The sequence below is a fragment of the Mustela putorius genome, unplaced genomic scaffold (assembly GCF_011764305.1).
Source record: "Mustela putorius furo isolate JIRA1106 unplaced genomic scaffold, ASM1176430v1.1 tig00000721_pilon_pilon_pilon, whole genome shotgun sequence".
Classification (NCBI taxonomy): domain Eukaryota; kingdom Metazoa; phylum Chordata; class Mammalia; order Carnivora; family Mustelidae; genus Mustela; species Mustela putorius.
This window is the reverse complement of record NW_025421456.1, coordinates 3,924,839-3,996,927: the sequence shown is the minus strand read 5'-3', so window position 1 is coordinate 3,996,927 and position 72,089 is coordinate 3,924,839. Positions and strand designations below refer to the sequence as shown.

Below are 72,089 nucleotides of genomic sequence, written 5' to 3'. Positions count from 1 at the left end.
TCAACTATGTCTATCCAGTAGGGGAGGAAGAGTATGCTGTTTAAAAAGCATGTGGTAGGGGCGCCTGGGTGGCTCAGTGGGTTAAAGCCTCTGCCTTCAGCTCAGGTCTTGATCCCAGGATCCTGGGATTGAGCCCCACATCAGGCTCTCTGCTCAGTGGGGAGCCTGCTTCCTCCTCTCTCTCTCTGCCTGCCTCTCCACCTACTTGTGATCTCTGTCAAATAAATAAATAAAATCTTAAAAAAAAAATGTGGTAACTATATTCCCCATTAGAAAAACACAAACATCATAATAGAAACAAAACAAAAGCAAAGGAAATAAAGAGGAGTTTCACATAAGAGAAAACTCAAATTGTTAATAATCTTATGAAAAAGTATTCAATCTCCTTAATAATCAAAGAAAAACAAATTATGGAGAAGAAGAGGCTTTGGGGGTCTCTTATATTAGCCATTTAGATTGGCCAAAACTGTTTAAATGTTGGTATGTGTATAGTGGGACTGACACCTCCACGCTCTGCTGGCCGGGCCTGCAAATGAGTAAAACCTTCCTGCAAAGCAAACTGACACTGTGTGTCATGATGGCTATAATATTCGGTAATTATACTTCTAAGACTTTATCAAGAAAAAGAGTGAAGAGTTATATGATCTTTTTAACTTTAAGGTTTAATGTTATGTTATTCGTTTTAGTAAAAAAATGAAGAACCTAAAACTACAAGTATTTGACTATCAGGGAATAGTTAATGAGACATTAAATGATATAATATGCAGCTAAAAAATTCACACAATAATATGTCTAAGTGTCATAATTGGGAAAGAAATGTTTTAAAGACTAATGTGTGATGTTAACTGACTAGAATTTAAATAAAAACTTGGGGAAAAAAAGACTAATGTGTGAGGTGTACAACAAAAAGCAACAAAGCTTGGCTAAGATACACTCAAAATATGTGATCAGAATATTGAGTTAGGACTATTTCTGACAGTATAGAAGGGCTAAGAAGACAGTCAAGCTCTTGGGGATCAAAAGTGTATGGATTCTAGTGATTCTCCTTCTTGATTACTGGATTGCTGAAGGAGTGTATCTTAAGAAGTAAGGTGGTCAGGGGCACCTGGGTGGCTCAGTGGGTTAAGCCTCTGCCTTCCGCTCAGGTCATGATCTCAGGGTCCTGGGATCAAGCCCCACATCGGGCTCTCTGATCAGCAGGGAGTCTGTTTCCCCTCTCTCTTTGCCTGCCTCTCTACCTACTTGTGATCTCTCTCTGTTAAATCAAGAAATAAAAAATCTTAAAAAAAAAGAAGAAGAAGTAAGGTGGTCAAAAATAAACAGGGCATCATAGGAACAAAAGTTAACTATACAAAGTTTCAATTTCCAAAACTGAATTAAGGTGATACAAGAATGCTAGTGGTCACAGAAAAGAAACTAGAGGAAGAAACTACAAATAATTTTAGGAGAAAGACAACATTATCCTAGGCTTAGAAAGACCTAGCAAACAAAGGTGGGGAAAAGTATCTTGAAATAGCAATTAGAATGAAAACTAAATTGTCAACAGAAACAATGGAACATATTCAAAATTACAAAAGAAAAGACCACCAACCCAGAATTCTATACTCATTGATGGGGTTTCTTTTTTTTTTAAGATTTTATTTATTTATTTGAGAGAGAGAGAAGAGTGAAAGACCAAGAGGAAGAGACAGAGGGAGAGGAAGAAGAGGGATTGAATCTTAAGCACACTACCCACTCAGTGCAGAACCCAACAAAGGGCTCAATCTCATGACCCCAAGATCATGAACTGAGCTGAAGTCAAGAGTCAGATACTTAACTGACTGAGCCACCCAAGCACTCCCACATTAATTAATTTTCTAATGAAAAACAAAATTTACACTCATAGACTTTTCCCAACTTGGTCATGAAGTTTTTTTCCTAATACATTGTTGGATTTGGTTTACCTGATATTTTGCTTAAGAATCTAGTATGTCGGAGCACCCAGGTGGCTCAGTCGGTTAAGCGGCTGCCTTCGGCTTGGGTCATGATTCCAGGGTCCTGGGATCGAGCCCCACATCGGGCTCCCTGCTCGGCGGAGAGCCTGCTTCTCTCTCTCCCCCTCTCCCTGCCGCTCTGCTTACTTGTGCTCTCTCTCTAGCTCTCTGTCAAATAAACAAATTTAAAAAAAAAAAATCTAGTATGTATATTTATGAATGAGTCTGACCATTCATTTTTATTCTTTATTCTCTCTTTGTTAAGTTTTCGTTGTCAGGGTTATGCTAGACTCATAAAATAAGTAACTGATTTTTATATGCCTTGGAATAATTTGCACAATATTGGAATTACTAATGCTCTAACTGTTTGCAAGAACTCTTCAATTTAAAAAGTCTGGTCCTTGTGATTTCTTTGTAGGAAGAAATCTTCTTTGTAGGAAGGTTTTTTTTTTTTAGGTATAGGTTTGGCATATTTAATGGTTATAATATTATTCCAGTTTTCTATTTCTTCTTGAGTCAGCTTTTCAGTGCATTTGGCCACTTTATCTAAGTTTTCAACATTTTTGGCATAAAGTTCTTGAGAACAGCTTTTTATTATTTGTTGTTAGTATCAGAAACCCATTGCCCTTTCAATACTTATAATTGAATATTTGTGTGTTTTCTCCTTTTTACCTTGATTAACCTAACTGGATATTTGTCAATTTAGTCTCTGAGAAGAAGAGTACATTTACTTTATTAACATTCCCTATTGAATTTTATTTACTCTTCCATGTATATTTCTGTGGTATTATTTCCTTTCTCCTGTTTTCTTGGGGGCTATTCTGTTGTTCCTTCTCTAATTTCTTGAGATGGAATTTATTCATTATTTTTTATCCCTTCTTTTATAGTGAAAGCATTTAAGACTATAAATATCTTACTATGTAGTAGTAGAGCTGAACATTACAGTATTTTATATGTTGTATTTTTTACAAAGTTTAGTTCTTAAAAATTTCTAAAATCCATCATGATTTTTAACTCACGAAATATTTAGAAGTATTTTTTTCCTTTATTTTAAAAATACAAGAGTTTTTCTAGTTATGTTTTCGCTACCAGTTTCTAACAATTGCTTGGATGCTGGAGAATGTGATCTGTGTAACAACCAGCTTTAAAATTTTTGGAACTTGTTTTATAGCCTACTGTGTAGCTAGTTTTATTAATGTTTATGTTTTTATTTAACTGTATACTGCTTGTAAAGAGATCCTTACCAGTTTTCTTTTAAAATTGGGTATTAAGGAGGGCATGTATTACATGGAACACTGGGTATGGTGTATAAACAATGGATTTTGGATCACTGAAAAAAATTAAATAAAAATTTTTTTGAAGTTTTTATTTTATCTCCACTTTTGAATGATAGTTTTCACTGGATAAAGAATTCTAGATTGACAGTTATTTTCTCAGAAAATATTATTTCATCTAGCTAGTCTATATTCACGTTGCATATCTACATTAGGGTTGACTACGGTTAAACATTCTTAGAGATTTTTTTCCCCCTTTACCAGCATCAATGTTTAAGACATATTTTCTTGAAGTTCTCACTTAGAAGCATAGAAAAAAGAAAGGTTGTAGTCATCCTTATTCAGATGGTATAGTCCTTAGAATCTCCACTTTATGGATATCCCTCCTCATAGGCAACTTGGGTAGGCCCGGGCTTTGACCTCCATCCTCTGAGCTCAGGTTCAGTAAATATCCTCAAGGTGAAAGCCAGCTTCACTGCTGTGCTTACCTGAGTTCCTCCTTTTGCTCAGTACCTATGCTGAATACCCTCTTGTGGTGTTAACAAATGATTGCATATCAAAATTTTTCATCCAGCATTTTAAATTGTTTTCAGGGGAAGAGTGTTTTCTGGTCCCTAGAATATCATGTTAGAGAAAATAAAATTGTTTCCAATCAGTTTTTAGTATCCCACTTTTAATATGAACAAACAACCAAAGATCATCAGATATTTTTTTCTAAAGAGAGAGAGAGAGGAATATATATACCCTGGGTATAGAGGGCAGAGCCCAACACAGGACTCAATCTCACAATCCTGAGATCATGACCTGAGCCAAAAACAGAAGTTGGATGCTTAACTGACTAAGCTACTCAACACCCTAAGATGATCAGACTTTTGAGGAAAATCTCTATCATGAAAGATCCAGACAGATACAGTTGGGGTAGGGAAAGGGAGAAGCTTGGAAAAATGGTAACCATTGAGGCAAAAAAAGAAAACAGCAAAAACATTCATATCCTCAGAAGCATAAGAAAAGACATTGTATCTCTAAAACAAAAACAGTTTAAATCGATACATCAATAGAACCTAAAAGAATGCTGAAAATTTTTAAAAAATCTTTTAGTAGTAATGAAAATCAATAGATGTATAAAGTTAAGAAAAGCCCCAGAAAAATAAATTTAAAAATAAAGATAAGAGATAGGAAGACTCTGAGAGAATAAGAAAAAAAATAAAGAAAATCAAAGAAGCAGTCCAAGAGAAACATCATCCAACTAACAGTAGTTTTACAAATGAAGGACAAGAAAATTTATCAAAAATAAAGGATATGATTTTTCAGATTTAAATATTCTTCTGCATGCTCAGCAAACATACAAACAGGTATATGTTAATGCATATTATCATAAAATTTTAGCATATTAAGGATAAAGGTTCAGGGCAGTGAGGAGAAAGGAAAGTGTCAAAAACAAAGAATTAAAAATTATAATAACATCAGAATTCTCATATTATAAATATTAGAAGCAAAACAGAAAATGGAACAATGGCCTAAATTTCTGAAAGAAAATTATTTTTCACTTGAGAGTTCTATGTCAAACTCTCAGGAAACTATAAGGATAAGATAAAAATATTTTAAGACATACAGATGGACAAGAGTGCATAATAGATGCTCCATATCACTGATCATCAAGGACACGCAGATTAAAACCCCAGTGAGCTATCTCCTCACACTTACTAGAGTGGCTATTATCAGGACGACAAAAAATAACAAGTGGCAACAAGTTGGCAAGGCTGCGGAGAAAAAGGAACCTTTATGCAGCATTGGTATGAATGTATATTCATTCAGCCACGATGATAGACAATATGGAGATTCTTCAAAAAATTAGAAATAGAACTACCATATGACCCAGCAATTCCATTTGTGGATATTTATACAAAGAAAATAAAAACACTAACTTGAAAAGATAATTCATTACAGCATTATTTACCATAATAATGGACATAATGGACAACTTAAGTGTCCATTGATGGATGAATGGATAAAGAAAATATGGTATACACAATGCACTATTATTCAGCCATAAAAAAGGAATGAAATCTTGCCATTAGCAACAAAATGGATGGACCTTGAAGGCATTATACTAAGTCAAGTAAGTCAGACAGAGAAAGACAAATATCTTAAGATCTCACTTTTATGTGGAATCTAAATGGCTCACAGAGACAGAGAACAGATTGGTGGTTACCAGAAGCAGGGGTTTCAGAGTAGGTGAAACGAGTGAGGGGAGAGTCAAAAAGCACAAACTTCCAATTATAAAATAAATAAGTCACAGGGATATCATGTACATCATGGCAATTACAGTTAATAATACTATGTTGCATATTTGAAAGTTGCTAAGAAAGTAAATCTTGAAAGTTTTCATCAGAAGAAAAAAATTCCTCTAACTACATATAGTGACAGATGTTAACTAGACTTATTGACTCCTCAACATATACAAATACAGAATCATTATGGTATACATCTGAGATTAATGTAATGTGTGTCAACTATACCTCAATACAAACAAGTATCTTGTTCAAACATACAAGGTCTAAAAATATGTACATTCAATGCACTTTTTTTCAACCAAGTACTGAAAAATGTGTCAATCAAAACAAGAAAACAAACCAAGAAAGAAGAAGATATGGTTCCAGGAAACAAGAGGGATAACATCCAAAAGAATCAAAGGAACTCACATGATAATGGTGAGTGATCAAAAGAAAAGTGCAGTGTCACAGGTCCAGGGAGATTCTCCAAGAAACAAATTCCACAGAATATTTTATATGTTACAAATGTACTGAAAAGAGAATTAGAAAAATGACCTAGTTCGTAGCTGGTAAGAATACAGAACACCAGGGCCCCTGGGTGGCTCAGTTGGTTAAGCATCTGCCTTTGACTCAGGTTATGATCCCAAGGGCCTGGGATTAAGCCCTGCGCTGAGCTCAATGAGAGCCTGCTTCTCCCTCTCCCCGCTGATGGTGCTCTCTCTATCTTTCTCTCTCAAATAAATAAAATCTTAAAAAAAAAAAAAATACAGAACACCGGTCAAATATACAATCAATCTGAATGGGTAAAGAAGATGTCATATATATACATGTGTATGTGTGTATATATATATATATATATATATACATACATATATATATGAAAGAAATAGACCTAGAGATAACATATAGAGATATATATTATTCAAACATCAAAAAGAATGAAATCTTGCCATTTGCAATGCCGTGGATGGAGCTAGAGTGTATTATGCTAAGTGAAATAAGTCAATAAGAGAAAGACAATACTGTATGATCTCACTTATCTGTGGAATTTAAGAAAGAAAACATGAACATATAGGAAGGAGGAAAAGAAGAAAAGAAAGACGGAAACAAGTCATAAGTAGCTCTTAATGACAGACAACAAACTGAGGGATGTTGGAGCAGAGGTGGGTAGGGGATGGGCTAGATGGGTGATGGGCATTAGGGAGGGCAGCTGTGATGAGTACTGGGTATTGTAAGTAGGTGATAAATCACTGATTTCTACTCCAGAAGCCAATATTGAACTACATGTTAACTAACAAAATTAAAATTTAAAATTTTTAAATTAAAAAAAATACACAATCAGAAAACCAAGACAATTATTAACTCCAAGGAAAATGATAAGTTGTGTAAGAAAGAAAAAATAATCATTAAAAAAAAAAAAAAAACCTGCATGGCTCAGTTGGAAATAGTATTTACCTAATCATAAAAACATAAATTCTCAATACTTATCTCAGCAAAAATTTTATATCCTAAAAATGTAGGATCACAAGGTATGTGTGCATGTGATAGGGGTTTGTGATAGCTAAAGTCTCCTTCCTCCCAGAGGGAAGTAATCATCAATGCCAAAACCTGAAGTATTGAGAAGCAGAAATAGGAACCTGCCATTTGAAGATACTGATATGAGTACAGAGGATTAGCTCACTTTGTTGAAAACAATGGCCTCTGAGAAGGGGAGTGGGGAATCAGAGGAGAATATAGGGAGCTGATGGTCTTGTGTAACAACATTCATTTAAAAAAAATGGATTCACTAAACATAAATATTTTGATTAAAAAATGTTGATTTTGACTTAAAAAAAAAAAAGCCCTAAGAAAATTTGGCCACTACTTTATGGGTCTACAATATGGGGCACCTGAACACCATATGATTTTAAATATTTTTCTTTTTCTCCCATTATACAGACAAAAACTAATCTCAGGCAATGCCTATGCCAAGACACCTATATCACAAGGAGCTCAGGTTACACTGGAAAAAGGGAGGAAAGTGAGAAGAGTTGCCATGTTTCTCTTGGCTTGAGTAGACACCCCATGATAAGCTGCCATATGGCGTATGATGATGCATTATTAGGTCCTTATGCCTGATACCACAGTGACTATGAGAAATATATATGGTTTTCTTTTCATAGTGATATATTAGAATCTTGCCAATGGAAGGCACTTTGCACCCACTTTGAGCATCATTATCTCTTTCTCACAGTTTCTACTTTTATAAGAAACTTCCCTTCCACCATATGAGAGATTTTTTCCTATGCTCCTTTATTATTCTTTATTATTCTGAAAATGTTCTTCTCACCCAGACCCTCATGTGCTGGTCTGACTACCACACAGCATTAAGGAAGCTTTATGCATAAGTTGGGGTGGGGAGGGTGACAATGCTCTCTGGTTTTTACTTTACACAAATCATTTCATATGTTTCACATTTAAGGAGGTTGGACTCGATCGCTCATTCAATCTTTCTAAAGCTCTGCTATGTTCTGCTGCCAGAGCCCATAATTACCATAAAACAGGTTGATTTCAGGCCGAATTGCACTGGAAAATGACATTTTGCATTTTTATTGGCACTTTGAAGAGAACGTATTCTTCTCCAGTTATTGTACTTTTAACACTAAAATACTGAGAAATAGCCTTTCCATATGTATTATAAGAAAAAATATTTAAAATTTAAGATGTATTCCTTTCTTTTATAATTTTTATTAGCATTTTAAGCAAGTTCAGTGCCCATCAGACCTAGGTCTAGTTATTTTTATTGATGCCATATAGACAATCCATAATCAAAACCACCAGTGAAACTGCTATGTCTCTTCTGCTTCTGCTAGAAAATTGGCAGAAAATTCTCATTTAAAACTTGCAAGAAAAACCCAGAGGAAGCTTGCAGAAATCCTTTATGCTATATTTCCCAGCAACAGAATATTTTCCTGCCTTTGAAAACTCAATTAAATTTTACTTCACCAAAAGTGTGAAAACCAGGAGCATGTAAGATTCTCGTCCCCACTCTGCCTTTATTCTTATAAAAATAACGCTGTGATATTTTGCAACAAATAATATAAATCCCTTTTGACCACCCTAGCAAAATGTCCTATCAGAGACCATGAATATGAAATGTTGGTTTTCCCTCCAAGCGTGAAAGGAAAAAAGTTGACCAGAACATAGATCTCTCTGTTCTGTGTACTTCACCAAGAAAATAGATAATTCTGCCGCCAGGTGTGGTGCTACCATTGCCTTTGTGTTCCAAACTTTCTTGGGTATACTATTCCCATAAGGGATGCTTAAGTAAGCCCAAGCTATATTTTAAAAGAAAATCCCTCAAGTGACCACTTAAGCCTTTTGCTGCCCCTAAACTTCACCCGGCCTCTGAGCACATTGGAGACTAAGCTTATCCTTCTTCAAAGAAACCCTGTTACTGTTGCTTTTGTGGGCTTAAAAAGGGACCGCAGGTGGGTTTCATTCTTCCTTCACTTATGTTCAATTAATATTGCTTGACCTAGGCCAATCTCTGAAGAAGCCTGAGTTCCAGAGAAGCACATCATGAAGGCTTCCAATAGCACCACCAGCTTCCTTAAATCTTGAGAATTATCTCAGTTTTGCTTGGTTCTGCCAGGGCCAAAGTTTCGTCCATGCTTTGTTTCGTTACCATGCTGGACTGGTAGAGATAGAACCACAAAGCAAGTGAAAATACTAAGCAGAGCTCATTCAGCAAGTTAGAGAAACTATGTTTTAGGAGTCTTTAGGGTTTCTTAGCAAAGCCTAGAGAACTTAAGTGACCATTCGCATTCACTAGGGGGCTAATGGCAGTGCCAAGTGTAGAACCCAGTTCTCACACCTCCCTGCACCATGTCAGCTTTAAACTACAATCCCTAGGTGCTGAAGTTCCTAAGTCAAATAGACATACTGCTCTAATCACATACGGGAGTGGATTCGCAAGGACTGAGTTAGAGATACACAAATGAGAGTTGCAGCTGTTGACTTACCCAAGAAAAGAAATGTGAGTAGGTTATATTTAATATGAAAAAGAATAGACTTAAAATTTGTGGTTTTGACCATTTGTGAATAAACTTGAAGGCCAAAGACACATAGTGATTTGAAATTTTGCTAAAATTGGAAGAGTAATCCATCTGTGAGCCTGGCCTCAAACCTCACAGGCAGACTTCAGCAGTTTTTGTTCTAGGTTTCTCCTCTGCGCAAAGAAATGCTCATAGAGTTATATGTTTTTAATTTCTTATTTTTTTAAAAAAAAAAGTGGCCTCGAAAGAGAAAGTCAACTGGATGTGTGAATGAGGAACTAACACAAAAGTAAGGGTATGAAAATGATCCCGTAGATGATGTATTAGGTAAAATACATACTGTTGAATGCAATCATTCAATCAGTCAACGAACAAAAAATTCTCTTTGAGCTCCTAATGCAAGCCTGGGCTAAGTCTTAGAGGTATATCTATGAATACCTGTGATAAACTTCTTGTCCTCAGTGGGCAACAAAGAACCAGATTCAAACAAGAAGTCTTCTAGAGGAGTATGAGGTACCTCAGGAACATAGCACCATGGAATCTGACATCCTCTACCAGAGAATACCTCCCTGAATGGGTGATGCTGAAACTAACATCTGTACTTCAGGTAGAAATAGGAGCAACTTAACAAATCCCTCCATCAGCCCAAAAATTATATTTTGTGAAGAAAATGATGTATTTTAGAAGTTACTGCAAATTTGGGGATCTTAAAGATTCTAGAACTGTTTGTCCCTTGAGAGTGTTAATGACAGAAGAATCACTGAGGGCTGATGTCTGAGACTCCTGTCAGGAAGTAAAATGAGGAATATGATCCAGAGATATAAACAGAGAAATGTGGCTGGAGAGAAGAGAGGAGGTGAAAAATTGGTTCGAAATGTTTTAAGAGGTTTAGGAAGAATGAGGAAAGGGGAAAGACAGTTTTATTAGAAATCTTCAGGAGGGCTTGGAGTGGAATGGGGGATGGTCTGACTCTAAAGTGGACTAGAAGTGGAGGGAGCAAAGAAATACCTTGGCTCTTTCAAAACTGTCACAAGTGGCCACCCCTCCTCACTGCAAGGAAATCCTATTCCTTTCAAGAAATTGTTTTAAATAGGAAGAAGAGAAGAATACTCTTGTTTGCTTTTCCTCAAACATCACCACAAACTGTCACTAAATGTTAGCATATTCTAAATGCTTAATGTCTTATTTATTCCACAGTTATTTCACACAGCCAGATGCTTTTAGACGGACAGCAAACCAGAGAAAATATTTGTGATCCTAAATTATTGATCATTAAAGCAATGAAATCACTACTCACCAGGACTATTCTAGGAAATTCTACCTATAGAGAGCCTTGAAAGAATCCCACCTTCAAAGCTGAACCTGCTGGGCCGCTCACAGTGTTGTACAGTGGCCCCAGCGTTTCCCACACTCAGTCTGCTCTGCCATTCACAGTTCTCAGATTGGTCACTGTCTGCTCAAAATCGTTTCAGGTTTCTTTACCTACATTAAAAAGTGAGCATGCCTTAGCTTGCCCTAAAGTGTGCTCCACAATACAGTCCCAGCTTAGCCAATGTTCCAAAATCACCTTCTGAAAATCCCCCACTCCTGTCCAACTGACCTATTCCCTATTTCTTGTGCCATTTCTTCCTGAATGAAAGCCAATCTCCTCCTTCATCTGTACTTATTTCTATTGGATGCCTCTGCTTAATGTCCTTCATTTGACTATAATTGAGGAAATATAGTTAAAATATTTATTACAGCATCTAGTGATAAATACATTTTCTTTCCTTTTTTCCCTTCAGGAGACATTGATTAATGAACTCCGCATGAATAATGATCTAGTTTCTATTATATTCTGTATATACCTTGCATAATTATTTTTCATCTATGTACTCTCTGTCAGATGCCTGTTTTTGTTTTTGTTTTTGTTTTCCATTTTAGTTCTAAGTTCCTAGAAATAGAAAGTCTGCTGACTGGCATTATAAAGCCAGCACCTTAGTCACCCCATAAAGATCTCTGGTTGATGATGATAGCTCATTTTCCTTCAGTGTGTTAGTATATACAATGCATGCAATTAATTGAACTATGAACTTATTATCTATCATAGGGTTAACAGACAAGTAAGCCAAAGGATTACCTTTATGCTCTCCACATAATTATGATTCCACAAGAAAACACACTTGTTACTTATTTTTAAAAGTCAATGTCATCTCTCAGTAATTTTCCTGTTTCACCCTATTTCATCTCACTGTGGCTTCAAAAGATATTCTAAGTTTTTTAAAATTAGTGTTTTTTAAATATAATATCAAATACAATTGAGTGGTACACAATATAGTTACCTCTCCTCCACTTCAGGGAAGAACTATTTTCCACACAATAAAATATGCCTCTGTCCTTTAAGGAATACATAGAAAACCTCCACTTTTCGCTCTCCAATAAGATCATTTTCTACAAACCTACATAACATCATGGTCTTATTTCTCTGTTTCAGTGGCTATATAATAATGACATAAACATTCCTAACCCACATTTATGGTAGAGTTTCACCATCTTTCACATGAGAAATAAGTGCTAGTAAAGTTGTGCAAAATTCAGGAGTTGCTTCCAAAACCTTTTGTCAACATTTTTCAACCACTCTGTTTGAAGACCATAAAGTTTTGAACGAAAGACATTTGGAAAGAAACTGAAACCATGTGAATCAAAGAAGATGAGAACAAGAATAATGAAAGTTGACTGATGTGAAACCCACAAATCTCTCCCAGTTTTAGCCAAAAACCATATAAGATGCCTATGCTTTCCTCTCCTCCAGTCCCGCCCTCCCTGCCTCCTGCCGCTTCTGGCAGTACCTTTTGCTATTTTATGTAGTTGTTACCAGACTGAAAGTTCTTACCTTCTCCTACCTTTTGAGAAGATGAGGAAACATTAACCACCTGGTCAACTAATGACCAAATCCAAAGTATAGATATCCTTAGCAGATAGCATTCGTTTTTACTGATGGCTTCTACAAACTCCTACTGGGCAGATTACTTTTTCTTGAATCTGTATAAAACCAATAAATAAATAAATAAATAAACAACCAAATAAATAAATAAATATTCAAATGCTTAATCAACTATTTTGCCCACATTGCCATGTATTTTGCACACCACTGGCTTTTGGCTTCAGAGTTTCGTTTTCTTTTCTTTTCATTTTGATTCTTTTTTTTTTTTTATTGACCCAAAATTGGGTGACATGGAGATGGATCAAGATAATAAAAAGTATCTTGCTTAAGGCCACACAAATAACTAATGAAATTCAGATCTCAGGACAATAGCAAGTACAAATGTCAAGGAGCCTACTTTACACATAGCACCACATCGCAAAAAATAATATGAGTCAAGATCTTATTTTCACAAAGGTAACAGGAGACATAGAGGACACAAAACCATTATAAATCTCAACCCCATTATTTCTTTTTTTTTTTAAGCTTTAATTCATTTATTTGATAGAGAGAGACACAATGAAAGAGGGAACATAAGCAAGGGGAGTGGGATAGGGAGATGCAGGCTTCCCATGGAGCCAGGAGCCCATATGCAGGGCTCGATCCCAGGATCCTGGGACCATGACCTGACCAGAAGGCAGACACTTAATGACTGAGCCATCCAGGTGCCCTTCAACCATATTATTTCTTATATGTTCAACCATGGGCTTTCACATAAGCCTTACCTATTGATGTGATGTGGTGGGATTTAATCAAATTTAAGTAGAGCTCCAAAACAGGGCCAAGAATAAGATGCAAAACATAATGGGGTGCCAAAAAATGCAATAATTGATATAAGTAATAGTTTAATTTAATATTTTTAGAAATGAACAAACTATGTCCCACAGGCTAGCTGCCTGATTTTTAAATAAAGTTTTATTGGAGGGCCAGGGTTAGGGTGAGGCAAGTGAGGCAGAATAGTTCAAGGGTGGGATCAGATCTTTTTAAAAAATTTTCATACAGTGTTTATCATGTAGGGGTTTTTTGCATTAATCTTGATTTTTTTTTAAATATTGCATTAAGATAGCATTTATCTTCATTACCGAAGTTTTTGAAACCCCCTTAAATTTTGTTCCTGAGGTAAGTGCCTCACTCACCTCACCTTAAACCCAACCCTTCAAGACTCTTAGAAAAACTAAAAATAAAACACTAGGAAAATGTGTAAAGCATACATAATAAGTTACTGAAATTATTAGCCAGCGAGCAGCTTTAATATCCAATAGATATTACATTTTATTTTAAACAGACAAAGTTCAAAAGCAGCCTAATATAAAAACCCAAAGCAAGAAAACCACTAGGGCGCCTGGGTGGCTCAGTCATTAAGCGGCTGCCTTAGGTTCAGGCCATGATCCCAGGGTGCTGCATTGGGCTCCCTGCTCAGGGGGAACCTGTTTCTCCCTCTCCTACTCTCCGCTGTTCCCTCTCTCACTGTGTCTCTCTCTGTCAAATAAATAAAATCTTTAAAAACAAAAATAAAAACAAAAACCAACACCCTTTTATTAATAAAAGACTGACAAATCAGCAGCTCACTCTCAGTTTCCTTGCCCTCTTGGAATCACTGGGCTGTGTTTAGTCTGGCCATTCTTTTTCATAGCCAAATCTTTGAGTGTTAGACAGTGCAGCCTGGGACACCTCCGTTTCCACCTCCTGCTTAGTACCGTAGGAATAGCCTGCTTGGAAAGGTGAAAACAGTTTCAAGTACATGTGAAGTTGAATTTCTAAACTTTCTTAAAAGGCGAGTCTTTTCCTGACTCCGTAGAAATGGCTGATGACCTGGTTTTACTTTGGTCCAGAGGCAGGTTTCCTTGCCCGGTCCAGGCCCTGCCTCACAGGCCATGCCTGTGAAACTGGTCCCCACAGATGGCAGTTAAGCATGAGCTCTGAGGCCTCATAGAGAGAGCTTTGAACTGCAAATGGGAGAAGTTGGGGGAGGGGGTTTGAAGAAGTTTAAGATTCAGAACTTTTGAGAACACTCTCTTCAGTACTCCTGTCTATAAGCAAGGCCCCAATTGACAGCTCTACCGTAGGTATAACTTTCCTAATACGCAGCTCAAGGTTATAGAGAGCAGTTCCAATTACTGTTTATTCATTACAACTCATTATTTTCACAACTGAGAAATAAAAGAGAAGAATTAAGCGATTTTTCAACTTTTTCTGTAGAATCTGAACCTCGTGATAGCAACATAAGAGGAAATTTCTCTTAACAAAAATATTTCAACAAATAAATATTGGAAAATAATAGAATAATGGCATTATCATTTGGCAGTCTTTAATGAATTAATGAGTCTACAGCTACACTACCCAATAGGGTAGCTACTAGTCACATGTGGCTATTTACATTTAAATTTGAATGAATTTAAAATTTTAAAAATTAAAACTGTAGTTTCTCAATCACCCTAGCCACAATTAAAGAGCCACATGGGTCTAGTGACTACCATATGCAGATATAGATTCGATATAGAACATTGTACTAATACAGAATATGTCCATCACCACAGAAATTTCTATTGGAAAGTGCCGCTCTAGAAAACTCTACTCCAGACAATGAACTTTGATCACTGCCAGACACTGTGTGATAGAAGTACACAACAGCACCTCGCCAACAAAATAAACCAAACCTGAATAAAATTAAGCCTCTGGATCTAACCACCAATTTACAGGAAATACGGGGGACAGAGGAATGTGTTACACAACAGCATGGGGACCCAGTCAGCAAATTCCAGATTGTGAAACACTATTCAGAACAAATGACACAGTTTTGTTAACAAAAATATTACCAAAAAAAAAAAAAAAAAAAAAGTGATGGAGGAAGAAACTTGAATCTCATAAATTCCATGAGACTTAAGGAACATATCAAATAATTATAATCTATAGATTTAATTAAAAGCCTACTTTAAACAAACTATGAAAGGAATTATCACAGTTTTAAAACAATTGTGGAAATGTGCACACTGACTTGATATTTGCTGATTTAACTGTCACTAATAGATAAAAATGGTATTATAGGGATATTTTAAGTATCTTTACCTTTTAGGTACATACCAAAATATTTACAGATGAAGTGATTGCTTGGACTGTACCTCAGAATGATCTGGATGTAGGAACTCAGAGAAGTAAATGATGAAACAAGTTTGGCTATGATTTTGTTGGAAATAGATAATGGGTACAGGAAAGTTCATTATATATTTTCTCTCTTTTGTGCATGCTTGAATTTTCCCATAATAAAAAGCTTTTTAAATGTGATTGTGTCAGCCACTTATAATCCGCTATCATATAAATCTGGTAACTTCAGATGAACTAGCAACAATGTTTAAACATTCTTCATCTGTGTTAAGTTTCTACTCTAGTTCTTGGTAAAGCTCATTGCAACACAAATCTTCACTGTAGGATGCTTAAACTTTATATTAAGTATAAAAATTTTTTTCCAAATAACAAATGAAAATATTCATCTTAATTAAAACATTTCTCAGTTAAAAGAAAAGAAAAAAAAAGAAAAAAACTCAGACATCATTCTAAACATGACACCAGTAGGGGGAGATAGATGCTGGCTTTCCTCTGGGAAAATTTTTTGAAGAAATAATCCATGTTTAATCTGAAAGTCTGGACAATGTGGGGGTTGGGAGGTGGGGAAGACACTCTCCTACTGTGTTTTTGGTAAAAAGCATATCTCCACTGTCAATTCTTTTAATTCCATTTCCAGGAGAGGACTTGTTCACTCTGCATCATAACATTCTATTTTCCAGTCTAAAAATATGTTCAAATTATAGTAATAACACTTCAAATTGTGCCTCTGCTCCTCTCTTATAGCTCTATAATGGACTTCCTAGATATTATCCAAGTATTTCTTTAAAAGTACTTCTTTTACTTCATCATGTAAAATGCTAAGTTAACATTTGTGTGAAACTAGTAGTCTTTCAAGTAATGTCATTAATTTATACAACCAGTTCTTGAATGTCTACTATGTTCAAGCTTCTGAGGTCAGTGCTGGAGTTATCATGAAGAATAAGAATTAGTTCCTACCCTTACATACCTTATGGTTTAGTAGAAGAGCATAGTTTATCATAGGATGAGATAGAGGATATACATGATAATATGGGAGCCCGTGGAATGCAACTAATCATCTTAGAGAAAGACTTCCCAAATGGAATATACAACCATGTATTTCATTTATTCACCAATTTGTTTAGTAACTTAGCATATTTTTATTTTATCCCTTCAACAAATACATATTGAGCACATTTTATGAACAAGAAACAGGGTCCTCTTGATTCGAATCACCATAAATTCTTCTTGCTCAGCATATATAATCTCTTTTCAGAGTGTGCCTCCTTGTAACAATGAATAGTTCTAAACAATTTTTCTTCACTTTGTGAAGCTGACATTTTCAATATAAATTCTTCCTTCCACTGGAAAACGCCAGTAATTCAAATATTACTTCTGCATATTTCATACTAATTTTTTAAAAAAATTATGTTATATCCCTATATGAAATTAAATAGATTGCCTTTCTTCAATGATTATGCAATTTCTTGTGCTCTTTAACCAATTCATTTAAAATACTCCTATTGCCAAGACCATAACTCCACAGAAAAGACTTCATTATGGTTCTCTCTTTGCGCTAAACTTAAGTTAATTAACATGATCATCTCTTAGTCAGTAAGGAGAAGTTTTCTCTTCCAAGAACTACATCCTTTGGGTTATAGCCTTTTACTTTCTGGTATTCCTAAGTATTATCCCCTCATCTACCATAGTCCAACACAGGCAGATAGCTAACTGCGCACATAACCCTTCTACTTTGTGTTAAAATTTGAGTTGTAGAATAGTCCCTATTTGGCAACACTTTTGAGTATTCAGAAAGTTCCACAAGGGGCTCTCTTGCACTACTTTTATTTTATGTTCCCAAAAGGCTCCTCTTTGTACATTTCCATCAGGTCTCGCCTCCTTCCTTCCCTAGATCCAAGCTGATACTTCACTCTGAGATTCCAGAAGGAGTCGTAAGGGATTTTTACTCATTTGGTCACCCTGGGGTTTCTATATCACTTCAGATCTGAGCAGCTCAGGATCACCACCTATTATGAATTATCTCCATCAAGTTCTCTCAAGCTTCTTCCTCAAAATGTCACTAACATATTTTCTTATTTCTGTCCTCTAAGCTCTTTAATTTGTTGTTCTAGTCTGCAACATTACCTGCTCTGATCCATGGTTTTCTTGGTCAGGTTCCCAGATACTCCAGCAGCCACCAGATGATTTTTTTTAAGGGGGGTAGCTTTCTTCTCCAAAGACGTGTCTCTGAACTTTGCTCTTTCCTTCAACTCTGGCCATTCACCACACCCAGCATGTCTAGGGGATCTAGCCCACACAGTCCTTTCAAGTGTCCAATTACTTTTACTACAATAAAAGAGATTATTAGGATATAAATTATATCTTCAAGAGTGAAGTGACAAGTATATTGTCCTATGGTCTTTGGCTTGACAGAATCTTGTCTAAGCTCTCTCAGTGCTTATGCCATTTTTTGTCACAGGCAACCCTCCTAGCCCTGATGCTGGTGGTCAGTATCTTCACTGGTTTCTTCTATTTTCACTTCCCACCACAGGTCTCTCGGAATTGTTGAGTTCTTTCCTACGTTGAGCTTAAGGTCGCTTCTCAGCATTAGGTCATAATTGTCCTTCTCCAGTCATATGCCCTCAGCAGTTTCAGAGCATCCCACATTTATGGTTCATTTATAGTTCCCTCAGACCTTCTTTCCTCTACTTTTCAATAGAGGTATATTCACTTTGCATTAGTTCATACTGGAGCTCCCCCTTCTCTTCTCTCTCCCTTCTTCTCTCTCGAATTTTCATCTTCTCCAAAACCTTCACGTTTCTTCATAACTCGGATGCCAACATCTCTAGCCTCCTGTATAGAATATCATCAGGGTCAAACCAGTGACATTGCATAGTGAATTCTGATCAGGGATCTGATCAGTGAATTCTGATCAGGGATCTCACTATATTAGTATTTTTTTTATCTTAATTAGATCTGATTTTTTAAAGATTCTATTTCTACTTTATCACATCCAGTTTATAAATCATACATAGTATGTTGAAGGAAAGTATACTTTCATACTTTTTTTTGAGAATCTCTTTGCTGCACTTTCATGTTTGTGAACTGGGTACCTGATCTAAACACAGCATAGTCATGCATTTTCCCTCAGAATAAATAACAAACAAACCAACCCTGGAATTCTGGAGTGCTACCTGATGGGTCTAAGTTGCTGTCTCATCTGGGTTATACACCAGAACCATCTGTGGATCATTTAAAATGAAAAAGGTCTGCCTCTACCTCTCCTTCTCTCTAAGGGCTCAGATTCAGAAACTCCTGGGGGAACTCAGAACCACTAATCTAAAGGATTCTTGGGATAGTGATAGCAATAGCCACAGTGAAGGTAAGGAGCCTAGAATCTCATCTCTGTGAACAAATGTAAGTGATAAGATTGGCCTTCTGTGATGTTGCTTTGCCTTCATGTTGCCTCTCTTCAAAGAACTGCACTTCATGTGTTTTTTCCCACTTCTGTGGACTCCCGTCCTGAGGTTCAAAAGTAAATTCATTTTTTGATGGGCACAGGAATAAACAACATAGTATACCCTTTGCCAAAGGAAAACAAAGGGTCATCACACTCCATTTTTACGTTGTAGTTTATCATGCTAATTTATCTCCCAGAATATATGAGGATTTCTTTCTATATCCAGGATGGCCCTTGGATTTATTCAGCATCTAACAGTCTTCTTAAGATGGAGATGGCTGAACCAGGATTGAAAAAAAAAAAAAAAAATACTTGGAGGAAACAGACTCCAGAAAGAATTAAAGCAAAGAAAATTACCAAGGACCTCACTTGCTCACAAATATTTACTAAATAACCACTGTTGTTTATAGAATGTCAGACACTGTTAGTCTTTGACATTTTTTACAGTCTAACTTACTAGTTCGTCATTCATTTTGGGAGACCGAGTTTATGAGAGGAAAAAAAAGGGGAGGAAGAGCTAATTTCTTTATGTTTGTCAGCCCAATTTTTCATTATTCTATTCCTTATCCCCCTCATTTTTTTCTTCAATCCCTTTCTTTGTTGTTAACATAGTAAGTAAAAGAGAGAGAATTTCCTTCTAAGAAATAGCAAGGGAGGGCGCCTGGGTGGCTCAGTGGGTTAAGCCGCTGCCTTCGGCTCAGGTCATGGTCTCAGGGTCCTGGGATCGAGTCCCACATCGGGCTCTCTGCTCATCAGGGAGCCTGCTTCCTCCCCTCTCTTTCTCTGCCTGCCTCTCTGCCTGTTTGTGATCTCTCTCTGTCAAATAAATAAATAAAATCTTAAAAAAAAAAAAAAAGAAATAGCAAGGGATCTTAAGTAATGCTATAATATGTGTCAAGTGAGCTTGTCCTATTTCTGGCTTTGTTGATAGATTGCTAGGGGTTCTGACATTGCCGATAATTTCTAGGTGACTTAGATTTCCCCAAAGTGGGGCAAGTTATTTCCTAAAATACTTGAGGAAGTATAGAGTAGACAGCCTAAAGCAACAAACCTGGTTTAATCGTATTCTGATCTAACCATCTATGTGACCAGAGGAAGCCCTTATGCCTGAGACTCAATGTATCCCTTTGTAAAATGGAGAGAGAGATCGACATAATGGGAGATGAGGATTATAAACAATGTCCCTGAAGCATCTAACATAATTCCCCTCTCATGGTAGATGTCAATATTATTATTATTACACTCACAACCCTTAAATGTCAGTGAGAGTCTTTGAGACTCCTGTATGACCAGGACCACATGCCATTAAGTTTTAGGAATGAGAGAGTTTTGTCAGTAAATATATCAAGGGCTCATAGACAAACACTTCAAATAATCCATCACACAAGGACACCACTCCCTATCATCCTGCCAGAGTCCTTATCAAGCAAGAGGATATGTCATGTGAAAGGCACTAGATACATTGAACCATATTACATGACTACTCTGTTTTGTTTTTACCACTGAACTATGTAAGACTGAATGTTTTGTTTTGTTTTGTTATTACTTGCAGCTGTTCCAAGAAAGGGAAGGAAGGAGGCTTCTTCCTTTGAATGTTGAAGCTTTAACTTGCACCTAATTTTGAAGAGAAAGCAAGGAGAATATATCAGTTATATTCTCAAACACAAATTTTATGCACTCCAATTGGTTGAGTAGCCCCTTGCCACCATCATGCAGAGATCATGGACTGAAAGCTAAGGGAGAAGAAATCTCCCTAACCCCAGACCTACCCAGATACAAAATAAGGGAATAGTCTAGTAACATTCATCAATTCATTGCCAAGTAAATAATCCCACAGAAATTAAGAGGAAAAAAATTAACCTACATTCTTTCACTTTACAACATTGTTCTGGATACGGTCTTTGGTTTTATTTTTATAACAAGTCATGTTCTTTACATGTCATCCTGCATTTCAGGGAAAGTATTCGTTTGCCATGGTTTCAGATATTAATATGTACAATAAAACTGGTGATTCCATTCATCTTTAGCTGTTAAAGTTTCTGTCTCCTCAAGGCCTTTTCTGTTTCTAAAATTCTCAAATTCCTTAAGGATTTCGAGGTGATTCTCGGGATACAATTTATTTGTATTGCATACCATATTAGACCTTCAGAGAAAACCTTCTCCCTATTCTGAGAGAAACCCATTTGGATGGAGGCCTTTTGTCTTCCAAAGTGGATCACCTGCTGGTAGTGATCACATGATCCATGTGAAGAGCACCTATGGGCCAGGCAAAGCATTTTTTATATGGAGAGCAATATATTTAATCCTCCAAAGGCCCTGTAAACTAGGTTTTCATTTCCACATGTTGTAAGAGAGGCTTCAAGAGATTAAGGTGGTACAGGTTACAATTTGTTAAAAATCTGGAACTAGTAAAAGTAGGTCTCCCTGACTCTGAAACTTGAGTTCTCTTCTTTATGCTGCACTACCTAGAATAAAAAGTGAAATGTGTAAATAAATTATATCACCTGACAGTTTTAGAACCTACAAAGCTGAAATATGCAAAGTCTACCTGCAGTGAATCAGGAGCAAAGCCTGGGGGTTGGATACCGGCAGGCCCAAACACTTAAGAGCCATGTTTTGATTGACCTTCACAAAGTTTGGCTTGCCTTCAAATTAATTGCCAACATTTAAGATTATACAGAATTCACATAAAATCGGGATCAGGAACTCCTACTGAAAAACCAGCATATCTGGCCACCCCAGGTTTCCACACCACCACATGATAACTGTGAGGGAAGCTGAGCAGCAAATACCCCTTGAAACAAGACACTCCCTTTCCCATACACCACAGTCTACTCTCCACTAACAAAGCTGGTGTGCCTGAGCCCTTAGGCTTTTGAATTTGTGACCTCTTCCATTACTCTAAGGCATCCTATCCAGAAAAATTAGAAGGTAAAATGTTCTCAACTTCATAAACATACAGTGTGTCAAAACTATAAGAAAGGGTGTAATGTGTACCTTTTCCTCAATGGTTTCCTCTTGGGAACGACCCAAAGTTTGTGAGGGTTTGGAGAACAGCCTAGGGCCTTCAATTAAAATAGTTTTGTCTTTGGTTACTACCGGAATAAACCTGTAAGCAGACAGCTGTTTCATGCCAGCTGAAATTCTAGTCTTGGGTGGGATGGCAGAGGTTTACGACTTCAGATGAGAAACAGGCAGGAACGGATTATATTCTTATGCCAAGTTTCTTTCTTTATTGCCATGGAAGCACGAAGAGAAATGCAGAAGGGGGAAAGCTTTGCTAGACCCAATGTTTCACTCGGACTTTCTGCTAGGCATCAGGAGCTACTCAAGATTTTGCAAACAATTTTACAAGAAAATCATGGCTATAGAAAACTCCTAAAATTAAAACAGAACTGGAAAAGAATAAAGACCATGCATTTGTCTTTAAACTCAGAAGTGGAACCCCCCGGGATTTGGTATTCTATAACAAGACTGGAAACATTATTAATGTTAATAAATAAACATCTGGATTGACTTGCAGTCTAAATTTAAGTGTCCTAAATATTTTGGCTCCATTATAACTATATGCATTTTCCAAAATTCTCCATTGTTTCTTCTGTCTTTAGCCTACATTTCATTTTCTTCTGAGTCTTTTAACGCAGGTTTTGTTTTTCCATGAAAATGGACCCTGTTATATAAATGTTTAAGCACCCAATGTCCATAAAAGATACAGAATTGGTCTTGATTTCATCCTTCATATTGCACAGTCTGGGTTCTTTACAGACTCATATCCTCCTAATTGAAACCATATAATCACACCATTTGCTTCTCTTCCATTCATGTAATGCTTTGTACTATAGATCATCACAAGAGTGCCAAAATTTACCAACTAAAATTTCATTGAGCTAAAATTAAAACTTAAGGTCATGACATTAATTCCACATCTTACTGTAAAATTTAGCCAGTGTTAGTCTAGTTTTGGATCGTGTTGGGGAGAAAACATACAATATGGTGGCCTAAACCAGATTAAGCCCTAATCAGGGCCAAGTTTCACTTAGATCCTCAAGTGTACTCCAAATGCAAGAGTAAATGTGAAGTAAAGGTCAGCAAAACACACCTCCACCAAGAAAAGTGCAATAAAACCAATGCAAAATTAAATAAGCCAGCTACAGAGAATTCTACTCCTACACACAATGCTTCGACTCAATCTGTTCCTCACCACCTCCTTTTGAGCATGTTCGTCTCCAGTCCCCGGGCTGCTCTTGCTGCCTTGAGTCTTTCTCTAGTTGTAAGCCAAGGGGTTGCTATGCGAAGTCCCAATGCATGGAACCAGAGTTAATCATTCACAGGCCCTTTTGCCTGAAATAAGATGCTTTTCATTTCCCTTGGCTTATGTGAATAATGAAAAAAGAAAACAAACAAAGGAGATAACTGCACTATGTTAAAAGATAATCCCTTAGCATAACTGTTGTCTAGAAGGCTGAGCACCATAGGCAGGCAAAAATCCAGTCTGCATTCAGCCACCACGTTGACATTTATTTATAAGAGATTATGCCATGACAGAGCTTCAAGTCGTTTAGAAATGCTCCCATTTCCCAAGGCCTCCACGATATTTATATGCAGGATCCCATATTATTTTTCCTGGTGTTATGGCAACAAAGATTTCCATGTTTACAGAGCTATCAAGTTCTGACAGGCCAGGCTGGGGACTTGGCCTCACTGGCTCACATTAAAATGAAATGAGGGACTTGGGGAGCAGGGCAGACGCGCAGCTGTCTGAACAACTAATACCTGAGCAGAAGAGACCAAGGAAGCAGCCAAATGGTGCTAATCAACTCACAGAGCCACTCTCCCCCCAGGGAATTCACCTTCATGATCCTGCGGTTTAAGGACAAAGGACCCTGAACCTAGAAAGTCCCATTAAACCCGAAAGAAAGCAAACCCCAATTCCTACTACAGTTTTGGACTCCGCGTGGATTTTTAAAGCTCTGTTGAATACGGGATGTTGGAGTCCATTATTAGGCCTCTGGGGTAGTGGAAGGGGAAATGAAAATTCAGTGGGTGAAGAAAGGGAGAGAACAAGTACTCTCTCTGTGCCCCCTTTTTGTTTTTAACTACACAGTAGAGAGCAAGGTCAGCCCAGCTTACCTTCACACCTAACTCAATCTTTGCCCATAGCTTAGAGGTTTCCAGTATACTCTGACTCTGGGACTAATTACGGTATGAAGCTGGCTATGAAAATGTCCTAAAAATACCTGTATCTCACAAACTAGATTATCTTGAGAATTTGCCTCCTACTCCATGAAAATAACTTCATGCACGTGTAACCTCACCATCAAAGTTTCTCTGCACTGAGCTGTATTCTAGTGCACTGTACAATGCACTAGGGATTGCCCAGACTCCTCCATAACCCCAGAGGACTGAAACATTGGGCTAAAAACAAGACATTAAAAAACAAGTCCTCCCAAACATACCCTTTGTATATCTTGCTTATGGTTGAAGCAAGAAATAAAAGCTTAACCTCAGCTATAAGAAGCCACTACTTTCCAGTCCTAGTTGTGGGCCAGGGAAAGAATCAAGTCAGGGCAAAATGAAACAAGAAATGCTAAGTCAAGTGTCTTTCTTTCTCTTATTCTTTTTTTTGTGTATGCGTGTTCATAAGATTATTGGTACTCACTTGGTCACAAAAGTGTCAGGTGGGTTTTACAAGCATGTGTTAATTTTTTTTTTTTTTAATTTGAGGTTTTCTTCTGTTTAAAATTGCAAACAGCAAGAAATATGCATGTGTCCTAATGCTCAAGATGAACATTCCAACAAATAATAAACTGTGACTTACCATGTAACATAAGACATGTGAAAAAAGTTTTATTGACATGGTATGGATTTTCTACTTATATAAAATAAATGTTAAAGTATTGGGGGTAAGGTATTAATAATAATTGCAATAAACGTCTCTCTATGTATTTTTGGATAAACTACAGCTGTGTAAAAAATAGATAGAAATGAGTAAGTCTGACGTCATGATCTCTCCCTTTGGAAGTTAATGGTGTTGACAGGGCTGTCTCCCAAGACTAGTCGGAAAGACTAGTTGGAAACCTGTGAGAGAAGAACAGAACTTTGTACTCTATATCCACATCAGGCCCATCCTCTCAATAGCAACTGTGACAATGGTTTGCAATATCTGTTGTTATCCATGACTTTCTTTCTTCAAAAGCTGACTTTGCTCATAGTTTGCCAGTTCCCTTGGTATCCTGGCACACAGACTAGTTTATCCATGGCTGGTCTTCCCAATAGTCAGAGATTAAAGGATATTGTTTGAAACGATGCTTTAGCATGTCCTTTTATTTCTTCTGGTCAACCCACTTCAGCTTACCACCCAGCAGCTGCAAAGGCAGCTGACATTAACATCTTCATCATCATGAAGAAAAGAATTTATTACAAACACAATTAATGACCCAGAGAGTTTCCTAAGTACTCATTCGAGAAAATTACATAAGCTTGAGTCTTCCCATGAACTCTGCAAATGTGTTATTCATTCATTTAACACATATTTTTTAGCTCCTAACTTATGTATGGCACTGTACACAATACACTAGGGATGCAGTGATATGTAAAGTAAACAGTCTTTTCCTCAACTGAGTTTAAACTCTATGGTGAGACAGTCAACAAACACGGGTAAATCAACCAGTAATACCATTGCTAGTGTCAAATATGGTAAAAAGGAAATTAAGAGACTATTATGATAGTCAATATGGAATATCTTCAGATATTGGATGCTTAAGCACTTCTTCCCTGAATGACATTTAAGAAGAGACATGTTGGATAAGAAAACAGTTCTGAGAGGCACCTGAGTGGCTCAATTGGTTAAGCAACCGATTCTTGATTTTGGTTCAGGTTATGATCTCAGGGTCATGGAATCAAGCCCTTCACTAGGTTCTGTGTTGGGCTTGGAGCCTGGTTGAGATTCTCTCTCCTTCTGCCCTTCCCTGCATATGCTCTCTTTCTCCCTCTTTCCCTAAAAAAAAAAAAAAAAAAAAAAAAAAAAAAAAAACAGCTCTGAAACTAAACAGACTGGAAGCATTCCATTGATGGTAAACTTAATGCTGTTTAGGCCTCTTAGTGACTACTTATAAAGTCAAATAAAATATTTCTGGCACATTTTAAATTTCTGTCTTGTGGAAGATTAAATAGGATGATCTGGGGGGGAGACTTATGTCTTTATCCAAACCTTGATACTACAGTGTTAACTGATTCCATCTGTTGACTTCTTGTGGATATCTTGGCTTTCATAACAAAACCAGGGCCTTCCTTTGCTGAAGATACAGACAAGAGGTTTTTAACCTGGCAGATTAATAAGGGATTTCTCTGAGTATCCATCCTGAATTTATACACAAAATAAACTGTGTATGATTCACATATACAATTTACTAGTGAGAACATCTAGCACTTTTATCAGATTTTTAAAGGGTTCTGTGACCTGAAAAAGGATAAAGCTACTCAGAAAGAATAGTCAACATGGTTTATTGCTCTAGAATCTTTCAAAGAGCTGACTTGTTCTACTTGGGCCCTCCACTGACTGAATGAGGCTCACCTACATTATGCAAGGCAATCTGTTTTTACTCAAAATTTACCAATTCAAATTTCAATCTCATCTAATAACATCCTCACGGAGACATTCCAAAATAATATTTGACCAAAGATCTGGAATCCATGGCCTAGACAAATTGACACATAATATTAACCATCACATATATAGTCCATCCTGAAGGACAGTGGCCCGGACTTACCGGGTATAATTTCCAGGCTGATGCCTTACCTATCCCTGCAAAAGACTATCACAAAGCTTTATCAGGCCACAGTTTCTGGAGGATGGAACTTGTAATATGACAGGATCCTATCCTCATTTATCCACTGCTACACCTCCTTTGCAGTAAGGTAGATCCTTTGTTTCAAAGAAATGTTAAGTTAGATCTCATGTAGATAAGTCAGATACTCTGTGAGCCCTTGGATAGAAGGGAAGCCAAGAACTACAAGCAGGAAAGAAAATCCATACCCATGAATACATGTAGATCCTAGTCATGAAAAATCACTGCTCTCTCCATGACAGGAAGTGTCCAATGTAAATAATTTGCCACTAAGTGGTTTGTTGGTCTCTTGGAGGAATAGTATTACACTGGGGGTTCAGCATCATATTATATTAGGGATCTCTGCTGCTGATAAGTTGCACATTCAGCCAGAATAGCTGTAAGAACATATCCCTTTTGTTTCTGCCACCTTGTTACACCCCACTCATTTTGGTAGCCAAAGACAACACTCCAGGGTAGCCAAAAACAAAAGATGGATGGCGTCTACTGGATAAGTCACCCTGTTCACTTGATCTACCACTGGCTGGTGTCTCATGGGCATTAACATGCAATAGAAAAGTAACAACACTTTGTGCCCACTCCTATAAGTCCATCCAAGCTGCCTCTAATCAATCCATCCTCTTGTCCTTAATCTTCCAATCTTGCTGCTTTCAGATACCTGACTAAATAGCTAAACTAGTCTCCACTACCCCGGAGTTTGAATATGTCCTTACATTGATCCACTTTTCCTTCCAGACAAAGTGGATAACCAGCTATCTTGCCCAAGGCCCTGCCTACTGGAAGAATTTCTTTCTACCACTGTTCTTCTGGGCCACTCATGAATGATATTTACAGAAACATCCTACTGAGCAGACCTGTCTGTAAACAAAGCTCCGTATTTTTTCCTCCTCCAGCAGCTAGTCACAAGGCTCTAGGCATAAACTGAGGAAGAAGCATTAGTGCCATAGAAACATGAGGGTTTGAGCCACCTATTTGTCAGAATTATTTGTGCCCTCAGGACTTGCTGATACCTGCTTCTGGTTATACCATTTCCATTGTAGGACTGATTGCTGTTGGGCCCACCCAAATTTATCACCTAGTGGGTCTGACACTCACCACATGTTGGGCCATTCTGATCATGTAATCAGTTGGTATTCCATGTTCATATGACCAATAGCTATGAGGATCAGTAGCAGATCAGGAGCTGCTTTGTAAATGATGTAGTACTCAGCTGTAAATGGCTGCTCTGGAAACTTGCATTCTACACTGTGATTCTTCTATTAGATCTTGCCAGAGATTCCATGTAGTATCTTACCACCTATTCCTCTAGAACTATGGGATCTACTTGGTCAAAAGACCCAAGAAGCAGGGCTGCTGGTACTATAGCCTGGACAGACTCTAGAGCCTTTATTTTTTCCATACCCCACTCAAAATTGGAAGTCTTCCACATTATCCAACAAGTGGATCAGAGTAATATTTCCAAGTGTGGTATATGCTGCTACTGAAATACAAAGAGGCTTAATAAAGGTTATGCCTATTTTTTCTAAGTGGTAGGAACTTGAAGTTACCAAAACATGTTCTTTAACTTAGAAGGTGTATTAGTCAAGATTCCACAGAGAAATAGAGCCAGTAGGATATATATATACTTAGTAAAATACACTTATTTAAAAGTATACTTATTACAGAAAGGATACTTGTAATGAAGAATTGGCTCATACGATTATGGAGGCTCAACCCATGCTCTACTGCCTACAAGCTGGAGATTCAGGAAAGCTGATGATGTAATTCACTCCCAGTCTGAAAGCCTGAGAGAAACTAAAACCAGGAGAGCTTATGGTGTGAATCCCAGTCCAAGGGCCAGAAAGGAGGTGAGATGGCCCAGCTCAACTAAATGAAGCAGGGAAGAAAAGGAACAAATTTCTTAAATCTATTGTTCTATTTAGGCCCTCAAGGGGTTAGATGATGCCCACCAACAGTGGGGAAGGCAATCTACTTTAGTGAGTCCACTGATTCTAGTGCTAATCTCATCTGGAAACACTCTCACAAAGACAGAAATAATGTTTCATCTGGGTACCTCGTAGCCAGTCAAGTTAACACATAAAATTAACCATCACAAGTCCATCCCTCGTCAGCTTGGCACCCATCTACATCTCCTTAAACCATACTTAATCTCCAAATAAAAATAATAACAAGATCATAAACTGTCCCACATGCAAAGAAAAACACACGTTTTTCCCTAAAAGAGGAGGTAATTCTTCGAGTGATGTTTACTCTTCCCTTGATGTCTTATAACTTAATACCACGATATAAAATTAACAATACTTAAATATTATGATATAAAATCAGTAATTTTATATTACATAATAAGGAAATAGGAAAAGAAAAGAAAACAGGTAGTAGCTGGTATTTATAACTACCTTCTGCCACCAACCCATCTATACTCCCTTTGCCTTCCATAAGCACCTCAGCTGATCATGGTTCTTCAGTTGGTGGGGTAAAAACCTGAAGGGTCTGGACTATTAGTTGCCCTGCATGGATTGGGTTGTTGTAGTTTTCCATTGACCTTAATCATAAGGCATAGTATTACTAAGAGATTCCCTTAGGGATTCCCTGTATCCCAGGTATACTTTTCCTTGCTTCCATTATGGAGTAGCACTTCAATTTTCCCTTCATGGTCAGGATCATTCATCCTAGCCACCATAATAGCTCCCTTCCTTGCCTGTTGATTCAAAGGAATCAAAAGCCCAAAGTGTCTGGACAGCAGTCTTAACTTATAGTTCAGTGGCACCATTGTTGTGTCTCCTGGTGGAAGCATTCATCCCCCTGGAACTAAAAACTCTAGGCTAGCAAAGCATAAATTTGTAGAAATAGGAAGCAAAATTTTTTCTAGTGGGTCACTAGGTGTAATAGTAAGTGGTGCAACCCCCATTTCCATCCCTTGATTACTGGACCTATGAATCCTGGCTATTCAAGAAACAACATCATATATTGGGCACTGATTCAGAGTATATGCAGGCTTCTGGAGAAACTTGCCCCAGCCCTAAAAAGTACTGCCACCAGTAACCTCTTCAACATTGGCCACAGCAACTTCTTTCAAGATATGTCTCCAAAGGCAAAGGAGACAAAAGTGAAAATAAATTTTGGGGACTTCATCAAGATCAAAAGCTTTTGCACAGCAAAGGAAACAGTCAACAAAACAAAGAGGCAACCCATGGAATGGGAGAAGATATTCACAAATGACCATACAGACAAAGGGCTGATATCCAGGATCTGTAAAGAACTCCTCAAACTCAACACACACAAAACAGATAATCATATCAAAAAATGGGCAGAAGACATGAACAGACACTTCTCCAATGAAGACATACAAATGGCTAATAGACACATGAAAAAATGTTCACTACCACTATCCATCAGGGAGATGCAAATCAAAACCACAATGAGATACCACTTTACACCAGTTAGAATGGCCAAAATTAACAAAACAGTAACCAATGTGTGTTGGAGAGGATGTAGAGAAAGGGGTACCCTCTTACACCATTGGTGGGAATGCAAGTTGGTGCAGTCACTTTGGCAAATCCCTTAAGAAATTCCTTAAGATTTCTTAAGAAAATTAGATTCCTTAAGAAAAAGATTCCTTAAGAAATTAAAAATAGAGTTTCCCTATGATCCTGCAATTGCACTACTAGGTGTTTACCCCAAAGATACAGATGTAGTGAAAAGAAGAGCCATCTGTACCCCAATGTTCATAGCAGCAATGGCCACAGTTGTCAAACTGTGGAAAGAACCAAGATGCCCTTCAATGGACAAATGGATAAGGAAGACATGGTCCATATATATTATGGAGTATTATGTCTCCATCAGAAAGGATGAATACCCAACTTTCATATCAACATGGATGGGACTGGAAGAGATTATGCTGAGTGAAATAAGTCAAGCACAGAGAGTCAATTATCATATGGTTTTGCTTATTTGTGGAGCATAAGGAATAACAAGGAGGACATGGGGAGATGGAGAGAAGGGAATTGGGGGAAACTGGAGGGGGAGATGAACCATGAGAGACCATGGACTCTGAAAAACAATCTGAAGGTTTTGGAGAGGTTGGGGGTGGGAGGTTGGGTGAGCCTGGTGGTGGGTATTATGGAGGGCACGTATGGCATGGAGCACTGGATGTGGTGCATAAACAATGAATTCTGAAACACTAAAAAAAATTTAAAAAAAATTAAAAATTTTTAAAAAATAAAAATGGTACTGCCACTTAGCTGGTATTGTAACAAAGACTTCAAAAAGCGATTTCACCACTCTATCAAACCAGCTGCTACAGGATGACGGGCAACATGGTAAAACAGTGAATTCTATTAACATGGGTCCATTGCTGTACTTCTTTTGGTCTAAAGTCCTAGCATGGTCCCAGACTAGTAGAGCCCTAAGAGCTTTACTGATATGGTAAGCTCCTAACTTTTTACAGAGTTTCTCTCAATCTATGGAGTACATGCATCCTACCAGGCCATCCAAAGTACTTGCCATTTCCTCCTCATGTACGGTTAACATGCTATCACCAAAACAGAGAACCAAAGTGATATTTTGTGGAATGTCCAGAAAAAAATCCCCTTGAACTATATTGTGATGAGTGTGAAAGTTAACTTAGGCTTAGGAAAAGTCTGTGAATGCATACTGTTGTTCATCCTGGTAACCTGCTTCTGATCTTCATTCATAATAGATATTGAAAAGAACACAATTGCCAACTCAATAGCCGTATACCACAAATGAGAAGTAATGTTAATCTGTTCTCATAAAGATACTACATGTACGGTGCCTGGGTGGCTCAGTGGGTTAAGCTGCTGCCTTCAGCTCAGGTCATGATCTCAGGGTCCTGGGATCGAGTCCCGAGTCGGGCTCTCTGCTCAGCAGGGAGCCTGCTTCCTCCTCTCTCTCTCTGCCTGACTCTCTGCCTACTTGTGATCTCTCTCTGTTAAATAAATAAATAAAATCTTTTAAAAAAAGATACTATATGTAGCACAGAAGTTGCATTAGGGCTACCACCTGCTTAAGTTTCTGGTAGTCCACTGAAGTTTCTAGTAGTCACTGTCATTACCATGATTCATCTCATTTCTGTAGGAAATAGAGTAATGTATTAAATGGAGATTAAATATCAGGTCAATCATCTACTTTGGCTTTGAGTCTTTGAAGATGGTGCTAATCTCTGCCATCCACACAGGGTTGGAGGACAGCATTATTTTTTTATTTACCATCTGGGCATGGGTGACTTCCACTTCATCTTTCCAATAGCTCTTACTCCACAGGTTAGGGAATGAATAGGAGTATTCTGCCAGATGCTAAATATGTTCACCTGATTATTCAGTCAGGAAATTGGAAAATGACTACCAGATGGATCCAGAGGCCAACTGGACACAATTTGAGATGGTCCTGGGCCGGAGCTTCATTTATCATCCAATCTCCATTCTCCCTCATTCTAAAAGAGGAGACATGAGAGTGCTTTGGGTTCCCAAGTAACAGAATCATCTCCAGTCTTCAATCAGTCCTCTAAAATCGGAGCATTTCCCAGAATCTAAGACAAAAATTCATGAGCAAATGATCTGTTTTTTTAAAAAGTGCCCTCCACAGAATTGCAAAAGAACTGGAAGAAGCTGAACAAAGAAGAGGAAGAAGTGGAGGAAGCGTGTAATGTCAGGCAAAATCCCAGCCTTGGAGTAATCTAGCAAGTGAGTTTTCAAGTGGAAAACTAAAAGAGTGAGTTGTTCACATGGGAGGCAGGGAACTGGGCTTTCACACTTCTACTAAGTCAGTCATTGGTTAAATGCCACTGGGGTGTGGGGGCAGGAGTAAGAAGGTCAATGTCAACTTCAGGTGCTTCTGTCTCTCTTCAAGTGAGGGTCCAGTGGAAGTCTCTGAAGAAGAGTAACAGGTATGACTTGTTAGCAGCAAAAGCACATGGAGGTCAGGCAGAGAGATACACAAATGAAGATAAAAGGGACCCAAGGGTTTCTGGTGAAGCAACTACTATATCCACTACGGTAGTTAAAGGGCAGATAATGGCCAAAAGGTGACAAAAGTAGAAAGCATAAAAGGACAACAAAACTGGTAAAGAAGAAAATTTAAACAGGGAGAGCTAAGGTCAGTGTAATTGGATGGTCTTAAGATCAAAGAAGAAGTAAGATAGGATCCCAATAGTCTAAGCATTCACCTCTCCCCTCTTATTTCTCCAATGTCTATTGACATGACCCTCCCCACCCTTCCCCTGCGCACACACACCCCCTCAGAAGAATTATCAATAAAATAAGCACCTACATTATATCATCCCATTAAACTTGTTTTTATTGGTTTAGCTGCATTTCAAGAGGAAATACTCCCTCAATACGGTATCTGTAGAATTCAATATACAAGGAGCAGAAATCCTGATTTTCATGAGCTAAGTGACCTTGGGCAAGTTACTTAACTTCCTCTAGCTTTAGTTTCATATTTTTAAATGTGGATAAAAATACCCACAATGCAAGGATTTTTGAAGATTATGTTTTAAAATCTATGAAGAAAAAATAAAAAATAAAATAAAATCTATCCAAAAATGACTAGCATATATTAGGCAGGTAGTAAGTACTTAATAGTATTTTTGTTTTTCCTTTAAACATGTCTCTAAACTATGGGGCACCTGGGTGGCTCAGTGGGTTAAAGCCTCTGCCTTCGGCTCAGGTCATGATCTCGGGGTCCTGGGATCGAGCCCCGCATCCGGCTCTTTGCTAGACAGGGAGCCTGCTTCCTTCTCTCTCTCTGCCTGCCTCTCTGCCTACTTGTGATCTCTGTCAAATAAATAAATAACATCTTTAAAAAAAAAAAAAAAACATGTCTCTAAACTAGACTGTACTTTTTTGTTTCCTGAAATTCTTGAGACCCAACTGGATTCTTATTGTTACATAGTCCTCGGGGCAGCCTATTAAAAAATCTGATGAAGCCTGAAGAGTGCAAGCTGATATAATGCTGGCCGATCTCTCAAAGAGAAGGAATGATAGGGGGTTTTTTAGTTTTATTTTCTATAGGGAGAAAAAGCTTATTTTCACAGTGTATTTGAAGAAACAGAATTAACTTTTAAAATATATGAAGTTGATTTCATGTAGGATTGTGTATTGTAACTTCTGGCTTTGGGCTGTCACCACTGTTTACCACTTGGACATCACAACACTTAATTTCAGCAGCTAGATGTCCAGGAGAGAGGTCTCATGTAGCATGCAGACGTAAGGCCTGTTCTGACAATCTTCTATGGGAATCATTACATGTTCTCCTAGGTGGAGCTGCTAAGCAATAATTAGCGTTGGTACAATAGTCTCATCTATAAAATTAGTCCTAAGAGAAAAAAAAGAGAGAGAGAGAGAGCATGTGATGAGGAAAAGTAAAGTAAAAATGTGCAAGACATAAAGGGCGGGGTGGGTAGGAAGAGAGGAATTATACAATTGGATAAGAAATTAGCGAACAATAATTATTGGCAAAGTAGTTAATATAAGATACACAGTTCTAGCTTACTACTTACATTTTCTAATCTCACAATCACCCTGCTGGGGTAGATGAATGAATGGGTGGTAGATGAATGGAGAGATAATCATAGATATTGAAGGTATAACCATTGATTGATAGCTGTTGAAATGAATTATTAAGGGAGAACAGATTCCAAATTTCTAAACAATTATGCACTACAGTTCCCAGATGGAGGCTTTATTTTTCCATGTCTCTTTGTCATTTTCCTTCTATGTATTACCACCTGGCGCCCTTTTGTTCCCCAGCCTGGCCCCATAAGAATGCAAGTTGCTTGGCAACTGATCCATCCACTCAAGTGTCTCAAGGAAATAACCCTAGCTCCTAGGATGGTGCATGATCCATGTTATTATAGTAAGCTCCAGTGTTTACACCTAAGCCTGGAGAGATAATCCTTGTTCACAGTATTTCCATTGCAGTCTATGAAAATCCGTGTATAAGCCAAAAAAGGTAAATGGGAGCTATATGATCTGTTCTCTCTTTCAAGAACTATTAATTTGACAATATATGAACAGGTGCTGGTGCAACTTAGTTTAATGCTGAAATATTCTGTAGTCAAAGATAACCCAGAAAATGTATGAATGTAGGCAACCAAGATGATAATTATTAGACATTTCCAGTATTATAAATAACAGAAAACTTTAATCCATATAATGCAAATGAAATGCTGTATTTTTTTGCTTGAAATCTTCAGCCTTTCCAGCTTAAAAGTTACAAACGCATGCATATATACTCACATACCTTCTAGCTGAAGTTGCTACTTTTCCCACTTTTAGAGAGAGCAGTCAAGCATGCAAAGGAAAGTGGTGTATTATCATTTGCTTCAAAGGGCTTGTGGAGCTGGAGACAGAGGTCATCTCTGCAGGAGTAACAAGGCACAGATAGAGGAAAGGGTATGTTGGTCTATATGGACATATTAGTTAACCAAAAATGAATAAATCTGTCGAGCAAGACATAAGAGGGTAACTTGTAATGCTTCTGTTCCATTACAAAAGAAATGATTCTTAGTATCCTGGGAGCAAAGCTCACACACAGAGCACAAAAGTCAGGTTCAACCCATTACAACTACCGGTGACAACTACAGTATTGTTTATAAACTTTTTTCCCTAAGAGGTATACTATGTTTGGGAACGCTATACAAGACCATTATTCCCTTTCCCCAAAATGTAACCACTTAGACTCTCATATATGAAACTTCCTTACAACTTATATTCAAGTATGGGAAACAGCAATTAAAAACTATATAATGTATAAAGAGAGCAGGAGTGGTTGGTGCAAATGATTTGAAATGTAGGAGAGGATTCAAGGGTGAACCAAATAATTTTGGCCTGAGCCACTGAGTGAGTAGCACCAGTGAGTCTCTAAGTCAGAAAATATTATTTCATTGCACCCTGTGCTGTGTCCCCAAGAGATGAGGGCAATGGAAAACTCAGACAAGTGTGAGGGGGTCTAAAGAAAGAGGAAATATGTGCCTAACTCCCCAGGGAAACCAGAAGGGAAAAAGTTCAGAAGGGGGCCTTGCCAGCATCAGAGAAAGCCAGCAGGGCCTGTCTCGTGGGATCTACTCCAACAGCATGCTCACGTCCAAGGGCCACCAGAGATGAGTGCCCAAGGAAGCATGGGGGACCCAAAGAAATCTGGTGGTGCATAAAAGAGGGATACAGAGTAACTTAGGAGGGCCTGATGATTGGGCACCGTGGCAGTTAAGTCATGAACAAAATAGAAAGGAGCACAATAGAGGTCAGCAGGTGCCAACAAGTAAGGCAGTAGACCAGAAATCTGCTCCTCACCAGCGTCACAGCCTAGCCATAAGCCCTCCCGGGCCCCCAGCATTCAACACAAGAGTAAAGATAGACCAGAGGAAACCTGAACTGTGTTTATCCCTGGAATGCTTGAGTATCCTTGAACTGACAGTTTACCAGAAATAAACCAGATCCACCATTCAGAATAAAAGCCCAAAAGAGTCCAGGTTGAGTTATACAGAAAATTAGTATTACTCCTTTTCCTTCTTTCCTTCTTTCTTTCTTTCCTTCCCTCCCCCCCTTTTTCCTTTTTGTATGCCTGAGTTTGAGGCTGATAAATCCATAGCCAAGATATAGAATCCAAATATCCTCTAGGTGCTCTAGCCTGTGGATCGCAAAAGGGACCTGTTTAACAATTAGCCCCTAAGATAATGGTAGAGTAGGCAGTTAGTAAGATATGAACAGATAACACCTATTTCTTCACTGGCGCAAAGGGTGGAAACTGAGTTCTACACCACTGGGAAAGCCCCTGAGGGATATGCATGTGCTCTCCCCTATACCTGCTGCCCTACAGTAAGCTATAGCTTCATTATAACACATTTACATTGTGATTTTGAACCCTCCCCCGCCCGTTGTGGGGCAAAGTTGTCATAACAGTTCCAACAAGGACCATCTAGGGCCAAAAACTCCTCCTACTTGGACGATTGGAAGCAAGCTCAGTCAGAGTCTGCCTCAGCTGTGACCCGTAACCTACACAAACATGCAAAGACAACCCTGACCCCCGTACAGTCGCCACCTCTGCACCTGCCTGCTCTCCCACCCTGAGGGTGTGTTTTCACTTGGACCACTATGAAATGCTTGCTTGCTTAAGAGTTTGGCTCTAACTGCTTTCTTAGCCAAACTCAAGAACTGAGGCTGGAGAACAAGACTCACCACTAACTGCAAGAGGTAACAAATATTGGTGAGGATGTGGAGAAAGGAGAACCCTTGTGCACTGTTGGTGGGAATGCAAACTAATACAACCTCTATGGAAAATAGTATGAAGGCTTCTCAAGAAATTAAAAATAGAGCTACTACATGATACAGCAATACCACTTCTGAGTATTTCCAAAGGAAATGAAACCATTATCTCAAACAAGTTTTTGCACTCCTGTATTTATTGCAGTATTATTCACAATAGCCAAGGGATGGAAAGAACCTAAAAGTCCATCAAGAGATGAATTGGACCAAGAGAATGTAATGGATATTTATACACACACGCATACACACACAATGGAGTATTATTCAGTCTTTAAAAAGAAGGAAAATCAGGGTGCTTGGTAACTCAGTCAGTTAAGCATCTTACTCTGGTTTCAGCTCAGGTCAGGATCTCAAGGTCAAATCGAGCCCCATGTCCATACTCCGCACTCAGTGCAGAGTCTGCCTGTCCCTCTCTCTCTCTTCCTCCCCAGCTCACTCTATCCTTCCTGGCTCTCTTCCTTTCTCTCTCTGTACCTCTCTCTCTAAAATAAATAAATAAAACCTTAAAAAAAAAAAAGGAAGGAAATTCAACATAGTTGAAACTGGAGACTGTTATAAGTGAAATTAGGCAGACAGAGAAGGAAAATACTGCATGGTATCATTTATATGTGGAATCTTAAAAATAAACAACCACCACTACCACCACCTCATAGACACAGAGAGTAGAAAAGTGGTTGCCAGGGGCTGCAGGGTGAGGGAAATAGGAAAAGATTAGTAAAAGGGCACAAATTTCCAGTTTTGAGATAAGGCCTGAGGATCTGAAATAGAATATGGTGACTACAGTTGATAACACTGCATTGAATAACTAAAATTTGCTAAGAACTTAAATGCTTTCACAAAAAAAACAAAAAAAGTGAAGGGAGGTAAATATGTGAGGTGGCGATTGTGTTCATCAATTCAGTGGGGGGGGGGGACTCTGTTCACAATATGTACATACACCAAAGCCTCACATTGTACACTTTAAATATCTTACGATTTTATTCATCATCTACACCCCAATAAAGCTGGTGGGTAGAGGTAAAACAATAGATAAATAACCACCTAACTCTTCTGGATCGATAGGTGTACTTGCAAGTGGTAAGATTAAAGCCCATATCCTGCTGAGTCTTTGCAACTTCCCAGAAGGGGGCTTTATGGCAGTGGTGGCCCTACAGCCCAAGCCTTAGCTGCTGCCCTCACTGCACTGCCCCATGGCCCCTTGCCGTTGACCATCCAATCAACTCTCAATAGGGCAGTGTCAGTACTCAACTGGACATGTGCTACTTGCTCTTGGTGAGGCAGTATTTTAATAGGAGGAAATTCTCCCAATTCAACATTTGGAAAAAATAGATTGATTCACATTAAGAAAGTGTCAACATCCTCAACACTAACTAAAAGGTACTTCTGCTTATAGAGGATTTTTCTTGCTTCTTTATATAGAATGTCCATGGTGAAAAGGATACTCTTTAGGCTATTATGGGTTAACAGAAATTTCCCCTAAAGAGACTCAAATGCTTTGGCTCTGGCTCAATCCTACCCCAAGACCTTACCCCAAGGTCAGATATGTCTCCACTTATACATTAGAAAAGTGGGATTCTGATTTTCCAGTAAATCCCTAATAAAGTTAGTGACTATGAACAAATCCCCCAGAGCCAGAAACATCTGCAAAGAAACATCTGCAAAGATGAATACTAGAATGACCCACATCTGTCTCTGCAGTCAGGCTTGCTGGTGCTTCGCAACAGATCTTTTCTCTTTAGAAGTTTTTGGAAAGGGAAGGTAAATGGAGCCTGCTAGAACACCATCTTGAAAATAGCTTTCTAGCAGTAATAGCCCTGGAAGTCATGCCAATAACAGGCCTTAAGACTAAACATAATTATAAGTTCGAAAGCCATATTGTACCCTAACCCCTCCCCCAACAATCAAAAACTTGGCTCTCAGAATCCTCTGAAAGAAAAGAGGAAAAGTTCTCAGAATTTTAGTGTTTTGTCTGAAGAATAAGAGTTAATCGCGATCTCATCATCAAAAATAGAAAAGGACAAATGCAAGGATAGTATACAAGAGTTGTATATCTTCTGATAACCCTGATTGCATTTTCACTCACTGCATATTTATAATTAATACATCTGTGTGAGATAATTCCTTTAAGGAACTAGTTTATATACAATCACTAACCTCTTTTTCTAACCTAGCATGAGATGTTCAATGCCTTTCAGCTTATATGGGGAGTGGTGGACTGGGGATATTTTCTTAGACTGATATTTTCTTCAGAGAGTTCTGTGTATAGAGTACCAATTTGGCTGAACATTATATATATAAAACTTGCCATATGCTTCTTCCCGAGCTCCTGAAAAAGATAGAAAATAAGATTTGGAGCTATGATGCAGCACCAGCCCTCTAAGTCTTCAGTCATATAGTCCGATCCGTGTTTAAGATTCTGTAAACACTCAGTACAACCATCTGAGAGTTATGTGCTGTTGTGTGGTCTTACTTCATCACAGCTGTAATAAGTTGCCCTTTTAAGTTACATTTTTGTTTGTTTGTTGATTTGTTCTTTTCCACCTCAGCTCTAACTTTTCATTTAAAGCCAAATAAGGACATCAAATTAAAATAGTAACCAAAGAGATCAGACAGGAAATTCCAAAGTTAAGTTTCGCATTGTAATTTTAACTTTCCCATGATATGTGTTTCTGTACCAGTTAGCATCTAGCCTGTGTAGCCTTGTATGAAGAGCTTCTGACCTCAGTCACACTCATTTTATTTTTTACTGACAATATGAGAGGGAGCAATGAAGAATCAAAGCAGGCCAGAGATCAGTAGGCTGAAAAGCAAATGCTGAAGGGCAGGGTAACAGGATGCACGCAAATATGGAGACTGGAAAAGGAAACAAGGCGCAGACGGACTTCTGTTAGTGACTGGGCAACTGTATTTTGGGATTTCTTAAATGCAGGTTTTCATGTACTTCTTTTCAAATATCTGCTAAACAACAATTTGAACCACATTATTTTTTTTTATTTACATAGAACTAGAGCATTTGGTTCTTTGATTTCACCCCTTGCTTATAAATCTTCTGACCAGTCATTAACTGCTTGTAAAGCTCTGGCACCTCATATATTGTCACTTAATCATGTTATGCTACAGTGGGCTTCCGAGGAGGCAGAAATCCTACACAAAAACACTTATAAAGAAAGCCAAGGCAGACAGCCTGACTAAGCCAGTAAGAATAAAAATTGTTGCTGACAAGGGAATAGAATTGACAACTAAAGCTTTCTGAACCAAAGGGGAAAATGAATAGCCAAGACATTTGAATTGTTGAAGGAAAGGATGTTTCAGATCTAGGCAAGGGGAGGAACAGAGCATAAAACTGGAAATAGAAGATTAACCACTAAGCCTGCTCAGAATGAATCATAAAGAGAGAAAAGGGATTATTAGCCCAAAGAATCCAGGCAGGAAGGGCCCAGGGCAAAGCCTCTGGTGCATCCTGCCTTCATGTCTAAGATGTTGAAAACTGTACCCTGATGGAAGATGGGCCTCACTGGTGTCCAAGACATGAGGGAATAAGAAAGGACTAGAGAAAAATGCATTTAAATGCCAGGGTACTACTAAATTTAAAAAAAAAAAAATTGTGATCATCTTCATGATGATACTCAATGCCACTGAAGATGTGGTAAAACCAGAACCCTCATATTAGGAGGGGCAGCATTAGTTGATATAATCCCTTTGAAAAATAACTAAATAATATGTATTGAGAGCCATAAAACTGCTGTTATCTTATTTTTTTAAAAAAAGGTTTTATTTATTTATTTGCGAGAGAGACAGTGAGTGAGAGAGCACACAAGCAAGGGAAGTGGCAGAGGGAGAGGGAGAGCTTCCAGATGAGCAGGGGTCCCAATGTGGGGCTTGATCCCAGGTCAGACACTTAACTGACAGAGCCACCCAGGCTCCCTGCTGTTAGCTTTAATACAGAATTTTCTTTTTAGGTCATTTATTCTAAAGAAATACCTTAGGATACAGAAATATGGAAATTAAATATAGAAACTATAAAAAATCTCTACCCAATGAAATATTCAAGATAATACTATATATAAAGTTCAAAAAAAAGAAGAAACAATATCCAAGAATAAAAGTCAATTTAAATATAATATGGTCTACACACTCATTGAAGTAAAAATCATAGAGATCATGATTATTGAAATGATTCTTTTTTTTTTTTTAAAGATTTTATTTATTTGATAGAGAGAAATCACAAGTAGACGGAGAGGCAGACAGAGAGAGAGAGGGGAAGCAGGCTCCCCGCTGAGCAGAGAGCCCGATGCGGGACTCGACCCCAGGACCCTGAGATCATGACCTGAGCCGAAGGCAGCGGCTTAACCCACTGAGCCACCCAGGTGCCCCTATTGAAATGATTCTTAAAGTACATAGCAACCTCTATGAAGTATTCCTGTCAAATACGTACAAATATAGTTAAACTGGAATCGAATCAAGCTTTTAGATAAAACTGCCAATTTATAGGAAATACCAGGTTGAGAAGAACAACTTAAACTGTTCATAAGTAAGCAATACAGAACCACATTCAACTGACCTAGTTTCGTCACTAGTTCAGCGACTTGGGAGCAAGCGGGGAAGATGTTAACACTCTAGAGGCTGCCGTCTAATAGACGTTTCAGCTATGATGGAAGCATTCTGTGTCTGCCCTCTCCAACATGGTCATCATTAGACATGTGGAACTGTTGAGTACTTGAAACATGCCTAGTATGACTTATGATCTGAATTTCTTCATCTCGACTTAACTTTCATTGACTTAAATTAAAAATTCGCTTGTGGCTAGCAGCTACCATGTTGGATGACACAGTTTTAGATTAAAAAGATTTAAGAGACACATAATCCTATCAATGTGTGGACCTTGTTGGATCCTGAAGCAAACAAACAAATTTGAGATGACCTGGGTCTTTGGAGGAAATTTGAGTATGTCCCAAGCTGGATGTTAATGTCGTCAATTGTGATAAAGGTATAGTGGTCATGTGGAAAATTATTTATTTTAGAAACCCATGCTGAAATGTTTAGGGGTGAAATGGCAGAATGTCACAATGTGGGATTTGCTTTAAAATGCTTCCAGCAAAGAAAGAAAGAAGAGAGAGATGAAGCAAGGGTGACAACATGTGGATAATTGCTTAATCTGGGTGAGGGGTATGTAGGGTTTATTACATTTTCCTCTTTTCTGTGCATATACGTGTATGTGTGTTCTGCTTGAAAGATTTTCATAATAACAATTTCTAAATTCATAATTACATGGGAAAGGCTTATAAATAATGGAAAAGCAAACTATAAACTTGGCCCATCGGCATTAATTTTTTTGAACTTTTGAAAAGATTTTATTTTTTTAAATCAGTTAAGCTCACAGCAAAATTGAGCAGAAGTTACAAGGAGTTCTAATGTGCCCTCTGTCCCTACACTCACATGATTTCCCATTATCAGTATGTGTACCTGAACGATACCCTTGTTACAGTCAATGAATCTACACTGACATATTATCAGCCAAAGTCCGTAACTCACATTAGGCTCACACTTGGACACTCTGTGGGTTTGGATAAATCTAGGATAACATGTCTCATACATAGTGTCATACAGAGGAGTTTCTCTGCCCTAAAAATCCTCTGTTCTCCACCTATTTATTCCTCCCTGCACCCAACCCCTGGCAGCTACTGATCTTTTAACTCTAAAAGTAAACTTCTAACCCATCTTTTAACTGTTAAAGTTTTGCCTTTCTAAGAATGTCCTATAACATTAGCCTTTCAGATTGGCTTCTGTCACTTAGTAATATGCATTTAAGTTTCCTCCATGTCTTTTTTATTGCTTGATAGTAAAGGGGAGGAAGAAATTTTTCTTTTTCCTTTCTTTTTTTCTTTTTTGTATTGGAGATTTATATTTATTTATTTTCTTTTTTAATTTTAATTCAATTATGTAACATATACTGTATTATTAGTTTCGGAGGTAGAGTTCAGAACTATACCGATTGAACTAGTAATGAGCTCAAGTTGTTTGTTCATTTTTTTAAGATTTTACTTCTTAGAGAGAGCACACGAGGAAGAGAGAGCAAGAGAGGAGAGAGAGAGAAAGGACACAGGAGCAGGGGTGAAGGAGAAGCAGACTCCCCCCCTGAGAAGGGAGCCTTGCACAAGGTTCCCCTCTACCCCAGGACCACCCCCATGATGACCTGAGCTGAAGGCAGCCACTTAATCAACTGAGCCACCCATGCCACCTATGAGCTAAAGTATTGATACTGAGTTACAAACAATGTATTAAGATATTCACATTTGCAAATTATTTTATTTACATTTCAGTGGAGACTGAATACATTCAACAAGCTAGGAAGTGCTTATAGGAGTATTTTCAGCATGCTTCAGTAAACATCCATGAAGTATGGCAGCAAAACAGATAGCTTGAGAATCACTATTATTAACACATACACATACCCATCCACGTCCATATACAAAGAGACCGGATGGGAACATGCCCTAGAGTTTATTCCATAACAGTGGTTTTGTTCATGTGGTTGAAGTAACTAAGGAATAGAAAATTTTCTATAATCTGGTTATGTTACTTTTAAATTGCAATTAAAAATGACATTTAAGGGACGCCTGGGTGGCTTATTTGGTTAAGCAGCTGCCTTCAGCTCAGGTCATGATCCCAGCATCCTGGGATCGAGTCCCACATCGGGCTCCGTGCTCAGCAGGGAGTCTGCTTCTCCCTCTGCCTCTGCTGTCTCTCTGTCTGCCTGTGCTCGCTCTCCCCCCCCCTTATAAATAAATAAAATCTTTTTAAAAAATGACATTTAAAATAAGCTTTTAAAAATGTTAAATGTGGTTTGGTATATAGAATTATTCTTAATTGACCCCAGCAACTTTTATTGCCAAGACACAAATCTATTTCTGCACAGACCACTGTCTTTTTTTTTTTTTAAGATTTTATTTATTTATTTGACAGAGAGAGATCACAAGTAGGCAGAGAGGCAGGCAGAGAGAGAGGGGGAAGCAGACTCCCTGCTGAGCAGAGAGCCCGATGCGCTGCGGGACTTGATCCCAAGACCCGGGGAACATGACCTGAGCCGAAAGACAGAGGCTTAACCCACTGAGCTACCCAGGGGGCCCAGACCACTGCCTTTTACAGTTTTCAGAGGCAAGTGAATAGAATAGAATAAGCCCATTCACAAATTTGCAAATGTACTGTAATGTGAACAGAATTTTTTTTTAAAGATTTAATTTATTTGACAGAGAGAGAGAACAAGCAGGGGGAGTAGCAGGCAGAGGGAGAGGGAGAAGCAGGCTTCCTGCTGAACAGGGGGCCCAATGTGGGGCTCCATCCCTGGACCCAAGGACCATGACCTGACTGAAGGCAGACACTTAATGACCGAACCACCCAGGCACTCCTATGAAGAAAAGTTTCAATGTAACATAGAAAAGGGGTAATTTATATTATCTTAGAAGTTAAATAAACTTCTCTTTTCTTCTCATTCCATTGGTAATTGTTGATATTATTTAATAATTAATGCTAATATTTAATATTGACTATTTCCTCTTTATACAATATATATTTAATATAGTCAGGCATTGTTTTAAGCACTTTACATATAGAAATTCTCACAACAACGCTTTGTGATATGGGATATTACTGTTCTCATTCTGAAGCTGGTGAAATTCAGACACAGAGAAGTTAAGTTACTTGTCTAAGACCCCTCAGCCAGTAAATCGTGGAGTCAAGATTTAAACCCAGGAATTCTACTCCCAAGTCCCGCCTTTAAGCACTATGCTATGCTAGTTTAGGTAATAATCTCGATTCCCTTTGTCCATTGGCATGACAGAATCAACTGTCTTTGTCTCTCACTGCAAAATGCATCCCTCTTCAGGCAGCCCAGGGAGCTAAGGACCTTCCAGCAACTTTTGAAAAGAAAAGGTAACTGAGTCAAAGAAAGGGACATTAGCTTGCCATTCTCTAACTTACATCTGAATCGAATTCCTACTCAGCCCTTGAGAACTAAACCTCCCCTCCATGGACAATGAGTCCTCCTCATATTCTCACTCTCAATGAGCCGAAGTCGTGGAGGATGGCTCAGTTCGCATGAGCCAGCAGAGCAGACCATCTTCTTGAACATGCTTACACTGTGGTTAGTTCAGAATCAAAATACCAATTTTACACCCCATCATGCAATAGATGTTTTTACATGTGGTGCCTTCATTCAGTCTCACCAAATAGTAGGGTTTGTTTTCCCAGCTAATTTTCTCAATAACGAAGGTTAGTCTTTTAAAAAGACATTATTTTTTTTTTTAAGATTTTTATTTATCTATTTGAGAGAGAGTGAGCACTAGAGTGGGCAGGGTCAGAGCAAGAAGCCAACTTCCCACAAAGTGGGGCAGCTGAGGTGGGACTCCATTCCGCTGTACTCTGGGATCATGACCTGAGCAGAAGGCAGTTACTCAACCAACTGAGCAACTAGGTGCCCAAAAAGATGTTACTTTTTAAGTACATCTTTCTAACCAATAATCAGCAGAGACTGCCTTGTCAGACAAAGTATGTGGAAGAGAATATAATCTTATCTCACTGTAAAGGTCATTGTATAACACCATGTGTGGAACAACAGCCCTTTATCACTCCTCAGGCTATGGAGAGCAGAGGATTCTTGGGTCCTCTGTTGCATGCTCTTGGGCAGCTGTGCTTTTGAATTTCCACAGCCGTCTCTGATGATAGTTTTCTGGCATCCTGGAGGGAGTTTATCAGTTGTCCTATCAGTTGCTAACCTTACTGTCCTTTCTCTAGCCATCATTCACCTCCTTGTAATTTCCAAACCCTGTAACCATTCACACCACAGTGAATCTGTGATACATGAGGCTGTCTATGAAAGTATAAATGTATGCATACATACCTCTTTCCACGAAGGATTTGTGACAGCTTTTCTCAATTATGCAGTTTAAAAGGTAATGATCTTTCAGAGAATTGGAATAAAAGGAAAAAAAAGAATTAAGTAAATAACAAAGCCAAAACTAGTAATACACACAGACTGCATCCCCTGTAATTGCTGGCCCTAGGAAACAAAGCGGGCTCTAGGCTTCTGGGAATTCACAGGAAAGATGAAAATGTGATCAATCAGTTCACAATGCTCAGAAAGTTAAAACAAGCCAGCTCTTCAGGAAAGTTACTGACACTCCCGACATGAAGACCTACACGAATTTTTTTGTGATGTTCATAAAAAGGACAGTATAAGATAGAACACTTGGCATTCTTCAAAGACATTCTGACAATAGCTAGTGTTAGACATTCCCAAATAGTTTCTTTAAAAATCCCTTAATATAAGCCAAAAGCAAATATCCAAGAAAAATAAATATGCAAAGTAAGAGTGAAAACAATTGGACTGAGGAACTATGAGAGTCTCAGTAAGCCAAATGCACAAACTTTAATACGTGAAGTTTGTGATAACTATTTTCCTTGACCGAAGGCGGCTGGCACATACTTCCTAATTGATGGCCATGTTCCAGATATGTAGGTTTATAAGCGTTTATATATATCTTATGGGCAAATCTATTTCTTTTAGGGACTATCTCTTTAGAAACCATTAGAGACTGCTGGCCATTAGCTTTAGCTAGTTCTCAATTCCAGCCTTGTTGCTGTCATTATTTTATGAGAAGGCACAAAGAAATCTTATCATGTACGTACTCTTTATAATCTTCAGCTTCGAAACCTTCAATAAAAAGATACGACTGCCTCATTTTTAATGGAAATTCCTAAATCTGTAAATTAGTAAAGTGAATTGAATAAAGACATACTCTAATTCACACACTAACTTGGAGATATTCTTTCATTATGAGCCCTTCTCTGAAGTGAATTTAATCAAAGTTTATTCAGTGACTTTCAAAGCAAATCCACCGGCTCACTTTACCTTCCATTTAGGTCCCTAACAACAGGATTTGAGGACTGTTCCTCACTTTAATTCTTTAGCTGTGTGATGCCTACTGTATGTAGAGAATGTTTGCAAGTTTGGAGTCTCTGAACAACACAATGAATTCCCTCTACCAGACCACAACACAATTGCTCGGCTATCAAGGAAAGCTTTTTTATCCTGCTGAGTTCAAAGTTCAAAATTTATTTCTTAGCTTAATGCAATGCTAGTGCAAGTGTGTTTAATATATTCATTCTAAATGCCATCAGAGGACGGTGGTGTCAACATTTTGGCTTTGTTTGGACAGCTTTTGTGCAAGCGCAAACACTGAGTGTATGAAATCTAATGAGATTAGGCGCTTACTGCAAAATTAAAGGCAGGCGACTAGACTTCAAAGACATTACCACAGTGCAAATCCCTTACTATATTTCTTGGGCCATTTCAGCAAACTGAAGTTTGAGAATCACCTTTACCAAAAGATTTTTTTTCTTCATAGCAACCCTTTATTAGAAGACTCGATATTAAATACCTCTTAAAGAGTACATGTTTTTTAGTTGTTGTTGTTTTTTGATCATCCTTAAAGAACACTATAATTAAGGAGGATGAAATTGAATCAAGACAAATAAGAATTAACCAACAGCTCTTTCAGGTCCAGAATTAAACATGAATCTTTTAAAGGTTGTGGATTTTGAGTGTGGTACTGTGTTGTTTTTGCAAAAATATAGAAAACAACAAAAGAAATTAGACCTCATCACAACATGATAATGAATCTTCTGATTTTTTTTCACATAATTAACATAATAAGGGCTTACTATGTCCTAGGCACTGTTCTAAGCGATTTGTACATATTAAATTAATGCCAGCCACAACCTTATGAGACTGCTAATATTATTAGCCTCAATTTACAGATTAGAAAACTGAAGCTTACTGAAATTAAACTGTGGTTTATTAAACTAGAATAATAGACCCAGGGGAGAGTATAGATACATGATAAAAAATTGAGCTAAGAACCTTGTTTCTAATCACAAGCATTTTTCACTTCAAACAAGAGATACAAAGGACCTGCTGAAGAAAGGACAATAAACAAACCCATATCACCTAAGAATCCTGGACATAAACCAGATTCTAAAAAGAGACATGCAAGCTGCATTATGGCACTCCAGTGATAACACGGTTAGGAAGAAGAAAAAAATCAGAGAACAACTATAAGCCTTCCACTTGCAGGGAAAACAGAGGAAAGACAGAGCGATGGATGGAAGAGGGTGCTACTGCAGAGGTCCCCAGTCTAACAAACCCAGCAACCAAGTGTCTAGAACTGTCAATGGTAGTAAGAGGCTAGTTGGAAAAAATGTCTGGAGAAAATAATAACTTCAGTATGGGAATATAACTTTTAGGTTGAATCATACAAAATAGTTTTTGAGGGGCGCCTGGGTGGCTCAGTCACTCAAGTGTCCAACTCCTGTTTTTGGCTGAGGTCATGATCTCAGTGAGGTCATAAGATCGAGCCCCATGTTGGGCTTCACACCCAGAGCTTAAGATTCTCTCTCTTTCTCTCTCCCTCTGCCCTTCCCCCTTTTGTTATGTCTCTCAGAGAAATAAATAAATAAGTCATTAAGAAAGAAAAATTGAAAATACATCTTTAAAAAATAAGAATTAAAAATTAAATATAATAGTTTTGATCTTTTTTTACCTACTAAATTGATAATTGATGCCACCTAAGGTTTTGAGATATTCAGGTAGGGAGGCTTCTGATAACAGTATGCTCCACTGGACATATGCCTGATACAATAGGAACTGCATATATGGATTTATGTCTCATTTAGACACAGCTGATAATCCGAAGTCAAGTCAGAGGTTGCATTTCTGAAAGTAGAGGATGTCAAGCCATACTCACAAAGAGAGAAGGAACTCAGCAACGTGTGAGAATAAATAAGAAACTGTACCATGACTAACATTAGGCTAGAAATAACTGAATTTTTGGAGTTAAAATCAGAAGCAAAAACTTTGGGTACAGACAAAAGATGACCATAGCATAAATGATTTCTGTCAAATGACAGATTGCAGGGGCTGGGGATACAGAGAATACATGGTAAGGAAATATGGCTATAAAATGTGTATATACGTTCCATTAGCTTACTCATGTAAGAAAAAAGTTGCTTTTTTTTCTTTTTTAATAGAATGACAACATAAATAAAAAAGAGTGAAGAGCCTTTGGTACTTTCCTGAAGAAAAAAGAGACCCAGGTATTTCACCAGCAAGAAAAAGAAATAGATAGCGACACAGCAGAGAATACCCAAGAGCAAAGGGTAAAAGCACAGGATCTATTCACATGAGACAGGAGATCCCCCTCCTACAAAGTAATCCAAGCCCTACAAAGGATGGAAAACCTGGTAGATGACTAAGGTTCCACAGGAGGAGGACTATTTCTGCTCATTGTAACTTCATGGCTCAGAAATTTTAAGAAATGATTCTAATAGTTTTCAGTAAGAAAATTCTGCCCTGATCCTCAGGCAATCATGTTCACAGAAACATTATGATTGCTAATGTCCACCAGGAAGTCTTGTTCCTGTATGCATGTAAACATCTGCAGACTGTTCAGACAGACGGTGGGGGGAATAAAGTCTTAACAGTCTTCCTGCACGTAGTGGCATTAGCCTCTGTTAGAAGATCAAGAGTTTAAGAGGCCATTGAAAGTTGTAAAAATTCAGGAAAGTTGCTTCAAGAGAAACTCATAAAGGACAAACAGTAAATGATGTATCAGTAACCAGAAAGACAGATGCTGTGCTAGATAATATATCATATCATCAAACTTTATTTCTAAAATTTCTTATCCCCACCTCACATTACTTACATTCTGTCACATGTACATACCCACACACAGATCCTTACAGGGCAGAGATTTCATATTCATACATCTGCTTCTCAAAAGACTTGGCAGTGTCTTGCACATGGTAGACAGTTAATAAAACTATTAGATGAATGGGGTGAACTTCTAAAAGGTTACAAGCTTTGATAGTTAGAATTTATAACATAAGTTTAAAAATATATTAAATGACTTATGAAATGAGAATAATAACTAACATTTGAGTATTTACTATAGGCTCTATTTTTACACAGATAATCTTTTTTTATTAAGGATTTTATTTCTTTCTTCATCAGAGAGAGAGAGAAAGAGAGAGAGCACAACTAGGTAGAGGGGCAGAGAGAGAGGGAGAAGCAGTCTCTCCATTGAGCAAGGAGCCCAATGCAGTACTCTATCAGAGGACCCCAGGATCACGAACTGAGCCAAAGGCAGACGCTTAACCGACCAAGCCACCCAGATACCCCTTACAAAGATTATCTAATTTAATTGTCATATAATCCTAAAAGGTAGAGACTACCATTATTGCCATTTTACAGATGAGAGAAATGAGGCTTCAAGAGGTTCGTGGTAGTGCAAGGGTTCAAACTTGACATTTTTCTCAAAACCATTAGGTATATAAAATGCCTGGACAAATGTCAGGCTTCTGTGAGATTGTACACAAGGCAGACACCATAGTACAATATGGGTCACAGTACAACACCCAGCCTGCAACCTGGCATGCATAACAACCACGTAAGAACATAACAACCTCTGAAGCACTCTGCCTATTTCCTTACCTGCATGGTAAGAAATCCGACGAGATCTTTAAAGGACCTTCCAGGTCTGAACTTCTATAGCTTTAGACCTATTCTCAACAATGGAATTAAAGGTGGTTAAAATTCCTGCATCATTTTAGTTGGCTAATGCCCAAAAGGACTGATAATCATAGTATTTGTAAAATGGAAAGGGATTTATAAAAGTGTAAAAGGCTTTGGGAAGTTAGTCACTGGTCTTAGAATTTGTCTTCAATCTCAGGCAACTATTCATGCCACCAAGAGACAACAAAAAAGCAAACGTAAAGCAAAAACTCTAAAACATTTTCTTTCTTTCTTTCTTTCTTTCTTTCTTTCTTTCTTTCTTTCTTTTTTTTATGTGCCTTAACTAACAACATGCAATAGAAGTAGCTGGATAAGTTAGTATATAATGTTATTCTTGCCACACTCTCAGGAGTGAGACACTAACAAATGAAATAAAACTGAGTGTTCTGATAGCAAGTATGAGTACCATGTCCCCAAACCACTGTATGGATTCAGTGATACAACTTTACAGTTTCTCTAACAAGAAAGCATACCTTTTTAAAGAATGAGTATAAATGACAATGAAATTTTATTTTATTTCATTTTCAAATATGTAATTTATTTTAGAGAGAGAGAGAGAGAGTGTGTGTGTGTGTGAGAGAGAGAGAGAGAGAGCAGGGGGAGGGGCAGAGGGAGAGAGAATCCCAAACAGATTCCCTGTTCAGCATGGAGCCTAATGCAGGGCTTGATCCCAGGACCCTGAGATGGTGACCTGAGCCAAGACCAAACGTCAGAAACCTAACTGATCAAGTCACCCAAGTGCCCCAATAATGGATTTTTAAAACATAACACAAAACACCTATGAAGCTACATCTTCCTGGCCACAAGAAGGCAGAGGTACAATATGCTATCCCCTAAGTATAAAATGATCTTGTTTATACCTGGATAGGAAAACATGTTTATCACTCTTGGGCTAGTCAGAGACCACTGCATTTTCATGTGAAAAGAAATGGATGGGTGGATTCTGTTTAGTGTGTGCAAGGGAAAAAATTCTTCTTCAGATACAGAACTGCCTGCCCCCAAAGACAAAGTTCTTTGCTCCTAATGAGCAAAAAAGAATTTTAACTGTAGCATAGTTTTGGTGTTTCCTTATAGCAACTCACTATATACTGATTACACCTAAAGTATATTAAAGTACATTGTTATCAACTAGGAAACTGTTATCCTTGTTTCTCTCCTTTTGGCCCCCCAAATAACTTAGTCTGGCCCAAACCTCCAGTATTACAACAATTACTCTTTCAGGAATTCCAAAGTCTACTTAAAACTATAGATTACTTCTCCTACTCATTAATAGAAGAGGAAATCCTGTCCTTCAGTCAAAGGCACAGAAAAGTATTTGGTGAATCACCATAAAACACAAGAAAATAGGTAATGACTTCTCATCTTCAGAAATTACGTAGCACTCCTCTTGCAGTTCGACTCATAGGAGACTATTTGCAGAGGAGAATAAGAACAAGAGGTAGATTTTCTCAAGTTAGCAGATGGGAAGTAGGGAGGGTGCACACCATTCCTCTGTGCGTGTGTATGTGTGTGTGTTAATTTAAAGGAAGTCTCACTTTCACAGGAAAACCACCCGCGGTAGTAAAGATGATGACTCTGACCCATCAGGTTGGCAGTTGGGTGAAGATTCTTGGGAAACCAGTCTCTGTGGTTCACCTCACAGCCTGATAATGACAGGCCCCTGCCTTACCCTCAACTCTGAGAAAGAAAAAAATCAACACTAAAAATAAGAAAAGGGGAGTAATGTCCTTGCCAAGGCTAGTAGCCAAGAGGCCTAGAAAGAGGCCACTGGATACCCTACTATTTATTGCCCATTTCCACCCATAGGAAGCTGGGCTGAGCGCTTGCCAAAGGAAAGAAAAAATAAAAATGTTCTCCATCCTTCCTGTTTACATTAATAGAACAGAGTCACGTATATCATTTCAACTCTATTATTTTCCCCTTCTACACAGAGCAGTTTTTTAGGTCAAAGCTTTTAAGAAAAAGAATTTTAAATTATATCTTCAAGTTTTATACCCCTACCTTTCATCTATCTTTTGCCTTCTTCTGTTACTCAACTGAAATTTATGGAAATAAAAGACTGTTTTAATCATCTTATCTAAGGGGCAATGTTTTCTGATTTTAATGGACATAAGTTAAATAATGAGAAGTTCCCTTAGCCTGATATTCCAGAGTGAACCAGCTATTTATTGAGATTGAGTTTACACATATGAACACAAAACAAAACAAAACTTCTTCCCACAGGGAAAATAAGGTCAAATTCCTAGGATAAGAAACCATAATAAATTTAACTTTACTGCAGAAGCCAGTGGTTTGAGGAAAGCTCAAACCCAATCCCCAGTCCACCAACTCATTACATCTTTAAAACAAAGAAAAGAAACACTATTTTTAACATACAATTATTTGTGTACTTCTCAGAGAGGGAATTTTACCAGATGAAAGGGTTCCCCTAAAATCAAAAGAACCTGACTTATAGCTTGTAAAGCCTGCAAAGAGATGGGGTGCTGTCGTAGGGGATTTTTTTTTTAACTTTTTGTATACACACTTGAACTTGCTCCCCATGCCCTTCCCCCAGTCTCGGGACTAAGCATCACAGCCTTCTCTCGGTTGCTGCCAAACTTCCAGACCCCTGCTTCCTGGAGGCTTTCATCACTCTGTTCCCTCAGCCCAGATAGGACTTTCCTCCACCCTTACCCACTCCCTTTGCCTCTCCAACCCTATCTTGTTTTTCTCGTTTTGGTGTAAATGTCACTTCCTCAGGAAATTCTTCTCTGAATTCCCAGTCTGTATTAAATCCCACCCTCCTGCTGCCCTCACCCCCACTCCCCATTATTTGCTCTCATGCCCTTATGTTTCATAGCCCTTAAGACATTTGTGATAAATTAGTTCTCTGTGTAATCATATATTTAATGGCTATGTAATTTTTATGCAATGCCTGCCTTCTGCACTTAATAAACTCCAACACAGCAGGGGTCGTATCTTTCTCCTTGCTGCTTGAGCGTAATGTAAATACTCAATGAACCGCTCTGAATGAGTGACTGAAGGTTGGCACGACATATTCCTTACTATTCTATCCATACCATTTTTTATTTTCTGGGAACCCTTGAGAATAGAACTGGGGATATTTCATCAGAAATCATCCTATCTGAAGCAAAAGCATTAAAAAAAGGAAAACAGTCCATGAATCTCTGATCTACCAAGAAAGAATGGAAAGAATGGAAAGTAAAGTAAACCTTGCCAAACAGAGGGCTGATGATTGGGATGGATGATAAAGCTAGAGAGGCCAGCTTGGGGGTGGGAGGGCCAGATTATTCAGACCAGTATATTAGAAATAATCAAAATCATTTGCATTTAATAAAGTGATGTGATTAAGTTGTGAGATTATTTCAGAGGCAAAATGCAGTATTGACTCAAAGGGTAGAGGTTGAAGGCAACAACCAATCCAGAAACTAAAACAGTCCAGTTTTGATGCAAATATGACCTTAATTATTATGGCGGGAGTGGAAACAGGACAGACTAGATTATGAGATCAAGAAAGACGGTTTGATAAGACTGGGTGAGAGAGGAGAGCTCAAAATTCTTACAGACGTCAAATCCGGTGGAATGGAGTCATAAAGAGGTCTTCCTTCTGTTCTCAGTTCTCTGGATGACCTTGAACAGATCACTTAACCTGTTCAGCCTCATCTTCTTCATCTCCAAAATGGAAAGATTCAGCCAGATGATCAGCAACGTTTAGCATTCTCTGAATTTGGCTATTCACGGAAACCAAGGAGTCGGCAAGGGTCAAGGGTTGGGCAAACAAAAGAATGTGTTTTCTGTTGGACATGTCGAGCTGGAGATAAAGTCAGACAACCAGAGAAAGATCTCTAGCAGGCACTGGGAACACAGGACAGGTGAGGTGAGCCTCAGAGAAAAGCAGGCCAGGGATGCAGATTTGAGAGTGGAGGGGCCTCAAGGCTTAGTTGAAGTAATGTGCATGAAATAAAATAGCAGAGGGAGATTGTGAAGAAACAGGAGAGAGTCCCTGGCTCAGATCCTCTCCAGTGCAGGGAAGCCCAACCTCATGTCCCTTGTGGCTGTACATCTCCCCTGAGGGTAAAGGGATTCATTTCCATTCTGACCCCATTGTACACTTGCACCTTCTTTCATTCGGACTGGCGGCGGAGTCACTGGTAAGCAAGGTGGGAATCAAAGGTGCTAAGAACTTGCACTCCCTATTGGTTCCTGTGGCAAGTAGAAGACCCCTGAAGTCTTGTGGCAAAGGCAAAAAGACTCTGTGGCCTCTAGTGGTCCCCACTAAAGAGCTGTTCAGTTCAGATGCCCTCCCTCTCGGGGTGCTCCCCTTCCTGGACCGCTGCGGAATCCCCCAGAGGCCACCCAAACCCCGGTAGGACAGCAGAGAGCCTGGCATCGGTGTAATGCTTCAGTGGCAGTCCTGAGAAGAGAACCGTGGTCCTCTGCCTTTCCATCCAATTCTCTTTCCCAGTGATCAGTCCACCTATGAAAAGCATACGTGCTATACCTTTAAAATTCCCTTTGCCCTTAACTGTGAATAGTGTTTCATTGTCCACTGTCATCCTACCAGAGAGGGAGCTTTGTGCAGTTGGACAAAACTCGCACCCTTGAGCAGCTGAGAGCTCAGTTTCCTCCAGTGATCCGCAGGCAGGCGAACACTGCCAAGGGCATGATTGTATATCGGTTCTCCTTGAATCGCATATAGGAATATTGTTGCTATGTGGCCTGAGCCAAACAATCCAAGTCACCTGACATCCTCCATCCAACATTTAGGAGTCATCAAACTTAATTTCCCCTTTGTGCAATAAAACACCAAGAGGAAGCTTTAATAGATTGTATTATGTAACGGTTCTATAAAAATAGCAGGCCAGCGCTGGAGCACTTCCTTCCTGGGGCCCAGTAACCTATGCTGAAAGGATACACACTGGTTGCCCCGGCAACCATGAGAGATGACACTAGGGAAAAAAACAGCAACAAAAGGGCCATTTTTTGGCTCCGTCAAATGAGGTCTGGCTTCAAGCTTGTGATACAGTGAATACAGACAGCCCAGCAAAGAGAGAGGAACCAGTTAGCGATTCTACTCAGGCACCAGTAGCCCTGCAAACTGCCCCTGCTTTCAGTTTTTCCCCCACTTCGTTTTTTTTTTGTGTGTGTGTGTGTTTTTTTTTTTAAGATGGGGTATAAAAAAGGCCTTTCCCCAGTAATTTCATTTTTTATTTGAAAAAACAAAATCGTCGATAGGAGTTGGACTGGGGCAATCGGCAAATAACGTTTGTTCTATTTTTTTCTTTCTCTCCTGAGGAGCTCAAAAAATAATTTTGGTTACATGCAATTGTCTTTTGTTTTCTCCTGGTATGTTTGCAATCTGATTACGCAGGAAGCCACTGGTTTAATGGCAATAACCTTTATAAACAACCTCTAAATAAAAAAATAAATCAGGGACACTCAAGCAATAACTCATTTTAAAAGTGAATAATAACCATTTCTGGGATCCTTCCTCACAGCAGACATCAAAGGACTTTGTTTTAATAGACTATATCGTGCTCGCTTCGGCAGCACATATACTAAAATAGACTATAATCTCCTCTCTCCTGCTGTCCTGAATTAGAACCCCTACATTTTATTATCATCATTACCATCATTATTACTGCCTCACAAAACAGACTGCCATTTTAATTTCAGAAAACTGGTTTTCCCGATACGCTGAGAAGAGCGGCAGAAGGTTCCTAAGTTCCTGACTTGCCCCTAAATGTTTTCCTTCTTCTAAGAGGAAATGGGCCCTCAAGCATATACAAACATGATTTGGAACCTCTGGAAAAAATAAAACCAAGAATGAATCAAATGGGATTTAGTTCAGATCTCTAACACAGAGCCACATCAATAGTTCTTTCAAAGTGATTCTTGAAATCAGTGCTCATAAATATGTAATGCACTTTTTATCCAAAAGACCTGTTTAAATCCTCATACAGTAAATGATTTATTTCAAGATTAAGTACTCTGCACAAAGCAGGCACCCTCTGATGGAGTGGGAATAAAATCCAGGGAAGCAAGTGCTAAAGCATTATGTAAATGTAAACTGCTGGGATTATGATTATCCTGTGCACTGGTATGTTTGCAGAGAGAAAGCCAAAAAAAAATTAACTCTGTATTCTTCAGAAAAATGTCTTCTATCTGTCCTGTCTCTTTGGGCTCTGTTCCTATCTCTCACTGCCCTGCATCCCTTCATTCAAAGCCTCACAGCTTCTTATAATCATGTGCCTGCTTGGCAATTCTCTAATATTAAGACTGTCTTCACAGACTGAAGGAAAGTGGAGATTTAGAAATTATTCACTTATTTTTATCAGTGTATGTCGCCAAGCTCAAGACTCTTGTCTCTGAAGAGTTCCATTTAAGGCAAAAGTCCAGCCTCTGCCATAAAGTCAGTCAAACCATCTCTCTATACCACATCTGGGTCTCCCGCAGATGGATTTAGAGATAGATTATCCTTAAACAGCAGATGCTGTTGAAACACAAAACATCCTTTATTATCAAAGTTACAAACTTCAGGCTTAAGTCCTTTAAGACCTAGTACCCTGTATCTTCAGAGAAAACATACCCAGAATGCATGTGCCTTAAAGTTACTTAGTCCTGTTTTCCTTTTGTGCTAAGGGTTTTGAAATCAACAGGATTAAGTTGCAGATAGTTGGGTGTTATCCAGATCTTTATTTTGACTCTAAAAAAGGATTGAAGAAGGCTTTGATGAAATGGACATAGTGTTAGCATTCAATAGGAGCTCAACACTAGGGGAGAAGCCGATCTTGGAAGAATACAACAGTGTATCTTGCTTGGTTTTTTGGTCTGTGATTTCAATTTACTGACACTTAAAAGTACATGGCACAAAATAAAGTGTACAGGGGTTATGAAGCTTGGCATGAGTCATTAAATCTATAAGTCCTTTGCAGTTATTGAAGAAATACTAAATAAAATTAAACGAGAATAAGTATTTCCCAAGCTTCAAGTTCTCAATTTAGCATCTCATCTAATTGGTTCCTGAGCGGATTATGTCAATATAAATAATGATGTTAATCAACTGTATGACCATTCCATTGAGAGGTTACAAAAGAGACAGTATGGTACATATATTTCTATAGGAGAAATGGTACATAATAACGTATGAGATAAAGTCCCAGAACTGACCAAAGCTTGCTGTTCCTCCTTGAAGAAACTCACAGTCTAGATTGGGGTTTAACACATAAACTTATACAAGATAACTACCACTACTAGGGACTTGGTAAAGACTAAAGAAGTACCACAGGGTAACATGCCAAGGGAGCTTTTTGGATGACAGAGATCTCTGCAGGCTGGACACCCCAGAGAAGGCTCCACGGAGGAGCCAGAACGGAGACTATCTTGAGAAAACAGATAGAATTTAAGCAAATAAAGAGAAGGGAGATTGAGAAGGGAGAAGGCAAAACCAAAGGCAGTCCAGATGCTACCAGCCACAGCACATTCAGAGTGCTATAGGTAAACCAAGTGTTTGGAGGTGAAAATAGCAGGCATGGAGGAGAGAGGCTGGAAGAGAGAAAGGCAGGGAATAGTATTGTTTGGATTTATAAGAAAGAAAATGTAGATCATTCAACATGTAACATGGAGTTATAAGGAAACCTAGCCATCACTTTCATGTGATTTGGGGCAAGATTCAATCTCTGCTTGCCTCAATTTTCTTACCTATAGAGTGAAGATCATAATATAGTAATGACATCAACATACAGTGCATTAAATGGATATAAGATGTCACATTATCCAGGGCCCCCAGTTTACATTTGAATTTCATTTAATATCCTATTACTATGTTGACTTTTTCACTGTCAAGTTGTGACATCCATTTGGTAAGACTAGATTCCCCCAACCCAGCCATGGCTATGTCCTTGTTAAAAGAAGGGCACATAGGTGGCTCAGATAGTTAAGCATCTGCCTTTGGTTCAAGTCATGATCTCCAGGTCCTGGGATCCAGCCCCATGTCAGGCTCCCAGCTCAGCGGGGAGGCTGCTTCTCCTTCTTCCTTTGCCTCTCCCACTGCTTATGCTCTCTCTCAAATTAATAAACAAAATATTTTTAAAAAAGTAAAGAAAAGAAAAGAAAAAAGATCAACTGAGGGGAAGGGGGAAAAAAATCAGTTGAAGAGTTGAAGCCAGTACACTCTCCCCACGGGTCAGTGGGAGAGAAGAGGCCCGGCCAGAGTAGGCCTATATCCAAATTAAGTCAGTCCCCTGAAGACATCATACAATTTACCCACTGACATGCTCATCCAAGGGCAGCCATGAGGAGAAAAGTGTCATGGGGTCGGATCAGAGGGTACCCTCACTGGCCCCTTCTCCCCATACCAGACAGCCTTCTGACTTACTGTTTGAGGATCTGATCAAATGCAGCAAAGGTAGTAGGTGCCTGGAAAGTGGACTCCAGTTTTGCAGGCTCCTGGAATGGCTCTGACAGCAGCAGGAGTGACTCACTTTCCAACTTTGGCCCTCTGTCAAGAGCCCCACAACACAAAAGTCCCTTTGCCCATTTCTTCCAGAGCCTCTTGGTTTTTAGTAATGCCTCTCTCATCCCTGTTGCACATCAAGCCATAGACTCATGGAACCGCTTACTTGTGACCCACTTCGTTTTGTTTACTTAAAGACTGTTTTCGTGACTTTTAGAAAGCCATGCTTGCATCTGGGATTTGTAATTCTAAGTCAGAGAAAGACAGTTGTTATGTATTGTTTAAAATTTGTTTAATAAAAAGGAATTTCTTTGAAAACATCAGGCCAAGCTTATGATGTAAATTTACTGTCTGTAAATTTACAGTGTAGTGACAGAAACTATAACACAGTATGTTAATTGATCAGCGTTGTAAGAAACATTCACTACAGCAATGAAAGAGTATATGGTGTTTTGTTTAAAAGACCTTAATTCAAGATGAGAAATAAGATGTTTTTCATTTGGGTAATTTTCCCTTTAATGTTTTTTTTTCTTTTTTATCCATCTATATTTACTAACTTTACTATAACAAATATAAATGTCTTATATAATTAGAAATGAAAAATCAAATCATATGACTTCCAATGAGCCAGCAGGTGATTTTCAACTGAAAATTTCATCTCTCAACACCAAAGATCTTTTCTGCAGTTCTTCCTACAGATCTAGAAAGGTGACCTCAGGTGTGTTCCTGAGGTTGAACAAGCACAGGCCTGATATTATAGACTCTTAACATCTTGTTGCTTAAGACTAATCAGAAATTGATCCCAGCTTCAGACTCCAGTCCTTTAGAAAAGGAGAGGTGAAGGCGAAGCTTTAGCGAACACTTTTCTTAATGCCACCAAGTTCATAGTTCACATTCCCATGTGGGCTCAGGGAAACAGACAGCAGGTCCATTCAGAGACCCTGCCTTGGTTTTGTGTTACATAAATTCTACCTGAGACTTTCCTTAGTACAAAGCAAATCTGGGGACTTGAAAGCTACTTTGCTCCCTAGCATCAGGAGAAAAGCCACTTGGAGCAGTATTCTAATCACCTATTCAGTAAAACATTACTAAGGATCTATGCTGATCACTGTAGGGAAAGAAGGCCAGAGAAATACATCCCCACTCTGCCTCCAAGGATCCTAGGCCATAGAAGGACAGATAAAACTTGAAACTGTACCCTACTGTAAGAAAATTGTCCAATGACACAGCACGGTTTGGCCATCATTACTGCCTTTCCCTGATGTTTCTGGGCTACAGTCTTCTTAGCTTGGTAGGATTATTCCTCCCTAGTCCTCTGAAGTTAGCTATGACCATGTGATTTGCTTTGGCTAATGAAATGTGAGACAAAGTGATGGGTATCACTATCAAATAGAAGCTTTAACAACTAACACACAGTTGGGGCACCTGGACAGCTCTGCTGGCTAAGCATCCAACTCTTGATTTAGGCTTAGGTGATGATCTCAGGGTCATGGGATCAAGCCCTGTCTTGGACTCTCCACTGAGCCAAGAAGGCTGGCTAAGATTCTCTCTCTCTCTCTCTCTCTCTCTCTCTCTTTCTCTCTACCCTTCCCGTGCCCACACCGTGATCTCTTTCTCTCTCTCTCTTTCTCTCTCAAAAAAAAAAAAAAAAAAAGAACTAATACAAGATTCAATACATCCCCTTCCTCCTGCCACAGTGACCTGTGTTATTTCAATTAGTGAAGGCTCTGGCAACCTTGAATATGAACAATGTTAAAAGAGAGTTGTGGCAGCTTGAGATGGACATGCAGTGTGGGAAAGACATAAAATTTTCTAGTTTTAAGGCAGTGACAATTTGGGGTTGACTTTTCCACATAACCTAATATCCTAATTAATACACAGGAAATCCACACATGTTATGTTCTACACTCTTATTATCTCTATTTTACAACTAAAAGCACTGAGTCATAAGAAAAAAAGCTCATCCATGGTAGGTCAAATGAGGATCGCTACACCTATACTCATTTTATATTTAAGGAAACTGAGTCTTATTTAAAATGATCTCCTAAGGTCACACAGACAATAAGTAAAAGGCTCAGAACTCAAACCTGTTCTCATTTCATAATGCCTTGCAGTAAAGAGTTGTGGCCAAACCCTTGGTTTAGCAAGGGATGGCCTAAGTGGAAAAGATTGCTCCCCCTCAGAGCTAATAGGGGCAGCTTTCAGAGAAGAAGTGGGATCTTCTGTGGGCTCAGAATGGTCAAGTTTGTTAAGAATGAAAGGGCTAGGGGCATCTGGGTGGCTCAGTGGGTTAAAGCCTCTGCCTTCAGCTCAGGTCATGATCCTGGGGTCCTGGGATGGAGCCCCACGTTGTAGGGCTCTCTGCTCAGCAGGGAGCCTGCTTCCACCTCTCTCTCTCTGCCTGCCTCTCTGCCTACTTGTGCTGTCTGTCAAATAAATAAAATCTTTTTTTAAAAAAATAATAAATAATAAATAAAAAGAACGAAAGGGCTAGAAAAACAGCATTACACACAGGTGGAAGTATAGGAAAACCACTTGGCAACACAGGGTCTAGATGCAGATAGAGTGATTGTGGTAGGGGATTCAGAAAAGGCAGACTGGGGACAGTTTATATAAATCTGTGAATGTCATCCTTAGGAGTTTTAGCTGCAGGCAACTGGGAGACATCAAATGTCTTAATGAAAATGGTGGTTCAGCATATTAATTTAGCCACATCTCTCAGCATAGATCAGAGTCAACAGAGACCAATTAACTATTTCAGTGATAAAGTTTAAGGGCTTGAGTAGCATTTTAGCCTTTGCAATTGATGGGAGAAGATCAATGTAATACAGCACACGAAAGAAGAATTGTAGAACTAAGTTCACTGATTGGCAGAGGAGAGGCAGACAGTAATGGGTATGCAAATATCTGTGTTAGGTAGAATGCTGCTTTATAATTGTGCCCATGGGGAATCTGCAAATTCTGATACTACAGATTTGACAAATATTATCTAATTTACTCATAGCCAAGACTCAGGAATTCTAGAAAAATTAACTAGTGGTATAGTCAGGAAGGCATGGGTTTTCATAAAAGATTAGCTTGCCCTTACTACTTAACTGACCTTGGGAAATTTGGTTTAACCTTTAAAAATCTCAGTAATACCAGGGTGCCTGGGTTAAGGGTTAAGGGTGCCAGTGGTTAAGTGTCTGCCTTAGGCTCAGATCATGATTCCAGGGTCCTGGGATTGAGCCCTGCATCAGGCTCTTTGTTCTGTGGGAAGCCTGCTTCTCCCTCTCCCACGCCCCCTGCTTGTGATACCTTTCTCGCTGTGTGTGTGTGTTCTCTCTCTGTGTCAAATAAATAAATAAAATCTTTTAAAAAATAAAAATTAAGTAAAAAATAAAAATCCAGTAATACAACTTCAAGGATCAAATACTCTAGTATATACAAGGACCTTGCAAGGTACCTGGTTCATAGCAGGTACCCAGTAAATATCAGTTTCTTCCACTAACATTCCAGACTAGATGAGGGTACATACTTATATGCAATGTTGTTTAACACTCCCTGAGAACCTGCAATGTGGATTTATAAATCTTAAATTGGCAAAGATACTCTGCAAATTTTTCCCAATGTATTTTTTTCTAAAATCACTTGCTACTAACGTAGTATTATTAGTAGTACTTTAAGAATTAAAATTCTTATAAATCACAGTAAAGTGCTCCTTGGCCACTTGGTGACACAGAAAAGAGCTGAATTGAGAATGATGAAAGGTCATTAAGCCTTTCCCCAGTTTAGAGGACATCTCATAACAAATATCAATCATCATGAACAGAAAGACGATCAAAGAGAAGAGGCTAGAAGCACTACAGCATCCTTCCGCTCTTCATCCAAGATAACAATAGTCCACTGTGGAAAATAGATAATGTCTGTTGTAACTCATGGTAACCTGTTACTGCTACCTCCTTCCTCAACACGGATACACATAAACTTGGGCAGAGAAGCATTTAAAAGAATGGTAGTCACAGTATATCAAACATGGCTCACATTCTGATCCAACAGCCATATGATCACCAACAAAGTCTCTTTCTAAGGAAGCAGTACTTGGGGAAAACAGTCTTTTACTAGGAGAAACATACCCATCCTGGCACTACTGAAGCTCACGTGCTTAAGTCTGAGTCCGGGTTCACATGTAACAAATACTAAACAATTACACATTGTACATATTTTGTGTTCTTGTGAATATCATTAATTCCCATAACAACATCATCAATAGTTGCTACACATGCTTTAGTCTCTACAAAATAAACTTACTTTGAATCTCTTTGTCGTTACAGGAAAGAATTTCAGAAAGTATGATGATGCTGGTGCTCTGTGTTGCTTGGTTGTATCAAATATAACTTTCTTAAAGGTTTGAGAAGTTCTCAGTTTCCAGGGCAATGGCCTAAAGTAGCTCCAAGAAATATTATAAGCTTAATTCTGTTTTGAGCCATCAATTGACCTTGAGGTAAATGACTGGGTAAATAAATATTATTTTATTAACCTAAATTCCCATGCCAGATAAATTAAATAAATTCCTCAAGTAAATTCCCATGCCAGAAGGAAAAAAGGCAATCAGTAATTCTGGTGCATTTACTTAGAAGATTCACCGTGTGCATCTTACAAAGTAGAACTGATCTACAATCTCTTCTTTCCTAAGCAGAACAACCTTGTCCTCACCAGAACTTGACATGTTCCAGAAGGAAGAATTGGATCACCATATCTTCTGAATATGAAAGTTTCACAGCCTAACCACTCTAGTTCACTGTGGCCCAACACATGGTTAGAAATAGGCAGTATATTAGACCAGTGTTTCATTCAGACATTAGTCTCTTTACTACCTAAAAGAATCAAACAGTCCTAACCTGGAATTCAAATGACAAGAAAAACAAAATAGTTCTGAATAGCCAAGCGAGTTATCTAATATCGTTGATTTGAAAAATCTAGTAACTAAGGAAGAAATGTTCTTTAAATTGTAAGGTTCTTTTAAATAAATCAATTGGGGGCACTTGGGTGGCTCAGTGGGTTAAAGCTTCTGCCTTTGGCTCTGGTCATGATCTCAGGGTCCTGGGATAGAGCCCTGCATCCATCAGACTCTCTGCTCAGCAGGAAGCCTGCTTCCCTTCCTCTCTCTCTCTGCTTGCCTCTCTGCCTACTTGTGATCTCTGTCAAATAAATAAATAAAATCTAAAATAAATAAATAAATAAGTAAATTGTAGTTTATGAGGCTTCCCTGTAGTTCATCTTCATTGAGCTTATTATAAAAGAACATCGGCAAAACTCTGACCTTCAAGAATCCAACTGTTCTCATGTCTGTCATGTTAGTTGTTTGTTATCACAAGTATAACATGTTTTCCACAAAAGTTAACTATAATAAAATTGAGTATTCTGTAACAACTAAGAAAAGGAATAGGGAAAAATAAAATCTTAGCAGGAAAAAGATTCTATCCATCTAATAGCATTAATATTAATAAAGCATGCAAGAAGGAAACCAGAAAATAACTTGTTAATTAGAATTGTTTCCAAGTAAGTATTTTCCAAAGGATATCATAGGCTTCAGTCATAACTGGTTCTTAAATTATATATGTTTACAAGCACTGTGGTATTGTTTTAAAGTTTACCAATAACCTAAAAAGCTCTGGGCACATATACAAAAAAATAATTTTTTAAAATGCCACAACTAAATTAGATTCTGTGGTTAAAAAAAAAAAAAAAAATCTAAACCTTGAACTACCCCATAAAAGAGGAGGAAGGAAAATAACCCAGCTGGATAGCCTCAGAATGCCAAACCAAAACTATATACTTTTGTCCCATGCCCTGAATGCCAAGGAACTTGGGATGAAAACAACCACAAGTAACCACCATGCCACCTTCTACCTTACATAGCCACACTGTTGGCAGACAAAACCCTACACGCAGTGTTCCAGCAATAATCATATGTGAAAGTCTGGTCGACCGCTTCTTCAAACAGAGGAATGACATATAGGCTTTAACCCATCTTTTCTGATGAGAGAGTCAAGGTCCAGATCTGAAACCACACCCTAGCCACTTCCTATCCTCAAACACACTGGCCAGCAAAACCTTTGGGAAATGGGCCAAATGGCAATGGAAACCCTACAACTTCAATTTCCTTCACTTCTGGTCCAGTCATTTACCAGAACTGTAACCAAGTAGCAAAATGCACTGCTTTGAGTTCCAGCTTTTTTTTTTTTTTTTCTTTCCCTATCCCTATCCTTTGGTAGAGATGCTCACAGTCAAATCTCCAAGAGGCAGGGAGCCAGATAATAACCGTAAGCCGTGCTAGCTAATCTCCCCAAATAATGAAGAGATAGCTGTGGCTCCTGGGGGAAGCCAAGAACCGGAAGCACATAGGATCGTATAAGAACAGCTGATCTGCAGCTCCCGCAGGAGGTAAAACCCTTTGTGGAGGAGATCAGGTTGTAGGAACGGATAGCCAATAGGACATATGCATTCTAAATGCCTCTAGTCCTTGCATTCATTTTTTGTAATGCCTAGCGTCCTTTTAAATATCAGATCATAAAGCATGGTGTGACACATTTCATCAAAGTCGCCTGGGGCAGAGATTACAGAAAATCAGAGGACTGGAGAAGCACCATGAAGAAACTTCAGTAGTGAACAACCTTTTACATCTACTTTTCCAAAGTATACAAAAAAAATTGCTACTTGATTAGTACTTGATTTATATCATGATAAATAATAATAATGTCAATAAAGCTCTAACAGGGCCCTTAGCTTGGATAGATAGTCAGTAAATGAAATCAACTGGATTTATTCATTCTACAACACTGACTGAGAACCTACCATCTGCTGGGCAGTCTGTTGGACCCCGGGATTAAAGAGATTAAAAAACCTATTCTTGCCTTCAGGGATCTGTTTAGCCCCACGATGATAAAGGTCATGCAGAGCAAAACCATACCAGAAACATACCAAGAGTATTAAAATGACCAGATTCCAAGACTGTGTGAAGTTCAATGTGGAAATGCTTCTGAACAGGACAAAGGAAACACCATCATAACACCGTCTTACAGTTGTACATCTTAGCATACAAAAACCTGGTTTTGTTGATGAACATTTCTGATGGTCGACTACAACCATTTGCTTTCATATTTCATGATACTACACTACTTCAGAACCTGGAGGAACCTAGAAACACTGACTCCTCCTTTTAGAAATGAGGCTCTGAGAAGTAGAGTGACACACCCAATCTCAAGTGCATATTGACACATGGAGTGCAAAACAAGGAAGAGAATGAGGGAGGGAGAAAGGAGGGGAAATAAGTATTATTTGCCGAGGGCTAACTGTTTTGCCAGACATTATTATTAAGCTATCAACATCTAATGCTTATAACAAAATACAGCAAAGTAGATATTATTACCTCTACTTTACCGATGAGGAAACTGAGGCTCAGACAGGTTAAGTGACTTGCCCAAAGCCACATGGCTAATAAAGAGCAAAGCCTGTTCATTCAACACCTCATAACGATATCACAGCTCCCCTTCATCAGCGCTGCTCTTTTTAGAACTGCCTCTTTGGAACAGAAGTCGGCTCCCCCTCCTTGGAGGGCTCTTAATTGGGGCTGACTTTGAATCTTCAGGACCAGTGTGATGTTAAAAAAAAAAAAACAAAGAAAGAAAGGAAGGAAGAGAAAAGGAAAGGAGGGAGCAGGAAGGGGGGAAGGAAGGAAGGAGAGAAGGGAGGAAGGAAAAGGAAAATACATTCACTAACGTTCAGGATCCTTCTAATCTAGGAAAGCTGATATTGCTCAGATAACTTCTCCCCCTAACAATATGCTTCACAGGGCTTTTCACAGAGGTCTAATTTTCATTTTCACCCTAAACCTCAATATTCACCATGTGCTAGTATTTAGCTTCCAAACCTCAAAATAATCCATCTCTATCATATTATTGTTCCTCGGCTGCCAGAAATCTCTTCAGAGGCCTTATTGGAAATGTTACTAACCCTTCAAAATGCCGACTGGCATCATTCTCGAACTGTTCTGTCACATCATCTCCAGCACCATCCTCCACCAAGGCATCCAGGAGGAAGTCTTTGCTACACATGTAGGATTAGCTACAGATGAGTGGCTGTAATCTATTTAAGAGGTCTGTGTAAATGCAGAAAGGAAATCACTGTAAACTCCATTCCCTCAAGACAAAGTCTGTTTACAGGAACTATTGATTAAAAATATTAAAACAACTCCCTCCCATGCTGGTGAATGCCTATTTTTTAGTGATTATAGTCACCAATAAAAGTAGTGGTTAAAATATACTTAAAATAAGTACCACATTTACATTTGAAAATACTTTCAGCAGAGCAGGAAATGTTGAATTGTTTTGAGGGCAGTTAAGAAAAATGAGTTAAAAAAAAAATAGCACAGAGAGTTTTCTTACCTTAACTGCCATAAATGAGACTGTATCACAACAATGCTTTTTAATTTACCAAACTGTAGAAAGAATGGAGAAATTAGAAGTCAATTATCCAGATTCCTAAACATGTCCTGCAGTCACCAGCTAATTGTTTAAGCTTCCACTTCCTTTTGTCTGTGTGTTGGGTTTGAAGGGAGGAGGAAAAGAGAAAGGGAACACATAGAAAACAGATGTGGAAATAAATATTTATCAACACAAAATCTTGGCAAGCGTTGATCTTTATATTGCCCTCACACCACGTTTTCCAAGTTTTTGCATTTCCCCAAGCCCCAAAGAATTCAAAGCTAGAAAAGAAGATAAAAACCTTTTCTAGGTTTTCCACAGAGTTAGGGAAGCTTCTTTGGAAAATTCTGATGCCTCCCCCTTAATCTAATATTAATAAATGTTTTTGACCAAAGGAATTTCTGCCAGAGAATGAGAGAAATAAAAGGTTCATTTAGCTGGTCTGTCCTGTCCTTGGACTTCCAGGCAGAATAAACAGCACCTTGTGACAAAGGCGGACCACAGGCTGGCGGAGCTCCAGGCAGACACTGGGGGATGCAGTCTGTTTATCAGACAGCACATTGTCTTAACCAGGATGTGGTTGGCCTTTGTAACAAGAAGTATGCAAATGAGTTTCCCAGAGACCCAACACCCTGCCCCCCCACTACCCCTCCCTCTGGCCCCCACTGGGGGCCTTCAGTAGACACAAGCTAATGGTGGCTGTCCTGAGAACAGAGCAGAGAGCTGCAGAGAGACGAGGGGAAAAGGAAGCATCCAGAATTAACCAGATTAGCCCTACAAAACTTTTCAAGAAACACACCACAAAGAAGACAACTCCAAACCACCCTGCTTCAAGAGGGGGAAAAAAAAATTTGTTTTAAATAGGATCGCAAATTTTTTAATGCTCAAAAACTAAAAGAATATTTAATCTGGCTCATTTATTCTCAGCACAGGCAAATGCAACAAGGCTTTAAAATGCTCCGTTTTCTCTCGAAGGAATACTGCATATCCAGAGGATCAGCAAAAATGCTGCCAAGAGTATCTCTATTAACTTCAAATATAAAATGGTGCTAATAGTGGTACCTACGATATTTGATGGCTGGAAGGATTAAATGTAATGAATAGCAAACAATTTAGCACCATGCCCAGCATATTATCTGTCTCAGAAAATGTTAGGGGGGTTTATATTATGCACATTATTGAACAATGCATCACAAAAGCACAAAGAATGAGAAAAGTACCAGAGGAGAAGAATAAGAGTGGGAGAGGCAATTAAGGAGAAGAAAGAACAGTACACCACTTGCCAGTTTAAAGAGTTTAATGAATTACTAGTTTGTATAGACTTTGGAGTCAGGCAGGCCTGACCTTACATAACACTGGGAAAATTCCATAATCCCCAGTCTCTGGGTTATTTACCTGTCATATGAGTACAACATTTACTTCACAGGGCTATGAGAAGTGAAGGAGACAACACATTAAAGTGACTAGCCCAGTGCCAGGCACATAGAAGCCACGCAATAGTGGCAATGATTTGTTTTATTTACACAACCCTATAGCTGGGCTCAAATTTACGCTTTGTAGCGGTGAGATATTAGGCAAATTACTTAACCTTTCTGGGCCTTAATTTTCTTAACAGCCAACCAGGGATAACACCTCCCTCACCAGGTTTGATGTGAAGATTAAATAAACTGCAATGCCTTTAGATTAGCTTCTGGCACTAAAAGCAGACTAGCCATTACTGGTGCTAATTTATTATTATTAACATTTATTACTTGATGTGTATAGTTAATCTCACTTTACTGCTAAATTCAGTGAGGCATGCAATGGTTAGCTGGCTTAACTGTGATCAAATGGCCGTTTCTGGCCATCAGAACTGTACCGGGTATGTTGGAAAACTTTCATATAATCCTAAGAACTGATATTAATTATGCCTCATTATTTCAAGGGATGTCTTCAAAGTAGGCAAATAATGGTTTTCTCAAGATGGTTGGTTCACCTTCTTCTAGTTCCCTCAAAGCACCTGTCACCTGTGAAACAATTTTTCCCTTAGCCAGAATAGAAAGGAATAGGAGTAGAAAGAATGGAAAACCAATATCAGAATCATTTCAGAAAAAAAAAAAAATCTGACAAATTTCAGTTACTAGGTATATTCTATACTGAAAATGTTTCATCTGGCTACCTCCACATTTCTACAAGCATGGTGCCAGATACTTATATGAGCAAAGGATGGCCCAGCAAATACAGTCGTTCCCCTTTATCCACAGGCAGATACATTCTAAGACCCTCAGCAGATGCCTGAAACCACAGGTAATACCAAATCCTATATGTACTCTGTTTTTTCCTATACACACATACATATGATAAAGTTTAATTTATAAATTAGGCATAGTAAGAGATTAACACTAACTCATAGCAAAAGAAATTATAACAATAGACTGCAATAAAAGTTCTGTGAATGTGGTCTCTCTCTGTCTCTAAATATCTTATTTTACTATACCCCCCCTTCTTGAGATGATGTGACATGACAAAATGCTTATGTGATAAGATGAAGTGAGGTGAAAGGAGGCGTTCTGATGTAGCTTAAGGTTACTACTGACCTTTTTTTTTTTAGATTTTACTTATAAGTGACCTCTATACCTGATGTGGTGCTCGACCTCATAACCCCGAGATCCAGAGTTGCATGCTCCATGGACTGAGCCAGCCAGGCACCCCCTGACTTTCTGATGATAGGTCAGAAGGAGGGTCATCTGCTTCTGACCCAGTCATCCGTGGAGAACTGAAACCACAGAAAGAAAACCACAGATAAGGGGACTATTATATACTAATGAAGACATTTCAGGTTTTTCTGATATATATTAATACAAAAAGATTTGTATACTATAAATAAGATGCCTCATTTATATGCTTTTCTAGCAGCTCCCCCATATCTGCAATATAAAACATGTCGTGCTTCGTCGTGATTTCTTTCATTTTCCCAAACTTTTTAACTATTGAGAATTTGAGACAAGTGTCTCTGTCTTATTTAGATCTGTACCTCCTGTGACTAGCATGTAGCAGGATGGGGCCAGAAGCCACTCTGCCTGGATTTAAGTCCCACCTTTAAAATTCAATAGCCATTGGGGTGTCTGTGTGGCTCAGTCAGTTAAGTGACTGCCTTCAGCTCAGGTCATGATCCCAGGGTCCTGGGATCAAGCCCTGGATTGGGCTCCCTGCTCAGTGAGGAGCCTGCTTCTCCCTTTTCCGCCACCACTCCCACCTGCTTGTGCATGCTCTCGCGCGCTCTCTCTCTCTCTCTATCTCGCATGTGTGCCCTATCTCAAATAAGTAAGATCTTTAAAAAATAAAATAAAATTTAATAGCCATGTGACCCTGCAGTGATGTATACATCACTGAAATTCTCTGTGCCTCAGTCCTTACAACTATAAAATTAGGGTAAAAAGAGTATCAGCCTCATGAGACTACAATGAAGATTAAAGACAATACATGGCAAGGGCTTAGAATGGGACCATTTTGGAGATTCAATAGTAAATGCTGTATTCTTTCACTACTACTATTATCATTATTAGTGATAACTGACAGACATGTTCCTACTCGTGTACAGCTCACATATTATTGCTTGAGACAGATAAACAAATATATCAGTAAGAGTAATCAGGTAGCAATGTGCACTGTGATGAACACAATAAAGGGGACTGTGATGAAATGGAGTTGGAAAACTATTTAGATTGGAGGGTCAAAGAAGGCCTCTGATAAGGATGTGATAATTTAAAGTAATACCAGAAAGAAACCAGATTTAAGGAGCCATGGAGAAAGAACATTCCACAGACAGGGGAGACTAGCCCCAGAGCCGTAAGCAGGAAGGAGCTTGTCTGGTTCGAGAGCAGAAAGAATGCTGGTGTGGTTTGGCCAGAGTATAGTCAGTCAGGAAGAAAGGAGTAGGAGATAATGCTGCAGAGGTGGGTGTGAGCTAGAGAATACAGTCTGTGTAAAATCAGGGGAAGAGTTTGAATTTCATTTCAGGTGTGGCGAGATGCCTTGGTCAAGTCTCACGAACTTACGATCTCATTCATATTTTAAAATAATCACTCCGGATGCTATGCAGTTTGGAATCAGGGAGTTAAATTTGAAAACTCTTGCATTATTACTGCAGACCAAAACAAAACAAACAAAAAGAAGGTAGCTTATATTAGGATGGTAGTGGTGGACACAAAAAGTAGACGAATTTGAAGATAAAATTAACCAGATGTGCTGATAAATCAACAATATAGGTCACTGAGGTAAATATACTTATTAAAGGAATGAGATGTCCAGATTACATTGTACTTTCCTAAATTAGTGCTTTAGGTTTATCTCTAATTTAAACTCAGGTAAGT

The 72,089-nt window shown here is 38.5% G+C and overlaps 2 long non-coding RNA genes across 2 annotated transcripts in view; both read right to left on the bottom strand.

Annotated features, from left to right (window-relative positions):
- Nucleotides 1–19,374, bottom strand: part of LOC106005375 — a 26,519-nt gene extending 7,145 nt beyond the window's left edge. The window contains exons 1-2 of the long non-coding RNA XR_001178689.2: nt 17,746–19,374; nt 12,430–12,578 (exon numbers count right to left, since the gene is read on the bottom strand). This is a non-coding gene — a long non-coding RNA (uncharacterized LOC106005375). The remainder of the gene's footprint in view (nt 1–12,429; nt 12,579–17,745) is intronic.
- A 14,401-nt stretch (nt 19,375–33,775) lies between these two features.
- LOC123393035 lies at nt 33,776–48,237 on the bottom strand. The gene is made up of 3 exons (XR_006607740.1): nt 46,087–48,237; nt 35,170–35,287; nt 33,776–34,242 (listed from the first exon to the last, which is right to left on the bottom strand). It is a non-coding gene; the product is annotated as an uncharacterized LOC123393035 (long non-coding RNA).
- Between the last annotated feature and the right edge of the window lie 23,852 nt (nt 48,238–72,089).